Source organism: Acomys russatus, chromosome 7 (assembly GCF_903995435.1).
Source record: "Acomys russatus chromosome 7, mAcoRus1.1, whole genome shotgun sequence".
In the NCBI taxonomy this organism is placed as follows: Eukaryota; Metazoa; Chordata; class Mammalia; order Rodentia; family Muridae; genus Acomys; species Acomys russatus.
In genome coordinates, this window is record NC_067143.1 from 54498516 (window position 1) to 54569874 (window position 71359).

General features: G+C 42.7%; 6 protein-coding genes across 6 annotated transcripts; 4 read left to right on the forward strand and 2 right to left on the reverse strand.

Moving 5' to 3' along the window:
• Nucleotides 1-4428: 4428 nt before the first annotated feature.
• LOC127192149 (olfactory receptor 52B4-like) lies at nt 4429-5373 on the forward strand. Its single transcript, XM_051149470.1, has one exon. The coding sequence runs from the start codon at nt 4429-4431 to the stop codon at nt 5371-5373; it is 945 nt and encodes a 314-aa protein (XP_051005427.1).
• A 3083-nt stretch (nt 5374-8456) lies between these two features.
• Nucleotides 8457-9401, forward strand: LOC127191978 (olfactory receptor 52B4-like). The gene has a single exon (XM_051149331.1). It carries the CDS (start codon nt 8457-8459, stop codon nt 9399-9401), a length of 945 nt encoding a protein of 314 aa, XP_051005288.1.
• Nucleotides 9402-22630: 13229 nt separating this feature from the next.
• Nucleotides 22631-23581, forward strand: LOC127192150 (olfactory receptor 52B4-like). The gene has a single exon (XM_051149471.1). The coding sequence runs from the start codon at nt 22631-22633 to the stop codon at nt 23579-23581; it is 951 nt and encodes a 316-aa protein (XP_051005428.1).
• Nucleotides 23582-37135: 13554 nt separating this feature from the next.
• On the reverse strand, nt 37136-42097 carry Trim21 (tripartite motif containing 21). The gene is made up of 6 exons (XM_051149115.1): nt 41603-42097; nt 41149-41244; nt 40387-40617; nt 38713-38735; nt 37956-38056; nt 37136-37690 (listed from the first exon to the last, which is right to left on the reverse strand). Exons 1-6 carry the CDS (start codon nt 42020-42022, stop codon nt 37146-37148), a joined length of 1416 nt encoding a protein of 471 aa, XP_051005072.1. The 5' UTR covers nt 42023-42097; the 3' UTR covers nt 37136-37145.
• A 13899-nt stretch (nt 42098-55996) lies between these two features.
• On the forward strand, nt 55997-56947 carry LOC127192151 (olfactory receptor 51G2-like). Its single transcript, XM_051149472.1, has one exon. The coding sequence runs from the start codon at nt 55997-55999 to the stop codon at nt 56945-56947; it is 951 nt and encodes a 316-aa protein (XP_051005429.1).
• A 13134-nt stretch (nt 56948-70081) lies between these two features.
• Nucleotides 70082-71029, reverse strand: LOC127192152 (olfactory receptor 52P1-like). The gene has a single exon (XM_051149473.1). The coding sequence runs from the start codon at nt 71027-71029 to the stop codon at nt 70082-70084; it is 948 nt and encodes a 315-aa protein (XP_051005430.1).
• Between the last annotated feature and the right edge of the window lie 330 nt (nt 71030-71359).

Genomic DNA, 71359 nt, shown 5'->3' on the forward strand with positions numbered 1-71359 from the left:
CTTTTCTGCTAGATCTTTTCTTCTAGTACCTTTTATAGGCCTGGAGTTGTGGCTAGATAGTATACACATTTGACTTTGTCCTGGAATATCTTGTTTTATCCATCTATGCTGATATATACTATGGGTGTAGTAGTCTGGGATATGGCATTCATATTTTAAGTTCACTCATTTAATTACTCATGTTTTTAGTAAATAAATAGTTCATGTGCATATGGAATAATAAGCCCAGGGCAAGTGTAGGATGTAAAGAAAGACACCTGTCAGCCAGGTAATCCCAGAACTAGGAGAGGCAGAGGCAGGTGGATCTCTATGAGTCTGAGGCCAGCCTGCTCTATAAAGTGAGGCCAGACATCCAAGGAAACACAGAGGAGAATGTTGTCTGATAAACAAAATGAAAAAAAAAAATCAAAATGTGGAATCTAGATTTGAATAAATCCATAAATTAGTAAGTTGCATTAAGGTAAATTGGGCACTGTGAGGGGGCCTAAAGGAGAAAGATTAAAATTTTCCCTCTTTAGGGGAAGACAACTGTGTTCATAATCTAGATTTAAATATATACATCATAACATGCATGTTGCCCTCAACTAATATTCTGCTAGTGAGAACATGAAAGCAGCAGCCGACCTATTTGGAGGAAGAACAGGCAGTTGGAGAGGGGAGAAGAGGGAGGAAGCAGATAGGAGCAAGACTTATGATCTATGTGTGTGAGAATATGGTGGAACCTGTTCTGTAACAGCAAAGACCATTGTCTCCATGACTGTCAGCTTCTGTGTCATGGTGGCTGTCAGTATCACCTGTCTCCCCCTGTCTCTTGCTCAGTTGTCTATCATAGGCTATGTAAACAGAGGATAAAAGCGGACAAAGCTATGCTTAGCCACATCACTAGATGAAGGGACAATGAAACAGCCAAAGGAGACAAAGCAATGAGAAGAAATGTGTCAAGGGGCCTGGAGAGATGTTTCAGTGCTTAATAGCTCTTTTGCAGAGGATTATGGTTTGATTCCCAGCACCCCCATGGCAGCTCACAAGCATCTGTTAACACCACTTCCAGGGGATCCAACACTGTGCCCTGGGCTTCATGGGAACCAATGGCACGAAAACCAGCTATGAACTTGAAATAAAAAAATGAAATAAAATAAATAATTAAAAACAAAGACAAATACATCCATGTCCTGAACAATCACAGCTTGCATGCCCTATTAATGAGCAATGCACAGGTCACAGAGCTCTATATTACTGTTCACTACTATGAGGGTGAATATCCTTTTAACACAATCCTTTTCAAGAAGAAGGAAACTTTGGGGATTTCAGAGATGGCTCAGTGGGTCAGAGCCCTTGCTGTGCAAGCATGAAGACCAGTGTTTGGATCCCACCACCTGGATATAAAAGATGAGTGTGGTCACGAGTGTCTGTAATGCCAACAATCTCAGGGAAAGAGACAGCAGGGTCACCTGGGCTTGCTTACCACCAGCTTAATTTCAGGGTCAGTGAGAGACCCCATCCCAAAGGAACAAGGCAGAAAGTGATACAGTAGGGCACTTGGCAGCGTCCCTTGGCCTTAGTTCACATATTAGTATGCACATACATATGTGTATACATTACACACACACACACACACACACACACACACACACACACACACACAGAGATAATAAAAACCACAGATCATTGATAAATAGCACCTGCTCTTTGTTTGTGTTAAATGTTGGTTTGGCCAGGTGGTGGTGGTGCACAACGCCTTTAATCCCTGCAGCTGGGAGGCAGAGGCAGGCAGATTGCTGTGAGTTCAGGACAGTCAAGGCTACACAGAAAGACCCTGTCTCAAAAAAGCAAAAAAGGCAAAAAAAAAAAAAAAAAAAAAAGTTGGGTTTGACGTTTATTTAAGTATCTTAGTTGTGAAGGCAGACAGAGGAGGCTTTTGCAGGACACCATCTTGAGGAAAAACTATAAAGAAGAGAAGAGAATGGAGAGATAGGTGCTGTGTTATGAGACTCAGCACTTTGGAGAGAGGACTGGTTGTGCAGCACAGCTCAGCCCCAGGAGATCATGGAGTAAGGCCTCCCTCAAGGGCTCTCATGAAAGAGGATAAAGCACTGACACCCAGTCAGCTGAATCTGCCACAGACCTGTGTGTTCCTGAAGTCTCTGCGTGTGGCTTGGTAATTAGAAATCTGTGTGGACTGGCTGTAGAATTAAGGTAAGAATGAGTCTGCTGTTGGGTCACATGTGGCAGAGGTGACAGGACGTCAAGAAGCAACAAGGTATATATTAATAAATTTAAAGCTGAGAGCTATGGCCTGGATCCCTGATAGCAGGTATGGAAGCAAGGCTCTGGGAAGTAATCTGGGAGCACACGGGCTAGAGGGAACTTTGCGAATGCCAAGAGAAACAATTTGGGGCATGGCAGAGGTTCTAATAAGGAGAATGGGGAGAGAAAACAAGACATTCCGACACAGACTGCAGACTGTCTCTGATTGTGAAAAGACCTCTGCGAGCTTACAGGGCAGAGTTACTTGCCTGGGGCTTGGCTTTGACAGCCAGGACAGCTTGTCAGGTGGAGAAGAAGAGTGAGAACTGGTTTTCCTCTCAAGAAAACAACAACAACAACAACAACAAAAAACCGTGGGCTGAAGAGTAGGAGTAGGAATGGAAAAACAATTTTAATGAGCATATGCTATATAGCAGCTGCTGAGGTAGCAATTTATTGATATCCTTTAGTATTTTCAGATGTTCTGTTCAATTTCTTCATCTTTATGACTGTAGGATGAATTTGGCTTTCTTCTCAGAAGATGTTTTTGAGCCTGTCCCATCCAGGGCTTTCGCAAAGATTATTGGCTTGCTTGTCCACTCTTTCCTCTAACCATAAAGCCTGTTTCTGAATATGGAGCATGATGCCCCACAAGACAAAACAAAACAAAAGAATAATAACCAGTCATTGCTCAAAAGATGCTCACTGAAATATTAAGCTAACAAATAGAGGAAAATAACCTCGGAAATGATACAATCACCTGTTTCAAATAGTAAAAACTTTAATCTACCCTATACCTGAAATACTGACTGTCTTTCTAATATGAGTCTTCAGAGGCTGGGTTCCATAGGGAGGACAGAGAACCTCATCTCAGGCCCATGGGCCAGGTCACACTTTCTTCTAGAGTCTCTTCTTCATGAAAAAAAATATACTACAGGCAACTAAAGGATGCAGAGAGTGGAAGAAATAATCTTCATCAGGGAAGAGCACACCAATTGGTTACCCCAAAACAAATAGTCCTGAAAATGTACATATAAGTAACATTATACAGACTGAGTAGGTTATATTTAGGAATATATATGTATGTAATAGTAATTAATGAAAAAGAATATGATTTTGAAAGAGGGTAAGGGAAGAGGTATGGAAGAATCTGGTGGAAATAAAGGGAGGGCAGAAATTCTGTAATTATAATCTCAAAAATTAAAAGCAAAAAAATCTAAAAAAAGTCTCCGGTCCATCTTTATAAATGAACAAAGCAGTGAAGTGAAAGGTCTTTGAAATCTTATTTGTGTCAGTTACTCATTTGTGATATTTTGTAAGATATTCTCTGGTGACTTTCTTTAAGTACAAAGCAGGGAGATCCCTTGCATGTCAGCCCCCTGGACAAAGAATACAAAAGTGGGCAGCCCTGGAGTCAAGTGATGCATAATAAATGCGATAAATTCCTTTGTTCTTGTGTTGACATTGAGACACATTGTATTCCTGGAATATCACTGCCCTTTTATTGTCTAGTGTCTACAGTCAGTTAATATTCTAGAGAACACACGTGTGTGTGTGTGTGTGTGTGTGTGTGTGTGTGTGTGTGTGTGTGTGAGAGAGAGAGAGAGAGAGAGAGACAGAGAGAGAGAGAGAGAGAGAGAGAGAGAGAGAGAGAGACAGAGAGAGAGAGAGAGACAGAGAGAGAGACAGAGAGAGAGAGAGAGAGAATGAGAGAGAAATTCCTCAAGAATCTTTACCAAAAGGAAAACAAATGCTATAGTTCCTGGTTGCTTTGGACTGGAAATATTTCAGAACCATATTGTGCATTGCTGTGTGTTAACTTACACTGCCTCTCCTCTCTTTTACTATTTATTCACTTTATAATTTACTACCAACATTCAAGGTCAAGTTCCCCAGGCATAAATGACTCACCCTGTGTGTGCTTGATTCTTTGTAACTGAGGCTTATAAAAGAATGTTGGCACTAGTCATTTTTGATTAGTTGGAGATAATTCTATGTGGTTGTTACTTATTGGAGCATAGGTCATCTTTAGTCTTTGTGTGTTCCTTATTTACATATTCAATGAAGATGGAAGGCGTGGAAGACAACAAAAGCTCCCATTGATATCAACAAAACTTAAAGGAAATATTTCCTTCCAGCTCTGTGAATCGGAGGTTTGGTATCTACAGGGTTTTTCTGGGTATGACTACCTTAAACCACACGGTTGTAAGTCACACAGTCTTCCACCTGCTGGGCATCCCTGGCCTAGAAGACCTGCACACGTGGTTTTCCATCCCCTTCTTCATCTCCTATGTCACTGCCCTGCTTGGGAACAGCCTGCTCATCTTCATTATCCTCACAAGGCCTAGTCTCCATGGACCCATGTTCCTCTTCCTCTGCATGCTGGCAGGAGCAGACATTGTCCTCTCCACATCCACAGTTCCCCAGGCCTTGGCCATCTTCTGGTTCCACGCTGGGGAGATCTCCCTGGATCGCTGCATCACTCAGCTCTTCTTCATCCATTCCACCTTCATCTCTGAGTCAGGGATCTTGCTGGTGATGGCATTTGACCGTTACATTGCCATTTGCTACCCCCTGAGGTACACCACTATTCTCACAAACTCCCTGATAGGGAAAATTGGAGTGGCCATCTTCCTGAGAAGCTATGGCACAATTTTTCCTATAATATTTCTTCTGAAAAGGTTGACTTTCTGCAAAAACAATATTATTCCACATACCTATTGTGAACATATAGGCTTGGCTAAATATGCATGTAACAGCATCCGAATAAACATTTGGTATGGGTTTTCAGTCCTAATATCTACAGTGGTCTTAGATGTTATGTTAATTTTTGTTTCCTACGTGCTGATCCTCCGTGCCATCTTCCGCATGTCTTCCCAGGATGCTCGCCACAAAGCTCTCAACACATGTGGCTCCCATGTCTGCATCATTATCCTCTTCTATGGGCCTGGGATCTTCACAACACTTACTCAGAGGTTTGGGCGCCACATTCCACCTCATGTCCACATCCTGCTGGCGAATGTCTGCATTCTGGCCCCACCTATGTTGAACCCCATCATTTATGGAATCAAGACCAAGCAAATCCAGGAGCAGGTGGTTCATGTCCTGTTTACAAGACATAAGTGAATTTGGGTCAAGAACTCAGTTTTGGAATCTACAGTTATCTGTTGAGTGGTCTTTGGAGCTGGTGGATGGGATGGGATAGCGGACACATAGCTCGGTGAGAACTGCACCGGAAAAACTTTACGGGGAATGCTGTGGAACTTACTCTCTGGTTGGTGACAACCCGTGAGGACAGTGCCATGCTTCAGATTTTGCACTGATCAAAGCACCTTCTGTGCGGGTCCTGGGGAAGCCAGGGTTCTTTCTGGACACCATGTACCCCTGGCACTTGCATGAGTTCCGGAACTAGATGAAGTGAATTCTTGGAATTTGTTCCACAGAGTTTCTCAAGCTCTGAGACACTTATGACGTTCCTAGACAATCACATAGACCATTTCATTCCTTCATGTTCTTCAGTCTAGTTAATCCTACATCAATGACTCCTGGCTCTGCACTCATTTCTATTTATATTAAACCTTACTTAGAGTGTGCACATGTGTGTAGCCAGGGACTGTGAACTCTGTGGTTTACATTTTGCAGAACAACATTGTGAAATGGATGCCACGCTCTCTAGTCTTCACAGAGAACATATTTAACACTACACGTGCCTGGAAATAAGTTGTAATGAAATCCAGTGAGTTTTGGTCCTTATCTCTTTTCTATATTCCTTTACCACCAGCAGCAAAACACCGAAAAAATCTACAGAAAAGTTGTGTAGCCTGGGAGGATGAAGGCTGAGAAGCCGAGGAAAGACTGTACTTTAAGAACTGTGCAAAGGGCTGAGCTCAGGTGCTAAGAAGGAGCAAGAGGAGCAAACCCAAGTACCCGAGACTGACTCAGGGTTCACAACAGGAAAGGCTGCCCCTGTGAAGTAGCTGGCTGCACTGTGTGGAGCCAATACCTTTTCACTTTCATGCCCAAACTCCATGTTTCTGGTTTTCAAATATGTAAGCAGGACACTAAGAGAGTAAAATAGCTTAGTTGAAAACAGTTGCTAATGGGGCTGGGGAGATGAGCTGCTCTGTTGCACAGGACCCGAGTTCAGTTCTCAGCACCTATTTCATATACCTCACATCTGCATGTGGTTCTGACTCCAAGTGAACTGTTACCTCTGGCCTCCATAGGGACTTGCACACACCTGTGCCACATGTGCATATTTATACGGGCATGCATATAGCTGAAAAATTAATAAAAATGGAATGTAATATTTATTAACTTATAAAACATGACAGAATGTTAAAGTAGATATCTGAATAGTAGGAAGATAATAAGTGGCATAATAGCCAATATAGATACAAGTGCAAAAATATGTATTATATAATTTTTGTAAGTATTCCAAAGGAACATTTAAGATTCTGAGATTAGTAATCAACTAGCATTGCTTTATACATCCCACCAATAAGAAAAATGTCATAAACACTGAGACAGAAAAATTAGCTGTACAAAATTGAGAGAATCTAAACCATTGAAATATTGGCCAATTGAGAGCTGATATTGCCATATTCATGAAAATAAAAGTAGACTTTTGTTACATATTAATTGTCCCTGAATTGCAATATTTCATCTTAGAGGGAGGCTGTTAAGACTCAGGGATTGGGGGCTGGAGAGATGGCTCAGCAGTTAAGAGCACTAGCTGCTCTTCCAGAGGTCCTGAGTTCAATTCCCAGCAACCACATGGTGGCTCACAACCATCTCTACTGGGAGTCTGATGCCCTCTTCTGGTGTTCATGAAGACAGTATTGATGTACATAAAATATGTTAAAAAAGACTCAGGGATTAAACAAAGTTTATAATCTCAGGAAAGTCACAAGTCTCAGGAGGCACCCCTAACTAGCCAGATTCACAAGGTCCCTGCCAAGGTTATGAAATGATAACAACTCCTGGGTAAGGGAGACTCTCCACTCTGTCAAGCTGCCTGACAGTCAGTCAGGGAGCTCCAAGGATGCAGATAGCTTCCCTTGGGGTCATTAAGCAAATGCACAGGAAACCTCTGTTCCCTGTAGCATTGAGTCTTATGTGAATTTATATCATTCTATGGTATAAGAAGTGCTGTGGAGGCAGGCGAGTTACTTAGTGGTGTGGGGTTATTTTCTTGCAGAACTGGTATGTATCCCAAGAGTAGAGGGTGCTGGATCTAAGGCAGGTGTCCCAGAATATGAGGGTGTTTGTCTGAAATCAATAGGCAGAGAAAAGTGTGTAACCATAACTGCAAGAGACTCTAGTATAGAGGGCTGAGTGATGACTGGAGGAGGAGAAGGAAAGGCTGTGGAAGAGACTCTCTGGATCTTATGTGCCCAAGACTGCTGAGTCCTTCCTAAGACCTGTGTAGGGTGTAGGCCCCAACTACTATAAATATCCCACCCCCTGTTTTCCCTCACTCAGTATTTTTACATGCTAGATTCTGGAAGCACACAATGAAAAACAAAATTCAAAAATCAACTGAGATCAGAGGAAGTGAAAAATACCTTAACTAAGATTTTTCTGTTTCGTTATCCAAAAGCACCAGGCACCTTCTGACTTCTGGAAGCTTTGCCTAGCTCTTCTTCCTACTTACATGCAATGATTTGGCTTCATTCACATCTCCTTCTCCTGCTGTTTTTTTTTTTTTTTTTTTTTTTTTTTGTTCAGGAGGGTGATGCACACAGCTGGGTTTGGCCCCCTCTAGCATTTTTATGTCTCTCTGAAGATTTGCCACTCCATGGAGGTCTGACTTCCCTCAGGGTGCATATGTTTTTAGTGTTTATGTGCTGCTGACTGACTTGTGGTGGCTGTTGTGCACTACAGGACCTGGGTCAATTTAGATACTTTAGTTTAGCAGATCAAAGTACTCCCCCCGCCCCCATTGTGGTCCCATAATTTCTTATTGTGCACTAATAGGTTTAGCTAGCATATTATTTCAGTTAACCATGTAAAACTCTACCTGGATGTAATATTCTTCTCTTCAAAGATGCAGACCATATCTTATTTACTGTTTATCTGATATAGTTTTAGGCACATCAGCAGTGAAAAACAAGTAGGAAGTACTATAAGACTGTGGTATCATCAGAAAGTACCTTGGAACACAATATGAGATTTCAGTTCTCTGTGAAAGGTCATCTGCGTCAGGTATGGATACTGTAAACCACACTAGTATTAGTTACACATTTTTTCATTTGCTGGGCATCCCCGGCCTAGAGGATCAGCATGTGTGGATTTCCATTCCCTTCTTCATCTCCTACATCACTGCCCTGCTTGGGAACAGCCTGCTCATCTTCATTATCCTCACAAGGCCTAGTCTCCATGGACCCATGTTCCTCTTCCTCTGCATGCTGGCAGGAGCAGACATTGTCCTCTCCACATCCACAGTTCCCCAGGCCTTGGCCATCTTCTGGTTCCACGCTGGGGAGATCTCCCTGGATCGCTGCATCACTCAACTCTTCTTCATCCATTCCACCTACATCTCTGAGTCAGGGATCTTGCTGGTGATGGCATTTGACCGTTACATTGCCATTTGCTACCCCCTGAGGTACACCACTATTCTCACAAACTCCCTGATAGGGAAAATTGGAGTTGCCATCTTCCTGAGAAGCTATGGTACAATTTTCCCCATAATATTTCTTCTGAAAAAACTGACTTTTTGCAGAAGCAACATTCTTCCACATACAGCTTGTGAGCACACTGGCCTGTCCAAGTATGCTTGTAATGACCTTCAGGTAAATATCTGGTATGGATTTTTTGTTTTAATATCAACAGTAACTTTAGATGTTGTGCTAATATTTATTTCTTATATGCTGATTCTCTGTGCTATCTTCCGCCTTACATCCCAAGATGCTCGCCACAAAGCTCTTAATACTTGTGGGTCCCATGTTTGTGTCCTCATGCTCTTTTATGGGCCTGGGATCTTCTCAACCCTCTCCCATCAGTTTGGACATCAGATCTCAAGCGATGTCCATGTCCTACTTGCCAATGTCTGCATCCTGGCACCACCAATGCTGAATCCCATCATTTATGGTGTCAAGACCAAACAAATTCGAGACCTAGTGACTCATGCCTTGTTTCTGAAGGTAATATGACTTTCAGGCAGAGACCAAACTCGCATATCCTCAACATTCTAATCATGTGTTAGGTGAGCTCTAAAAGCCCTGGTAGGTGAGGGATGTTGAGCCAAGCTATTTATCTGGATGATTGTCTTTCTGGATAAACTTCATTAATGGAGTTTTGATATGCTTTTCAAGATCCCATACAGTAATGACATTGGCATACTTGGAGATCAGTGATTTTTCTTCATATTCAGAGTCTGAGAACTACATTCATCTTTTAGATCCAAGTTCTAGTTTATAACCCATAGATATGTATTCAGGCAGAGAACTGTAGATGAGTGTTCGATTGCTCATGTACCAAACTAATTCCCATTTTTTGATCTATTTTGAACATTCCTCTATGTGCTTTTTTCTTTGTCCTCCTCTAATACACAGTTTTATTTCTCACAGGCTCATTTTATATTCAAATATACTGTTATTCAAAAAAAAAGGAATGGAGAGAAGATAAAAATCTTTGGTACCCCAATCCTATATAGCACAGTCTCTCCGTCTCTCTCTCTCATCTCTGTATCATTCTAAATCTACTGACTTTCTCTCTCTCTGCCTTGCCATCCCTCTTGTTATTGCCCACTACAGTAAAATATCTTGAAAATGTTGTATCTTAATTATTTGTTTATTGTCTTCTCTCTCTTTGTGTCACACTGCTGTCACATTTTCCCCCTGTATTGATGACAATGTACGCCACTGAGACAATCACATGATGTATTCAATGGTCAATTGTTGGAACAGGGTCAAAAGAATGACCCATGGTGAGCAGTGTCTTGGGGAACTGTGACAGAGGGTCCAGGAAGAAAGGCAGAGGGCCTTTTTACCTCAGGTGCATTTTGTTCCCTGGATTGTTCTTGGATGTGATTTCATGCCTCCTGTGACAAACATTTCCGTTCAGTTTATAAGATTTGTTTATTCTTGTTGGATGCCAGGCAGTTGTGTTTAAAGTAGTCTGTCTTGAGAAAGTTCTGGGGGGAGGGTGCTCTGTTAATATTTAGTATGTGCTTATTAGCATTTATCTACATGTTTTTCTGAACTCAAACAACCTTCCTTGGTTGTTTTCTTTGTTACACATAGTTTTTCTTTGTTACATTCGTGTATAATAAAGTGCACTGAAACTGAGGTAAGGTTGTCTACTGCACCAGACAGCAGTCCACCCCGTTCTCCAGGTCCTCAGATCCCAGATCGAGCAGACAAGAACTACACAGGTGGCTAAAAAGTTGACAGTAAATCACATTCCACATCTTAACATGAAGTAGCAACAGCGTTGACAACCCTCTCTCTTCTTGGAAAGTTGTCACTCACCTCGTGTCGGGTGATATAATAGAAAAAAAATCATTATAAATGTCACCTACTTTTTCTTATAGACATTTTCATTAATGCTATTATCTAAATATGTTTTCCAGTATGCATATAAGTAAGTTGTATTTTATTCTACCCACTCTTCTAGACTATACCTATCTCAGTAAAGTTAGATGGAATTACTTTTATGCCTAAAACATCAACTTCTATGATTATTTTTAATGCGCAGAAGATGAAACTCTGTACATTTGGTATTAACTATTTTTTAATTGTTTCATAAAATTTTCTAGTTGAACTCCATGACCTGAAAATGTACTTTCCTGGCACCTGTAAAGTACAAATTGATTTTTTTCATATTTAAAGGAAATTAAAATGATTGGTTTTTTTCTTGCTAAGCTTTGAGTTTATTGTTTTCAATGAATTGATGCTAACATTTAAACTGTTAAATTTATGAGCACAAATTACTCATATTATCATCTTCTAGTTTTTAACAATTTGGTTTTTTTTTTAAATACTCACTTACTATACATTTTAATGGTGCTCAATGTGCCGTTTCAATACATGGATAAAGCATGCACTGGTCAAATCCATCCTGTTTATTCATATTCTCTCACAGCCTCCAGTAATCACCATTTTACCTGCAGGCTGACTTTTAAATTCTCATACAATAACATTAAAATTATGTATTTTTATATTATGTACATTGGTGTTCTGACTGCATGTATGTCTGTGTGAGGGTGTCGGATCCCCTGGAACAGGAGTTACAGACAGTTGTGAGCTGGCGTGTGGGTGCTGGGAACTGAACCTGGGTCCTCTGGAAGAACAACCACTGTTCTTAACCACTGAGCCATCTCTCCAGCCCAATTCCCATGTAATATTCATGTTTTCTTCAATCTACAATTTTCTTATCATTCACTTAGATATTCTTGATTTTTATGCTTAGTTTTTATATCTAATTTTTCAAATATAGGCATTAATAAATAAACGTCAAGGAAAAAAAAAACCCTGATGCGTAATTGGTAAGCTGAGTACACCTTCATTTTATTTAGTCCTTTATACATTTGCATCTGTCTGGGCATGGGATACAAGGCTTCTCCCTGCAATATCATATAGTATGACGCTTGCCGCATATAAAGAATAGCGTCATTGCCTCCCGTCTCATGGCGTGAGTACAGGAGCAGGCAGAGGAAACCTATTAAAAACTTACAATCTTTTTGGTCACGGTTGAGAGAAGGGTAAAGTTATAGTTGTCTGTAATAACTTCTTCAAAACAGCTTCTTTTTTTTTTGTAGTTAGAAACCAGTTACTTTTTTTTTTTTTAGGAGTTTAAGGTATATAGATTTGTTGTCATATATTCTTTGCACAGAGTCTTTGCACAGAGTCTTTCCACAAACACTTTCATGCAAGTACGTCATGTACTTTCCCGGTATTCACCCCAGCCTCTTGCATTCTTTTCTGTTGCCCTTGCCACTACTCCCACATTCACCTGCTCTTACTTTGACTTTCATATCACACACACACACACACACACACACACACACACAGTTACATATGTCATATACATGTGATTTTATGCATTAAAAAATCTAGGATTCACAAGTGAGAGAAAAGGAGGTGTTTGTCTTTCTGAATCTGACTCATTTTTCTAATAAATGGTCTCCAACTGTATTCACTTCTTTGTAAATTACATTTCATCGTTTTATGTATGAATGAAAAGATGTGCATATCTACTTATCTATAGCTATCTCTATATATCTCAATATATCATATCTGTTGATGGACACCTGGGGTGATTCCATTAACTTGGCTGTTTTCTTTAGATCTCTGCCTTCTGCCTTTAACCTCCAAGACTTTTAACCTCTCTTTATTTTTGTGTTTTTAAAAAAAGTCACATTGGGATATATTTTTCTAACCTATGTTCAATTTTTACTAATGATCTTTACTTCTGTCTAATAAACTGGTTAACCAAAACATTGAATCTACTTTTATTCAATGGTTGAATTTAAAAAATGATAATTTTTAATTTATCTTCACAGAAAAATGTCCAGAAAGTAGGAAATTTGCGTGTAGTTCTCTTCCCTCTTTATTTGGTTTTGCCTATTATTAATATCCTACATAGGGGTGATACATTTATTCAGACTTATAATTAATATATAGTATTACTAATAAAACCCATCATTTCACTGGCAGCCTTTGTTGATAGCTAGGTTGACAGTAATTTTATTTATAGCATTATGAGCTCCATAAATTTGGTAGCTAACTAGGCTCATATAATGTGAGACAATGTTAGACAATGTGAGAGAAAACTTAATGGATTTCATGATGGATAAAAGGATAATGATTAATGTCTTGTGAGTCTAAATTGAAGACTATAAATGACAACATGTTGGTGAATCACAGTAGCTATGGTTACCTACACAAGGCCTGTACAAGATCAAGCCAGCCAACGTTGCAGCATGGATGGGGAGGAGTTCTTAAGGCTCCTCCTCTTGCTGAGGAGCTAGTGACAGTTGGTGGCTGCTGAATGAGGGGAGCCATTTTTCTTTGGGGGTGTGGACACTGGTATGTTGTTTATGCTCCCCAACAGTAACTGAATTAGAAGGTTATGTACCAAAGAAGAAGACATGTTTGGGGTGGTCTAGGGGTACTAAGAGTGAAAAATTGATGTGTCTATGATAAAGAAACATTGCATATATATAATATCAAAGGATAAATAGAAAAATTCTTAAAAATTATGAATCTTTAAAAATCATAAAAATCACACAGAGTGGGCTGGTAGCTTAGGAAGAAAATAGTGATATTAGTGGACTTCGATCTTGGTGAGGTTAGTATAATGTGCAGCTGTCATGCATGTGGGCAACCAAATTGTGATCAGACAGTAGAACATCTGGAATTGGTGAGTCTGGAAGTAGACAGGTAATAGATTGTGGAACTGAATAGCTAGAATAGAGTGGCGAGAAGCAGAGCTGAGAGGAAACAGAATTGAGACTGTGGGCGGCGAGGAATGGATGAAAGAAACGTGTTGTACGCATATACAGGGGCCATATTTATTCAGCCGTAAGAACAAGGGAACCCTGCCCTTTCCAGCAGCATGCACACACATGGAGGCGTCATGCTGAATGAAATAAGTCAGGTGCAGGAAGAAGACATAAGCGTATCAGACACCCATGGACTCGGAAGCAGCCTGTTTCACAGAAGCAGGGAGCAGAGCAGTGGACGTACAAGTAGAGGGAGGGGAAGCTGGGGACATGTTCAAGAGGCTCAACATTTCAGTTACGGGACATGTATATGTTTTGAAAATCTAATGTTCAAGGATGTGTCAATAGTACGCTTGAAATTTGCTAAGATGTAGACCTCACCATGAAACCAAACCCAGAGGGTTTATGTGAGGTAATGCATTTTTTTGTTTCTTTGTTTTGGTTTTTTTGAGACAGGGTTTCTCTGTGTTAGCCTTGGCTGTCCTAGACTCACTTTGTAGACCAGGCTGGCCTCGAACTCACAGCAATCTGCCTGCCTCTGCCTCCCAAGTGCTGGGATTAAAGGTGTGTGCCATCACCGCCTGGCCTGGTAATTTGTATTTTGATTAGCTTTATCATGGTGGTTATTTCAGTGTACATAGCTATTGAAACACCCATTTGTATAACGCAAATACACACATGTTTTTACTTTGTCAATTCTATTTCAGTCAGTTTTGGGGGAAAAGAACAGAGAGAGGAATTCGTTGTCTATATAGGCACTGAGCTGTTTATCCAAGGATGCCAGCATCTTGCATGTGTTTGTGAAGGAATATGGCGGTCATTCCATCTCTACTGAGGAGAAGTTAGATGACACCAGTCCCAAAGGAGCAGCTGTTTCTGCAAGCAAGTCAGGAAGCACCGATCTGGAAACAAGCCCAGAAATACTGTGCAGTAAAAATGCACGTTAAGTGATTTCATTCCGTAAAAGTGTGAGTAAGTCCCATCAGTTTAAAGAAATTGCACCAAAATATCCATAGATGAAGACGTCAGTAGATTTTTTTTTTTCAGATTTTCTTTATTGACTGCAATTTTCATTGTGACATAAATTCCATGAGGCCATTTGTCTTCATGCCTGTGTTTGGAAGTGCCTGGCACGAAGTAGATTTCCAGTGAGATTTCTTTTTATTTACTTGAAAAATATTTCTAACAGGTATTAAAATGTGAACTTATCTATCAGTAATAAGATAAAGTACATAGAGGTGAAAGTATTTCTGTTACAGTTTCCTTTTTCGGAGCACCACACATTTAACTCAAATAATTCAGAGTACATATAGGGATTAATCTTCTGGGCTGGTGACAGTCAGTAAATACAGAGAATTGATCCCACAGTGGAAGGAGAGAATCAGATTATGACGGTTGTCCTCTGACCTGCTCACCTGCTCCATGGCACCCATGCCCACCATTGTACACACACCCATTATATAATGTGCGCGTGCACACACACACACACACACACACACACACACACACACACACACACACACACACACACTAAACCCCAAAGGAATTGTGTGTCACACACAAATAAAAAATTAAAAAATTTCCATGTAAAATATATTCATCAGAGCAAACCAGAAGCTACGCAAATGTCCAGCAATAGGAGAATAGAAATCAAATTACAAAAAAAAAAAAAAAAAAAAAAAAAAAAAAAAAAAGAAATCAAATTACAGCACATGAGAAGGTTTGGTGGAATAAAGGGAATGGAGAAATGATGTAATTATATTCTCATCTCAAAAATAAAAAGCTTAGAATAAACATCATAGTATGTCAACAGTGCAGAATACTCAGTCACTCATTTTTTTTTTTCAAGAAATATTTGTAGTATACTAACTCTGTGGTATTGTGTTAAACTGGAGACAGATGCAGCTGTGATCGAACCATGTGGCGGAATTGTGCTGTACTTTGGATTCTTGATATACCAGTAGGGTTTGCCTACTCCTGACACAAAACCACCAAAGTGAGACGATGGCTATTCACTTATTCCTTATAGTGACCGTTTGATTTTGTCTGTATCCCACAGTATTATGCTCGGCACTGTAAAAATATACAACAAAATCTAATGGAAAAACAAAGCAGTTCCTAAGTCAGGAAGAAGAAAGAAGCTATGTGGTCATACCTTTATTACCACAGACAGTCAAAAATTCCTGGATAGATATTATATGATGTGAGTGTCCAAAAGTAGCAGTGGGAAGGTTTTATTGATAATCACTAGACGGTGGCACTAGATCACTGCTATTTAATCACACTCATTTATGCTGGGGCTGAGCCACACCACCACCAGAAACAGTTTTATTTTATTTTATTTTTTAAATAACTTATTGAGACTACATCTGATTGTTATCCCTTCATTTGTATCTTCCCATTCCCCGCTCCCCTAAACCTCTGACAGAAGGGGACTTCCTGCCCCTCCATATGACCACAGCCTATCAGATTTCTTCTGGAGAACCTGCTTCCCCTTCTTCTGAGTGCCACCAGACCTCCCCACCCAGAGGAAGTGATCAAAATTAGGGGTAGAAACAGTTTTTTTTCAATACACAATCTCAGGGTTCACAGCATAATCAAATATCCTACAATAACGTTGTGTTTGTATAACTAGTGATCTAATGCTGGCATCTAGTGATTATCAATAAAACCTTTCCCCTGAAACCCTCCCAGCTTCTTTCTCTTAGTCATCAGGGAAATGCAAATCAAGATGACTCTGAGAGTCCATCTTATACCCCTCAGAATGTAGATCAAAAACTCAAATGACATCACATGCTGGCGAGGATGTGGAGCAAGGGGAACACCCTTCCATTGCTGGTGGGAGTGCAAACTTGTACAACCACTGTGGAAATCAATCTGGAGATGCTCAGAAAACTGGGAATAGCTCTACCTCAAGAGCCAGCTAAACCACTCCTGGAGATATACCCAAAATATGCTCCACCATATCACAAGGACACTTGTTAAATTATGTTCATAGTAGCTTTATTAATAATAGCCAGAAACTGTAAACAACCTAGATATCATTCGATCAAAGAATAGATAGGAAAAACAATGGAATATGACTCAGCCATTAAAAACAAAGACATCATGCAATTTGTAGGTAAGTGAATAAAACTAGAAAAGACCATCCTGAGTGAGATAACCTAGATCCAGAACAACACACATAGTATGTACTTAGTTACAAGTCAACATTAGCCATAATGTACAGGTTAACCATGCTACAATCAGCAGATCTAAAGAAGCCAAAGAGGACCCAAGGGGGAGGATCCTGAATCCTACTCAAGAGAGGAAGTGAAAGACATCTGTGTGGAAAAGGGGAGGATGGGGGAGGGGGTTTGTGAGGGCATGACTGGGTGGGGATGGGGGAAGGGGGCTGGTATTAGGCTGTAAAGTTATTACATTAAAAAATTCCAAAAATTAAAAAAAAAAACAACTTTCTGTTTTTTTGTAAACACGTAGTTGCAGTGTGTGGCTCAAACCTAGCACCCAACTTTAGTCAAAGAGCTTTCTGTAAGCAGGATTATATAAAATCAACCATAGGTCAAGAAACAGAGCGAGCAACCAGTCAACAAGAGGTGAACGCAGGAAAAACCCCATAGAGAGGGAGAGAAAGTCTGGAGGACAAATAGAGAGACTCACAGGAAGTAAAAAGGACATTCAATTTGAAAGGTGTTTTAAGACAGGGTGGGGAAGGAGAAGGGGCTTTTTCCTTCTGGGACATCAGCTGAGGAGGAAGGTCAGCTGGGTGCTTTCTCTGCCTCTGAGTTAGTAGGCTTTCACCTCAGCATCCGATTTCTGAGTCTTTATTGGTATAATTGAACATTTGGGATTTTGTTTAAAAACAACACAGCAATGAAAATATGCATGGACTTGACTTTTTGATACTTTGTTATGACACTATAAACATAGCACTAAGTCAACGTTGGTTGAGTGGGTAAAACAAACAACAAACAAACAAATGTTTGAAGAGACTGACAAGATTTCAATGTGTTTCTTTGCCTTTTATAAGTCAGGGTCTAAGAGGGTCATGTGGAATGAAGTTTGGGACCCTTCACAAGGCTTCCAGCCAAATTCCTGTCCTCTGACCTTTGCCTTCCCCACCAAATTATCTCATGCAATTATGGTAGCCCTCATGCATGCTTTTCCCTATGGGCTTCCAGCTTCCATGTCATGAAAGAGTTAATGGCTTTATAGTTACATCCCTGCTGTACAGGAGATCCTAGGGGAGAAGAAAGTCACTTGGATTAGCTCATGGTCCGTCCCCAGGGATCTTCACAGAAAGAATAATTTGTTCTGAAGTTCTTCCTACACAGTGGTACACTGGCCATGGTAGAGTCTTCTGCCATGTGGCCACTCTGGGATAAAGATGGGGCATGAATCCAGGTGAAGGCTGACAGTTGTCACGGACACTGTGTGATGAGGAGAGAGATGCATGTTGGTATTAATCATCAAAGCCTGGTGCTTCCGTGGGGCCCTTGCCCATGGGCGTGAACTGTGAAAGTGTGAGTGGGTGTGATGATTAAGGAGGTGGGGAAGTGAAGTGATCAGGCCTGCCTCCATCACTTGGTCACCCAGTAGATCTGTGCGGTAGCAGTCAGAGGACAGCCCTGCTGCTCCTGCGGACGTTTTGGGGGCTTAGCGGGAAGACGATTGGAGCGAGAAATGAGGCAAGCACTTTTTGACTCATTTCTTTTGTGACTCTGGAGAACTCCAATCCCCTCTGAAGTCTGAATGAATAATAACTTGCATAACTTGTACAGGCTTATCCTAGAGCAGTGGGTTTGGAGATTTGTCTTGTGAGGGCCTGGAACTATAGTTCTGGTTTCCAATATGAATTAATAAATTCTACCCTACAAAAAGCTGCCACAAACAAGCAAGATGAACTACATTTTAAAGACAATTAAAATGACTGCGTGGTACTTTCACACATTTAAATAATGAATGTTAGCCATTTCCACCCCAATTCTTTGCTCCCATCCCCTTTCTCCCCTGAAGCTCTTCTTTGTAAGCCCCTTTCTACTTTCATGCCTTCATTTTGTGTGTGACCCACTGAGTTTAATTAGCGTTTCTTGCCTGGGTACAGATGGAGAGTTATTTATCACATTCTTATGCAGTGCGGGGGTTGGGGAGGGGGGAAGAGAGTGCCTTTGGTTTTATGAGTTTGATGTAGCTTGTGACTACACATTACATTTCTCACTCATGGTCCTTTTAGTAAACAAACAGGGCGATTTAATGAAAATGAGGTAGATGGTATGTAAGTGAATCAAAGGGCAATGTTCAGAATAACTTTACTTTTTAAGGACAGAAGGTGGGCAGGACTTGGCCCAAGCCTCCAGTTTGGTGTCCCCTGGAATAACTTTCCAGTCAGCATTTATAGTTTTGACTTTTGTTATTTGTTTTTAGATAAGCCCTGGCTCTGTCACCCAAGCTGGCCTTGAACTCTCAACCTTCTCAGCACTTACATTTTGAATCTCTGATTCAAGCTCCTGAAGTTCAAAAAAATGGAACTGAAGACGAAGGCGTTTTGCCCAATGAGTTGCCTGTTTTGAGAGGCCTCTTTTCTGGTAAATGCAAGAGGACAGTGAGGCTGGAGGCAGGAGTAAGGGAGTTCTCTCTCTGACCCTCAGCTCCCAGAGGAAACTCACTAACCAGAGGAAAGCCAGAATGTGGGGTGAGGATGCTCATACGACTCATGTAAGTCATCACACAGGTAACTTACGATGTGTGTGAGTGTGAGCTTGACATGATCAATGACGATCTGGAAAATTCTCACATATAAATCTGTGGAAGTTTAACTGTGCTTGTATAGTGTCATTGTGAAGGGCTATTGGTGTGAACTGTGAAAATGTGTACACATTTTGATCAGGACTTTTGTGGGTGAATAATATGATGGTGACTGTAAAAGGAATATGGAGAGAGAGAGAGAGAGAGAGAGAGAGAGAGAGAGAGAGAGAGAGAGAGAGAGAGAGAGAGAAGCTGGTAGAGAAGGAATTGGACATAGGAAGATCTGAATCTAATGTTTACATTGCTTCCTATACCACCACACTGTCAGACACATCTCTGAAGGTGCAGCATAACTGGAATTGGTGAGGAATGGGATGGAGGCCCCCAAAAGATGGGTTGGGTCATCATCAAAAAGGAATGAGAGTAGGCCATATTTTCATTGCATGGCATTTTTTTATTTGCTGTGAGTGTGTGTGTAGGTATGCACGTGCCATGGCATGCATGTAGAGGTCAAAGGATGACTTGTGGGAGTCAGTTCTGTCTTCCCTCTATGTGGGGTCTAGGGACTGAAGTCATGTCATTACGCTTGGCAGCTGGCAGCTTTTATACACGGAATCAGTCACCTTGCTGGCCCAATAAAGTTCTTTTAAAATTAAAGGAAGCTTGATGCTATCTAAACTTGGATATTAGCCTGACTACTAACAGGTTACTTGAACAAATTGTTGTTGTTTTTTTTAACCTGTCAGTTTCTTGTACAAATTTGTGCTAGTTTCAATTTCACAGATTTGGCATGAGGATTAGAAACAACAACAACAACAAAAACCACATTTATTATTTGGGCATTTAATGACCACTATTATAAAATTAGGAAGTGTAAGTGATTGGAGATTACAGATAAAAATAAATGGAACGGGACATTAGTGTTGGCAGTTGTGAAAAGCAGGAGATGATTCTGGAGAGTGAGACGCAGTGTAGCTTTTGAGCTGCAGGAAGATGGCAATGTGTGGATGTGAGAAGGGAGGTCAGAGGGCAGGTGAAGACTAACTATCCTTGCTTTTGTGAAATGGAAAGGAGATGAGACATTTGACCATATGGACACAGCTGGATCAGTCACCAGAGACGGAGAACTTGACATCACTAGAATGCTGGATTAACGTGGAGAGTTAAAGAGAGGCTTGGGGTCCAGTCCTCAGATGGAAGGTTCAGCCCTGCAGAGGAGTGAGAGGAAAAAAATGGCTGCATATGAGACAGCTTGTAGGTACCAAGGGAGGGGGAGGTGGGGGGGGAGGAGGCTTTAACAGTAGCCTCCTCCTTGAACAAGGAGTCTGCAATTTATCTGATAAATTGAGGCAGGGTAGAGTAGGACAGACAGGAATTGATTCAAGTCTGCTCTGGGGAATCTAGATTTCAGCTTACGATTTGGACAACCTGGTGACCTTTGCTCTGTTTGTTCTCCTGTCAGCAAAATAGAGATGTTACCACCATTACCTTAGGCTTTGGTGACTGAGACACAAAGCCCTGAGCACAGCCAGCCCTAGCTGATCTTTGTCCACTCCTCTCCTCTCTGCGCATCTGACACAGCCCTGCAAGAGAGAGCCACTTAGGATGCACACTTACCCGCGGTTTCCTTACCTGTCCGTCAGTTCAAACTCAGGAAGTGTAGACGATCATAGGGAGGGAAAAGAAGTCAGTGTGCCAAAGAGGGTGATGCTGGGCAGGGTGGGAACTGATGCTCCAGGGGTAGAATTCTTGACTCTCAAAGGAGGCAGGAGGCAGGGAGCTTAGATGGGCAGCAGTGACTGACTACAAAATGATAAAAATCCCTCTGTAGGAGGCATCTGTTGAAATGTTGAGAGGCTGGGCACTTAGCTCAAGGGTAAAGTACCTGCCTAACATGTGATGAGACTTGGTTCCACCACCGCCACAAGCACCAGCACCAGCACCAACACCAGCACCAACACCCATAATTCTCAAGAAACAAGAGCAAATTGGACATTGCCAGGCTGTAGCTCAGTATTAGGGCACGTGCCTAATGTGCACAAGGTCCTGGGTTTGATTTCTAACATCACAGTGAAAAAAAGAAAATCGCGAGGGGCTGTATTTGCAAGAAGAGAGACTAGCTGGTGATGGTGATAATAATGACGATGTATAAATGGGAAACAAGTCTGATTGCTCCTGTGTGCATCGCCATGGGCCATGTAGATGCCTGAAGTCAAACGTGGAGTCTCAAGTAGCAGTGTGTGGTGTGCAGAAGCCGTGCATTCTTGATGCCCTCTCTGGGTTATCGGTTCCATTTTCAAAAGCTCTTTCAGTGTTCCTGTCCTTACAGTTTTCTTTTATTTTCCCAGTAAAGATTCTTCAGCGGCTGCCACGACTTCATTATAAATTCTAAGGCGTTGGAGTAGTGTGCAAGCCCTTCAGTGACTGCCTCCTCCCTCTCTCCTCACAGTTATCTTCTACCTGACCCCTTTGTTGTATCTTCCTCTCGACCTCGAGCCCTTTGGGACGTCTTTAATGTTGCTCGTGTTCTCCCCTTACCACGCTTCTTTACTTGGCAAGCTCACGATTATTCTTTAATTAAGGTCAGGAAGCCCTTCCAGGAAGCGTTTTCTGAACTCTGTCCAAAGCGTTGCATGTTAGGCTTTTTCTTACGCATTGCTTATAGTTTGTACTATTTTGTATTTTGTATATTGTATTGTCCTTTATTTTGTCTGTTCCTCAAGTACCCATCCCTTGAGCAAAGCTGCTGCTCAGTGCGCCAGTTAAACCAATAGGCAACTCAGTTACTACTTTTCTTTTGGAAGTGATACTTTGTGGGAACTGCAGTTTGTTATTTGCAGCTTGTAACTCTTTAGAATGGTCCCCAGCTAAGCCATGCAGGGTGGAATAGTCTGTCTTACAGATGGTCTACCCCATCGTCCCTTCAGAGTCAAATGATTAGAGAAACCCAGGGCAGGGAAGCAACCTACTGTGGTCTATATAGTAAAAACAGAACAGCGGGTTGTCGTCCACATCTCCTCACCAAGAGATCTGTTATGGGGTTGCTACCATCCCTGATCAAAATGCATTTTGCTGTTGTATCCAGTGAAAATGTCCTGTATTCTCCTCCTCCACCCCATTCAGCTTTTTCAGAAGAGGGAAGTGACTGTCAGATCCTATACTCCAATGTATAAATGACCTGGCCTGGGCATGGCATCTTTTAACTACACAGGAACCAGCCATTCTCTGTTTATTCTGCTGGGCATCCCCGGCCTGGAAGACCAACACTTGTGGATCTCTTTCCCCTTCTTCCTTTCCTACCTGGTGGCATTGTTTGGAAACAGCATCCTCATCTTTGTCATCATCACGGAGCGCAGTCTCCATGAGCCCATGTACCTCTTCCTCTGCATGCTGGCTGTGGCTGACCTCATCCTGTCTACCACCACTGTGCCCAAAGCTCTGGCCATATTCTGGTTTCACGCTGGAACCATTTCCCTGGATGGCTGTGTCACGCAAATCTTCTTCATCCATGCCACCTTCATCGCTGAATCAGGAATTCTGCTGGCCATGGCATTTGACCGCTACGTGGCCATCTGTGACCCACTGCACTACAGCACAGTACTCAGTCGTGTGGTGATTCTTAGGATTGGCTTGGCTGTGGTCCTGAGAAGCTTCTGTGTGATACTCCCAGATGTGTTCCTGGTGAAACGCCTGCCTTTCTGCCATAGCAATGTGCTACCGCACACCTACTGCGAGCACATGGCTGTTGCTAAATTTGCTTGTGCTGATATTCGCGTCAATGTTTGGTATGGCTTGTCTGTCCTCCTCTCCACGGTAGTGCTTGATGCTATGCTCATCTTAGTTTCCTACAGTCTCATTCTCTATGCGGTCTTCCGCCTCCCCTCCAGAGGAGCCCGGCAAAAGGCTCTGGGCACATGTGGATCCCACCTCGGTGTCATTTCCATGTTTTACCTGCCTGGCATTTTTACCATAATTACCCAGAGGTTTGGCCACCACGTTCCTCTCCACACCCACATCCTATTGGCCAATGTCTGCATGTTGGCCCCTCCCATGCTGAATCCCATCATCTACGGCATCAAAACCAGGCAGATTCGAGAGCGTGTACTTAGCACTCTGTCTTCCCAGTGGAAACTATGCTGACTTTGATTAGTTAGGTGGCGTCTTCACCACACAGAGCTTTACATGGTTGTGCCTGCTTTGCAAAGACTGAAGAATGAGTCGAGATTTCCATGGACAGTAGTGTACAGTGTAACTTGCCTTGCCTTTCAAAGTCACTTTGCCATGCGATCAGACAGATACAGTGTTTAGGAAGCATGGACCTTTGGGTCAGGGTCTTAATACTTAGACTTTGGTGATGTTGATGCTGATGGTGACGGTTGTGGTGATGATAGTAATGTGTCGGGCCTTGGGCAAATTACTTATTTTCACAGAAACTCTTCTTAGGATATGCTTAGGTCACCTTTAAAAGAGGGGTGCCCACACCGAAGTAACTGAAAGGACAAGAAAGTTTTCTGTACAATGAATTGTCCTATTGCATCACAATGAAAATGTCCACACTGAATCTGAACTGGTATAATTGTGTACATACATTTAGTTTCACTAAAACCATATTTGAGTTAGAAATTTTATATAATATGTAGTTCAAAGCAACAGAAAGCCATCCTGTGTGATCAGAGTGGGATGGGTACACAAATACGCACGTACCTTGGTTGGGAATCTGATTCTATGAATATCTTATATAAAAAAGCAGCAGGATTTATTATTATTCTTTTTTGCAAAGTGATGGGTATATTCCTTTTATTAATTAATTATTGGCTTTGATATTAGAGGTCTTTGTAGATCTACTTACCTGAATTAAACCATTGTGAACATTACAGCTTAATACTTTTTTTTTTTTTGTAAAAACACCAGTTTAGTTTGAATCAAATATAGAGGCTTGCTATAATCTTCATATTTCTTGATTGTGTTCCAATTGTATGGTTATCATTAGGCCATGGCATGACTGACCTATAAACAGAATCTTTATTATATATATATAATTTAGAATAAATTGTTGGTGTATGTTAAAAATTCATCTTTTCTTTAGCGTCTTTGAAATTTTGATAGTTTCTTTTCTAATCTCATTTTAAAATTATTTCTTTGAAAATTTCAATATATTTGATTATATTTATTACCCTCTTCCCTTATACCCCCCAAAATTCATTCCCTTTTTCCTATTCTTTGTGTCATTCCTGTTTAAAGAAAACCCACCAAGTACTGCTTATGCTGAAGGAGCAATAAACCTTGTTTTTAGGATTCCAAGTGTGGGATCGGAACGGTCTCGTGAGAGAACAGGTGATTTTAATTCACTAGAAGAGCAACCACCTCATGCAGGAGCTTAATTGCTACCAGCTGAAAAGATCCCGTGAACAGACTCTGGGAGGAGATATATAAATGAGCCCAGAACTGGAGGCAGGGGCGTTTTTGGAGACTTGGGATAGATTTGGCTGTTCATCACTGCACTTCAAGACGCTCCTAGAGAAAACCGCTTGAGGGAAGGCTTCGGGGCTCCGGCTCCTGCGGAGGTTCTGGGTTCTGGTTACCCCAGGTTCCAGCAGCAGAAATCCTGCAGCTCATGCCCAGAGAATGGTTTCTTGGAACTGATATCCTTAAGGTTTTGTTATTGTGTCAATTAATCCTCATTTCCTATTGTTTTGGTTAGTCGGGTTATAAGTGATGTATGCTCGGTCACTAAGTTGTTAATAAAATATATTGGTTAAGAAAATTGAGCCTACATTATGCTGTAGGAGGTGTGGCTTTCACCAGGGCTCACACCCTTAAAGAAAACTCACTGTCCTTCTCCTTGCAGCTACCAACTGCAGCAAACTCCTCAGATAGGGTGGGACTTTGTGCCATCTCTCTCCATACTGGGACTTTGTAGGGCCTGAGCCAGCACATATAAAATGTTTCTTTAATACTTTTTGTGCCTGCTAATTTGAAAGATGGTGGCAGAATGAAAGAAATTCAAGAAAATCAAGAGGCTTTATTTGACCTTAAGAGACACTATTAATCAGAATTGAAATCAGTACTTGGAGAGCTTTCTCTCACTTCTCAAGATAACTTTTATGTGTCAAACAGAGATGCGCCCAACACTTGTTATTGGCTATTTGGGGTGAAAGTTGAGACACTATGAAACCTTGTAATTTCTTTTGATGGAGAACAAGGGGAGTTATTCCCTGTGTAACTTACACTTCCAGGTAGTGAGACAATCTGGTATGCCATGTGTTTAGACTTGGAGGAACTTAAACTTATATCATTGTAATAGTTCTTACCACCAGCATGAAAATCATAAGATACAAACTAGTATTTGTAGTGTCAACACCAAGATAGAATATAAAGAAGAAAGATCGACTTTATAGTTAACACTTCAGGTTTTTTTTCTTCATGTTTTTCCATACACTCAAGTCTACTCCTCCTTCAGCCTACCAGCCAAGAAGCTAAGTGCCTTTATGAATGAATCTTTGGCTCCATTATTGGGTCCTCACATGCAAAGACTCATTATCTGGGTCTGCTCTGTTCTTTGAATATTTTCTACCTAGAATGTCCTTTCTGTCCACCTCCTAGAATATTCGTTTCGGCGATAGTCTAGTCTACTAAGAGTTACTATTACTCCTCTTTAGAAACACTTCTTCCCAATGAACTCTTGTAACTCACTGACACCTTTGTACAGTATCTGAATATCTCATGAAATGCTTAGCAGGAGTACATACTGAAGACAATTAGATTCTGTTTCAGATCAGGGACAAGAGTTCAGCATGGCTTGTCTTAGATGTGCTCAGTTAGGCAAGCTACCTATCTCAAAGCTCACTTTATAATAAATGTTCGTTATTTCAGAGAAGACTTTGGATACTTAAGGTAAAGATCACAATGGTTGTCTGGGTATGTTTTTGCGCTTTGTCAATTAAAAATAACTGTAAGGGAAACCATTATAATTGGGGGACCATCTGTATACTCCTGGGAATCTTTATGCCAAATGGACATTAGAATGTGTATACATCTACCCAAAGATACAAAAATTCATACTTATTGCATTCAGCACAATGTAAGATCAGGAATGTCAGGCAAAGTTATGTCAGTAGGAAGAACTTTTGTAAGATTTCACAGAAATTCTGGCTGATAATGCTCACCCTGGTCTTTGAAGTAATATAGTAGCTGTCTTTATATTTTTATAAATGTATTTATAAATAAAATATTTACACTTTTAATAGCCCCAAGCTGGAAATTACTTCTGTATCATCAATAATAGAATGAATAAAGAGTTGAATACCCAAACAATGAGCTATGAAATAGCAGTGAAAATGAATGGGCTGCAATGAGAGTAAAAAGGATCAATCCTACCACTATAATATTGAATTGTGAACATTATGAAGCAAAAATAAGCTAGACATAGAACAAGAGGAAATGGTTCTACATAACTTCGTTTATAAAGCAGCCAAAGAATTACAATAAATCTATAATGTTTTGATGTATACATGAGATTTGCAATTATCCTATGAGTTATGACTTGAAGGAAACCCATTTGGATTTGCTGAGATGTTGTCAATTCTGTTTCTGGATGTGGATTCTATCAGAAGGGCAAATTCAGTTTTTTTTCTTTTTATTAATTTATTCTTGTTACATCTCAATGTTTATCCCATCCCTTGTATCCTCCCATTCCTCCCCCCCCCATTTTCCCATTATTCCCCTCCCCTATGACTGTTCCTGAGGGGGATTACCTCCCCCTATATATTCTCATAGGGTGTCAAGTCTCTTCTTGGCTACTTGCTGTCCTTCCTCTGAGTGCCACCAGGTCTCCCCGTCCAGGGGACATGGTCAAATGTGAGGCACCAGAGTACGTGAGAAAGTCGTATTACACTCTCCACTCAACTGTGGAGAATATTCTGACCATTGGCTAGATCTGGGAAGGGGTTTAAAGTTTACCTCCTGTATTGTCCTTGGCTGGTGCCTTAGTTTGAGCGGGACCCCTGGGCCCAAATCTGCCTATCATATTGTTCTACTTGTAGATTTCTAGGACCCTCTGGATCCTTTTATTTTGCTGTTCTCCCATGCGTCTCTCATTTAGAGTTCCAATAGGATGCCTTCCCCTCTGTCCCAGTTTCCTGGTAAGTGAAGGCTTTCGTGGGACATGCCCCTTGGGCTAGTATGCAGATATAAGTGAGTATATACCATTTGATTCTTTCTGCTTCTGGGTTAACTCACTCATTATGATCATTTCTAGCTCAATCCATTTATCCACAAATTTCGGGAATTCCTTGTTTTTAATAGCTGAGTAGTATTCCATAGTGTATATGTACCACAGTTTCTTTATCCACTCTTCTACTGAGGGACACTTAGGCTGTTTCCATGTTCTGGCTATTATGAATAAGGCTGCTATGAACATGGTTGAGCAAATTTTCTTGTTGTGTGCTGGAGCATCTTCTGGGTATATTCCAAGGAGTGGAATAGCTGGGTCTTGAGGAAGCCCTATTCCCATTTTTCTGAGATAGCACCAGATAGATTTCCAAAGTGGCTGTACTAGTTTGCATTCCCACCAGCAATGAAGGAGTGTTCCTCTCTCCCCACATCCTCGCCAGCATGTGGTGTCGCTTGAATTTTTGATCTTAGCCATTCTGATGGGTGTAAGATGGAATCTCAGAGTTGTTTTTATTTGCATTTCCCTGATGACTAAGGAGGTTGAGCATTTCTTTAAGTGTTTCTCAGCCATTTGATACTCCTCTGTTGAGAATTCTCTGTTTAGTTCTAAGCCCCATTTCTCAATTGGGTTATTCGGTTTGGTGGTGTTTAATTTCTTGAGTTCTTTATATATTTTGGATATTAGACCTTTGTCAGATGTAGGGTTGGTGAAGATTTTTTCCCAGTCTGTAGGCTGCCGCTTTGTTCTCTTGACAGTGTCTCCTGCCTTACAGAAGCTTCTCAGCCTCATGAGGTCCCATTTATTAATGGTTGACCTTAAGGCCTGGGCCGTTGGTGTTCTGTTCAGGAAGTTGTCTCCTGTGCCAATATGTTCCAGGCTCTTTCCCACTTTTTCTTCTAAGTGGCTTAGTGTCTCTGGTTTTATGTTGAGGGTCTTTAATCCACTTGGATTTGAGTTTTGTGCAAGGTGACAAATATGGGTCCAGTTTCATTTTTTTACACATAGACCTCCAGTTAGACCAGCACCATTTGTTGAAGATGCTATCCTTTTTCCATTGAATGGATTTGGCTTCTTTGTCAAAAATCAAGTGACCATATGTGTGTGGATTCATATCTGGGTCTTCGATTCGATTCCACTGATCAACCAGCCTGTTGCTGTGCCAGTACCATGCTGTTTTAAGTACTATTGCTTTATAGTACAGTTTGAGATCAGGTATGGAGATTCCTCCGGAGCATCTTTTATTGTACAAGATTGTTTTAGCTATTCTGGGTTTTTTGTTTTTCCATATGAAGTTCAGAATTGAACTTTCAATGTCTTTAAAAAATTGTGTAGTTATTTTGATAGGGATTGCATTGAATCTGTAGATTGCTTTTGGTAGGATGGCCATTTTTACTATGTTAATTCTCCCGATCCATGAGCAAGGAAGATCACGCCATCTTCTCAGGTCATCTTCAATCTCTTTCTTCAGAGTTTTGAAATTTTTTTCATACAAATCCTTCACTTGCTTAGTTAGGGTAACTCCTAGATATTTTATATTGCTTGTGGCTAATGTGAAGGGTGTGGTTTTCCTAATTTCTTCCTCTGTAAGCTTGTCATTTGTGTATAGGAAGGCTACAGACTTTTTTGAGTTAATTTTGTATCCAGCCAATTTGCTGAAGGTGTTTATCAGCTTTAGGAGTTCTCTGGTGGAGTTTTGAGGGTCACTTATGTACACTATCATATCATCTGCAAAGAGGGATAATTTGACTTCCTCCTTTCCCATTTGGATACCCTTGATCTCCTTTTGTTGTCTTATTGCTCTGGCTAGAACTTCGAGTACTATATTGAAGAGATATGGAGAGAGTGGGCAGCCTTGCCTTGTTCCCGATTTTAGAGGAATTTCCTTGAGTATCTCACCATTTACTTTGATTTTGGCTATTGGCTTGCTGTATATAGCCTTTATTATGTTGAGGAAAGTGCCTTGTATCCCCGATCTCTCTAAAACTTTAAACATGAATGGGTGTTGAATTTTATCAAATGCTTTCTCTGCATCCAAGGAGATGATCATGTGGTTTTTTATTTTCAGTTTGTTTATATGATGGATTACATTGATGGATTTCCGTATATTAAACCATCCCTGCATGCCTGGAATGAAGCCTACTTGGTCATGATGAATGATATCTTTGATGTGCTCCTGTATTCGTTTTGCAAGTATTTTATTTAGTATTTTTGCATCTATGTTCATAAGAGAAATTGGTCTGAAATTCTCTTTCTTTGTTGAGTCTTTGTGAGGTTTAGGTATCAATGAGACTATGGCCTCATAGAATGAAGTTGGTAATTTTCCATCCATTTCTATCTTTTGGAGTAGCTTGAAGAGTATCGGTATTAGCTCGCCCTTAAAGGTCTGGTAGAATTCTGCACTGAAACCATCTGGCCCTGGGCTTTTTTTGGTTGGAAGACCATCGATGATTGCTTCTATTTCTGTAGGGGAAATGGGACTATTTAACTTGTTTATCTGTTCTTCACTCAACTTTGGCAAGTGAACTTGATCAAGAAAATCGTCCATTTCCCTTAGATTTTCAAATTTTGTGGCGTATATGCCTTCAAAGTAGGATCTTATGATTCTTTGAATTTCTTCAGTGTCTGTTGTTATGTCTCCCTTTTCATTTCTGATTTTGTTGATTTCAATACTGTCTCTCTGCCTTTTAGTTAGTTTGGCTAATGGTCTGTCTATCTTGTTGATTTTCTCAAAGAACCAGCTTTTGGTTTTGTTGATTCTTTGGACTGTTTTCTTAGTTTCTAATTTGTTAATTTCAGCCCTGAGTTTGATTATTTCCAGGCGTCTACTCCTCTTGGGTGTTTCTGCTTCTTTTTTTCTAGGGCTTCCAGTTGTGTTGTTAAGATGCTTATGTGCGATGTTTCCAATTTCTTTTTAAAGGCACTTAGTGCTATGAATTTTCCTCTTAGCACTGCTTTCAATGTATCCCACAAATTTGGGTATGTTGTTTCTTCATTTTCATTGAATTTCAGAAACTCCTTGATTTCTTTCTTTATTTCTTCCCTGACCCAGGTGTCATTTAGCAGAGAGTTGTTTAGTTTCCACAAACGTGTAGGCTTTTTGTTATTTCTGTTGTTGTTGAATTGCAGCCTAAGAGCATGGTGATCTGATAGGATACAAGGTATTATTTCAATCCTCTTGTATCTGTTGAGGCTTGCTTTGTGACCTACGATGTGATCAATTTTGGAGAAGGTTCCATGGGGTGCAGAGAAGAAGGTGTATTCTTTCTTGTTTGGGTGAAAGGTTCTATAGATATCTGTTAGATCCATTTGACCCATGGCATTGGTTAATGATGTTATTTCTCGGCTTAGTTTTTGTTTCAATGACTTATCCTTCAGTGAGAGTGGGGTGTTGAAGTCTCCCACTATTATTGTGTGGGGATCGATGTGTGGTTTAAGCTTTTTTAGGAGATCTTTTACATATGTGGGTGCCCTTGTATTGGGAGCATAGATGTTCAGAATTGTGATGTCATCTTGGTTGACTTTACCTTTGATGAGTATGAAGTGTCCTTCCTCATCCCTTTTGATTAATTTTGGTTGAAAGTCTATTTTGTTCGATACTAAAATGGCTACACCTGCTTGCTTCTTGTGACCATTTGCTTGGAATATTTTTTTCCAACCTTTTACCCTGAGGTAATGCCTTTCATTATGGGTGAGATGTGTTTCTTGGATGCAGAAGAATGTTGGGTCTTGTTTATGTACCCATTCGGTTAGTCTGTGTCTTTTTATTGGAGAATTGAGGCCATTGATGTTGAGAGATATTAATGACCAGTGACTGTTAAGAGTCTTAATTTTGATGTTGTTTCCAGTCGAGCGTTTGTGTAGTTGTGTTTTTGCCATGGGATAGTTATCTATTTCCTGGGTAGTTTTGGTTGTAGCTTGACCCTTTGGGATGGAGTTTTCCTTCTAGTACCTTCTGTAAAGCTGGGTTTGTGGATAGGTACTGTTTGAATTTGTTTTTGTCATGGAATATTTTGTTTTCTCCATCAATGGTTATTGATAATTTTGCTGGGTAAAGTAGTCTGGCCTGGCATCTGTGTTCTCTTAGGGTTTGCAGGATCTCTGTCCAGGCCCTTCTGGCTTTTATGGTCTCTGCTGAGAAGTCAGGTGTAATTCTGATAGGTTTACCATTAAATGTTATTTGGCCCTTTTCCCTTGCAGCTTTTAATATTTTTTCTTTGTTCTGCATGTTTTGTGTTTTGATTATTATGTGGCGGGCAGTTTTTCTTTTCTGGTCAATTCTATTTGGTGTTCTGTAGGCCTCTTGTATGTTTATAGGCATCTCTTTCTTTAGATTGGGGAAATTTTCTTCTATGATTTTGTTGAGAATAGTTTCTGGGCCCTGGAGTCTGATGTCTTCTCTTTCTTCAATGCCTATTATCCTCAGATTTCTTCTTTTCATGGTGTCCTTAATTTCTTGGATGTTTTGTGTCAGGAGTTTTCCAGATTTGGCATTTTCTTTAATGGTTGATTCAATATCTGTGATTGTATCTTCTAGCCCTGAGATTCGTTCTTCCATCTCTTGGATTCTGTTAGAAAAGCTCACCTCTGTGTTGCTCGCCTTCTTCTCTGAGGTCTCACGTTCTCGTTTTTCTTCTGTCTGTGTGTTTATCATTGAATCCATTTTCATTTTCAGATCTTGAACTGATTTTTTTATTTCTTTCATCTGATTTTTTGTATATTCCTGAGTTTCTTCCATTGCCTCTTTATAGGTCTTCAGAGCTTGAACCGTTTTAGTTATTTCTTTCATCTGGTTGTTTGCATTTTCCTGCAATTTTTCCAGTTCCACTCTATGTGCTTCTTTTATGTCTCTCACCTGTTTGTCTGAGTCTTCCTGCATTTGATTACGAATTTTATTTGTTTCCTCCATTATCATCCTCATTACTAAGGATTTGAGGTCATTTTCTTGTATTTCCGTTGTATTTGAGTTCTCTGGGTGGTTTTCTTTGGGATAGCTGGAAACTGGAGACGCCATGTTGTTTTGGGGTTTTTTGCGTATGCTTTTTCGTTGTCCTTTAGACATCTTGCCGTCTTTGTTTTTGTTGGGTAGCTTCCAGAGTTGAATGGAGGGTGTCTGACGATAGATTCACTTGTTTTCTTACGATTTCCCTAGGCTGCGAGCTCAAAGCTTCACTGGTGTGGATGTTAGGAGGTTAGCCCTGTTGTTCTGGTCTCTCACAGCCAGTGATCCTCAGTCCCCCTCTGCTGTGGATCCTGCAATTGTTCTGGGTCTCTGAATGAGCGTTGGGTCAGGCCAAGGTATCCACAGCCTTCTGTGTTCCCTGCCAAATCCAGCCAGGAGCACTGGGACCGAACCACGGGCAGAACTCAGCTAGATTTTCAGGGCCTGAACCGTCTGCCAAGCTCAGCTAGGGATTTTGGGCCCAAAATGCACACAGGGTCCAGCCAGAATTTTTGGGCTGGGACTACGCACCAAGCTCCACTAGGGCCTTTTGGCCCAAAGTGCGTGCTGTGGTCAGTTATTGACTCAGGGCCCGAACTGACCACCAATCTCAGCCAGGAATTCTGGATTCAAACTGCACACTGTGTCCAACCAGAGTCTTAGAGCTGGTGGAACCGAGAGCTCTGTCCAGCCTGTGCCACAGCAGGAGAACTGCGGCTGCTCTGAGTTAGCGCCAGTGGTGGAACAAGTGCTCCGCCCGGACTGTGTCACCCCAGGGGAGCTGCCGCTGAGCTGAGGTGGTGCCTAGGATGGAACCGAGCACGTCACCAAGCCTGCGCCACAGCAGGAGAACTGCGGCTGCTCTGAGTTAGCGCCAGTGGTGGAACACGTGCTCCGCCCAGACTGTGTCACCGCAGGGGAGCTGCCGCTGAGCTGAGGTGGTGCCTAGTGTGGAGCAGCGTGCTCAACTAAGCCTGCGCCACAGCAGGGGAGCTATGGCCACGCTGAGTTAGTGCCTCAGGCAGAATTGTTTGCTGGGCCGGGCCAATACCCGGGACTCTGGGGCCGAACTGTCCGCCGAGTCCAGTCTGGGTCCAAAGGCTCCACGTGACCCAAATCCTGCCCCGAGTCCCCTCTCCCGCAGCAATTCCCACCAGCCACCACACCAATCGCCTCCACCGGAAGGCTATGAGCTGCAAACCTCAGCCGCCGCTGCTGGTGCCGCTGGTGCTGCTGCCTCTGCCGCTGCCGCTCCGATCAGAGAAAAACCACGCTCCTCCCGTGTGCAGGGGCACGCAGGTCCTCCACACCCTGGTCCCTCCGAACCGTGGAGCACTCCTGCTGCCGTGATGTTTGGACCTCGGTGTTCCTGGCTCAGAAATCTGTGCAATTCCCTGAATTGTTCACTGGAGCCTCCAAACGCGGTCCACACTGCTCGCCGCCATCTTGGATCTCCAGTTTTTTTTCTTTTTTGCAAAAATAATCTTTGATTGCACACAATGTGGGCTTCTCTGCACATGCATTTATGTCAACAGGATTTGACAAATTTTTACAAGTTTGTTTACAAATCCCAAACATAAGCTATGACTCGCTAGAAAACCTTTATGACACTATCTGGGCTCCTCTTGAAGTTTCTTCTCCCTCTTAAGTCCCCAGAGAAGCCTAAGGTCAGAAGTAGGGGTACGGGGAAGGAGCAACACACCCTATAAAGGTGTAAGACATGCTTTTTTCTTTGTGTTGAGAGAGGGTTTCTCTGTGTAGCAGCCATGGCTGTCCTAGAACTCACTTTGTGAACCAGGCTGGCCTCAAGCTCACAGAGATCCTCCTGCCTCTGCCTCCCGAGTGCTGGGATTAAAGGTGTGGGCCACCACTGTCCAGAACACATAACTTTTTGATAAGCCTGTTTTTATTGCTTTCTTCTAGAGACTGTGGAATGTTAAATCTTGTACAGACCAAGTATGAAAGTCATCATCAATCAAGGTGAAAAATTTAGCTACTCTCAGCATTAATTTCAACAATCATTTCCTGAGAACTCATTGTGCCCCACTCTGTGGTAGGCACAGGGGATGCCATGGGCAGGCTGCAGCAGCCACACCCTTTCCTGCACGCCATTACCGCGAGACTTAGTATTCCTTCTCCTGGCTGAACACATGGCTGCTGCTCCTTGTTCGGCTGACCCAGCAGACTGACAGGACTGTAGGGTCTTCAACTCCACCGAAGTAATCCTAAGGCAGAATCAGACGCCCAAGAGAGGATGGGGCTATATTCTGGCTGTCAGCGAAAGTGCCTTACCCCAGGACAGCCCTGAACACCTAAGGTGCTCCCGAAGGAACTCCACTCTGATGAGGGTGTTGTTGGAAGGCCAGCCTGGGTCCACAGGCTTCCGGGACTGTAGAGGGGAGGAGGGAGCAGGGCGGGAAGCGCTCTCTCTCTCTCTCTCTCTCTCTCTCTCTCTCTCTCTCTCTCTCTCTCCCTCCCTCCCCCCCTCCCTCCCTCCCTCTCTCTCTCTCTCTCTCTCTCTCTCTTCCCCCTCCCGCCCCCCCTCATGCTCTCACACACAATAAACACTACAGCAACAAACCAAAGTTAAGGGAGGCCTGTTTTGGGGAAAGACAGGGGACGATAAAAGGAGGGGTGCTGTTGGAGGTGAGTGTGAGTGAACGCAGTAAAGTGTAATAAGGAAACATTATATGCTTACAAAATTTTCTGAGAAGAAAATAAAAAAAGCTGTCACGTCTGAAACACAGAGGCATACTTTAAATACCCTTAAGGCGTTTATTTATCAAAGTGTTCTTTGCCACACTTTTACACCAGCTCGAAGTTCGAGTCACTGTTTACATTGCACCACTGGTGTCATCACCTGTGTGCATTTCACAAAAAACACCCTTTAGACCACACAGTGTGACCAGCACCCACTGGTGAACACCATGGCCAGCCTTTGTCCCTCGGAACAGACAAGAGACTGCTAAAGGCAAAACTTGACCTCAAAGTTATTGAGAAAGGAGGGGAGCCTCTGCAAAGTGTATTTTGAAGACAAAACCATGAGTGACTGACTCTCTAAAGAATGGTTAATAAAAGGGAACATCATGGTGAACCATGATTTGGAATGAAAAGAAAAAAATCCAGTTGTTTTCTTCTGGTCCAGCTGCCGAAACTCACCTTGCTCCATCCATGGGCCTCTTCATTGGGTACCACAACGCCCTCATCTGAGGCCTAGAGAATTCCCACAGTCCTTTGCTCATTCTCCTGGCCAGTCAGTTCAACGATTCCCTCAGCTTTCTGAGGTAGACATCTGTTTCCTTTTAAGTCTTCGGCACGAAGCTTCAGTGCTTCCACCTGCTGCAGCAGCTCGGCACTTTTCTGCCTCGTTGTCCACACAGGATTCTTTCACACTGGCCCTCGGCTAAGCTTTAGCGTCACAGCCACCTGTGTGGAGATGGGTCTCTGTGAGGCGGCATTGCCAGAGCTTAGAGGTTTCTTCGGTTTGAGTTGGAGCAACAAAGGGAGCAGCAGAAGTTTCTCGACTCTGGCAGCTGTTGGGCCACATTTGTTTCCATTCACAGTGTATGTCAAAACTTCTGGAGCTACTGACTGAATTCGAAACCATCCTGAATTTTGTCCATTGCGCACCCATCCATCCTGCCTCTTCACTCTGCTGATGGCATTTCTGATGCTCTCAATATAGTTGGGTACCAGTTCGTGTACCAATTTCACTTCCTTCAAGGCAAGGGAACCATGGAACAGCATCCCTGTAAACTGATAGCAGGGAGCCACTGCCCATAGCTGTCCCATGAGAGACTCAACTGCAGGGAGTCACTGACCAGGCCAGCATGGCACCTAAACGTTGGCTATCACTAGGAACACCGAGTATACTGGCACTGATAAATTCAGCTCTTGCCTGAAGCACTTTCACTAATTTATCTTGGCTTTGCTGGTGCCCTGCAAAGTATTCTTGCTCTGGGTCCTCGGATAAAGAGCATCCCGGGGAGGGAAAACAAACAACAAACCCGTCAGTAACAACAACAATGAAAAACCCAACCCAAAAGATGTACAATGTTAAGGAGACGGATTTTGAGCTTTGCCAACAAGGACTGAGTAGGGTAGACTGAGGTGCAGTTTTTAGGAAGTCCTTCTGCAAGCCACAGAGGATATAGGAATAGGTAGGCATCTGGCCAAAGGGAACAGCCACGGACAGAGAAAAGAAAACAAAGTAAGTTACACAAAGGAGGCAGGAAATGTGGTTTTGGCTGAGCTAGACGAGTTCGGGTCTAATGTGAGGAGCCTGTGTCACTTGACAGAACCATTAAGGACCCTGTGTCAGGTGTATTGATGTTAAAGGTCAGTTAGTGCTGGCGGTTACCTCCAGTCACACCTTCATTCTGGAGCCCTGACTCCTCTAAAGAGATGAGGGTTTGGGGTAGTTCCAACTAGATGGACTAAAAAAGGCAGACTGCATGGCTAAAGAACAGCAGTAGGAAGTGGGTACCAGCATCTAGAAATGGTCTTCAGTAGTCATTGGGCCTTGATCATGACGAGGAGGGACCAGTGTCCGGAAAGTGCTGCCAGCAGTCTGTAGTCCTGGCTCCTGCTCATCACATCTTCAGCGGACAGAGCTTCAGAGGTGCCGCATTCCCACCATCATCATTGAAACCGACACCGAAGAAGGGCCGCAGAGGCCCGGCAAAATCACACTCCGAGAAGGTGTAGATGAGGGAGCCATGGTCAGTTATGTTGTAGAAGGAGACAATGCCAGCCTCATAGTCCACAAAGATCCCAATTTGGCATGGAGGCATCGGCACGTGGAGGGTGGTGTGGGGGCTGCTCCCAGCCTCATAGCTATCTTTTTTCCACAGCCAAATGGTCCAGAAACCATTCTCAGGACTGAGTGAAAACTGCCCCTTCCTCTGTGCAGAATTTCTGCAAACCCCCAGGTCCCAGGCCTCCTTTCTGGTCACATCTACCTCCCAGTACATCTTCCCAGAGCAGAATTTCTGAGCACCTAGCACCATGGGGTAATTATTAAATCTCTCATTATTCTCAGGCACATTCTTAGGCGTGTCTCCAATCTTCACTTGTCTCCGGTCCTTTGAGATGATGAGCCATGGGTTGGCTGTGTTGCAATCCAGAGTAACATGAACTGCACAAAGAAGATCACAGGTGAGTCTGGGAGGGGCCAGCAACTCTTTGCCTGTGGTGAGGGGTGACCCTGAACCTCCACTATGTGAGGAAATGACTCACAGTAACTAACTCTTCCTCTGAGGTGTGAGCAAATCTTACTGATGTGTCTCTGCTCCACCTGGACTCATCTGCCACCTCTTCCACGTGCTGCCCCCCTCCATGCTCCCCACACACTGTTGTTATCCTCTTCTATTCCAGCCCACAATTCCTAGAAGTCACCTCACCCCAACATGTCCTCAGCATCTTCTTCCGCCCTGGCACGTGGCATGCATTTGGCAGGTCCGGGGAGGCAACATCTGACGTGTCCAGGTTCCAGGATTCACTCCTAGAGAGAGAGAGAGAGAGAGAGAGAGAGAGAGAGAGAGAGAGAGAGAGAGAGAGAGAGACTGAGAATCTTACTTGCTACTTCTATCTTTACCCCAGGACTCCCTTCATGGATGGCTGTGATAATTAGTACTTCAATACAAATTGACAATTATGCACGCATTCAAAGTCCATGTGAAAGAAAAAAGTAGTTTTTAGCTAGGAGCTCCAAGTTGTAGGAAATTTAAATAAGTCTCCACCTCCTTCTAAAGCCTGAGGTCACAGATAAGTGGACTCTATTTAAGTTCGTAGGGAAACCTCTAATAGGCCGAGTCATGTCTGTGAAGAACCCGGAGGAGCCCGGCCACGCTGCAGATTCTATTCATGACTTACGGACGTCTTTCCATACAAGGGTCCTAGCAGACTCAGATTCCCTTTTGTTTTTGGTGGGGGACTTTAATGGGTGAAGATGATACACTCTAATGACATCGGGCAATCTGTCAATTGAGACGCCCATTAGCCTTCTGAGGCGAGGGAACACTTTAGAGAGGACCAGGTCTTTGAGAACAGGGATGCACTGGGGAAGCCCCAGGGCACGTGTTTCCAGGTCAATGGCCGTTTCTCTCCCCTCACGCATGCTTCCTGTTCCCTTTCCTAACTGAGCAAACCTCTCCTTACCTTTCCAGGACGAGCCTCACCTCCTGAGGAGAGAAGAAACAGAGAGTCAACTCTGGAGTTTCTGACTGACCATTGAGATGTCACTCCTGGGGATGTGCGTGCAGAGAGGACATGTGACAGTTTATGGAATAGCTAGGAAGCCAGCATGGATGTGGCCTTTAGCTAGGGCACGACCAGGGTTTAAAGACTGATTGAGAAGACAAATTAGAAGGGCTGGGCTCCTGGAGGGGGCGGGGCTGGCCATGGAGATGGTAGAAGAGGAAGATCAATAACACAACCCAACTGAAGCCCAGAGGCGGTTTCAGGCAGACAGTGGCTGACAGGCGATGTCCAGAATGGCTCCTTGCCATTTAGGGGCTTGAGTTGTCTGAGGACGAAGGGTTAATTGGTTAAAAGCGTTGTCCTAGGCTAACCCCCCCAACCTGTGTTTAAGAGTGCGCTCAAGTGAGAATACTCCTTCCCAGGGAGTATTGACGGCCATAATGAGGCTCCTAGGCTCAGTCAAAAAGCACCAGGGAGCCCAGTTCAGTTACCAGCAAGAGAAAGCCTGCCAAGCCAAACCGCTATGACCAGCTTTTCTGTACAAAGCAGGAAGAAATGTCTGGATGCATCTGAGGGACATAGAAACCATAGAAACATAGAAACCATCTAGTGTATAGTTCCAATGTGAGGCTAACATACCATAGGTGGTGGCTTTGGAATATGCACTGACTTTCAAACACAATCATGTGCGTATTTTATCTTACTGTGTGTCTACTACTACTGTGACAAACTGATGTACGTTAGTGTGAGTCTCTCACTAAGTCCATTGATGCCTCTGCTCCTTAGTTTCCTCATCCATGGAATGGGGTCCCAGCAGCACCTACCTGAGCCTGGTACACCATTGGTGTGCTGTTTAGGAATTTGCAGTTATCATCATTATGGGAAAAATTTGGGGAAAAAACCTTGTAGTACCATTACACGATTTCTTGGTTCCTGTGCTTCAGAAGAAAAATTATTTTAAAGCTAAATTTATTTTGGGAAAAGGGTGAGATTACACGCAGAAGCAGGCCAAGTAGGTAGTTCACAGATACAGCATAAAGTGTTAGGATGCAGCAGCTATGACGAGGGTGAGGGGCACCCTCGTGGATCCCACTCCCCCTGTGGCTTCATAAAGGGAGAAACTGAGTATAGAAAAGAAAAACAGTTCTATCACGACCTATCACTTTGGAGAGAGATGGCACAGTTCAGTTTTGTAAACTGCACTAAAAACATTCTAAGGCTACTTGTCTGAGCACTAGAAATGGGTTTTCTCATTTAACTCTTTTAAAAAAAAAAAGCACTCAAGATATGTAATACTATGTATCCTGGTGACACGTGACAAGTGCAGCGCTCCAGCCCCCCCCACGTGGCACCTCCTGCGGTTGGCACCTTCCAGGCATGGCTGTCTATTGGTTGCGACATTGGGTACTTTCTCTTGCATCTGTACTCTGTTGTTCTGGAAGGGAAGCTGCTCGCGGGTGTGTGTGTGTGTGTGTGTGTGTGTGTGTGTGTGTGTGTGTGTGTGTTTCACATTTCAGTTGATTTAAGAATATCCCAAAGATTAAGGTAGCACTTGCATTAAAAGCCGAAGAGCAGTTGCAGGCAGCTCTGGCTTTTTCCAAGTCACGCCTTGCGCCTGCGCAATGGTCGCACCTGCAGAAGCTCCAGCTCGGAGCACCGGCTCCTCCTCTCCAGCTCTGCGATGAGCTCCTGCAGGGCCTGGTTCTTCTCTGCCAGCTCAAGCTCCTTCTTCCCCAGGAGTCTCAGGTGCTCCCTCTCATCCTCCTCCAGCCTCTGCAGCTGCCTCTGTTCCTCCTGAGCCAGCAAGCTGTTCTGATGTACAAACTCTGCGTGAATCCTCGACCTCTGCGTGTCCACGTTCTCCTGTGATGACAAAGGAAAGACAAGAGTTTTACACTTCTAAATTTTTGATAAAAATTTCCTAGGCTTTGGGAGGTGGAGGTATTTCTGTTTCCTAAACACCTATTCCTGTTTATGTTTGGGAATGAGCACACACACACACACGCACACACACACACACACACACTCACGCATGGAGCTTGTACACTGACAGACCCGCATGCAGCAAACACAGACAGACACACACGCATGCACAGAACACACACACACACACCTTCTGGCACCAGATATTTTCTCAACCTTTCTTCCAAAACTTAGGATCTTTGTGCCAGATCGGAGGAAATACCTGATTTCCACCCTTCCTTCCTTCCTTCCTTCCTTCCTTCCTTCCTTCCTTCCTTCCTTCCTTTCAATTTCTATCTAGAGATGTAGAGAGTGGGTGATTCTTGGAGAGTGACCTATATAGTAATTCTACCACCCCTTGGATAGGCACAGTCATGGCTACGGCTTGCTTGAGGTCAAGACCCAGGACGCAGCCTAGCCTAGGGCTCTTGCCTTCCAATCTGTTCTTTGCCTTGCAAGATCCATTTCCAACTTCTCGGCCAACTCTTTCCCTTTTCTCAGTTTTTCTAAAGCCACGTGGAGCTTCTCCTGCAGAAAAAGACAGCAGGTTAGTCCCCAGCTGTGGTGTTGGAAGAGGCGGATGGAAAGACTTTGGAAGAAAGTTAGAATGGCTTACAAAAACAGCTACAGCGATGGGGTAATGGGATTAGGGTCATTACATGTGTAATTCACCAGGAAGGCATGAGAAAGCAAGATTCATGTCGCATCTTCCATGCCATAGCCCCTGCTCCTGAGAAATAAAGATGTATCCAATGCACAAGTTTCTCTCAGTGAAGGGAGAGAGCAACCCTCCATTCCCGACTCTGGGCTACCACTCTGGGGAACTAAGCCCTCTCCATGGGCCATCTTCTTTACACCTACATGTGTCTCTGTGCTTAGGACTCACCTGGTATAGCTTAGCAGCCTCTTCAATAGGGACCGTGGTGTGGTCACGGTGTTTCCCAGACTGGGCACACACCCAGCAAAGGGCCTGCCCATCTTCCTCACAGAACAGATGCAGTGTCTCCCCATGCTTCATGCAGCGGACTTCCTGGCTGCCCTTCTTGGTATTCTGGGCTATTTGTTTTAGGTTTGCTACCATGTTGGTTATATGCCGATTGGGCCTGAAGTTTCGGAGCAGGAACTGTTGGCGGCACTGGGGACATGTACCGCCCCCTTTTTTCCCAACCTCAGAAATGCATTCCTTGCAAAAGCTGTGGCCACATTCGATGCTCATCGGCTCCACCATGGGGTCCAGGCAGATACTGCAGGTCACCTCCTCCCACATCTTTTCCACAGACATTTTTGAAGTTGTAGAGGATGACATCTGCCGTGGAAGCCTGAGGGGGCAGAAGGGGTAAGGGAAGAGATAAAATCAGAGGGTACATGGCAAAAGCAAAAGCAAGGCAAACCCCAAACTCCCTAAAGTAATGGGGGAAAAAAAAAAAAGAGAGAGAGAATGGTACAGGAAGGGAAAAGAAAAGATGGCTGGCCTATTGATCCAGTCAGGCAGAAAGGGGAACTGAGTTTCCAGAAGAGGCAGAGAAAATTGGTGGGGATAAAGCTGTTAATAACTCCGCCTTCATCACATCCGTCCCTGCTTTAATCCTCGGTGTCCAGACTTCTCCCACATACTTTCGCTCATCTCATGCCTCCGTTGTGCAGAAGTCAATCATAGCCGTAATGACCATTTACCGCACTTACACGGACTTCCGGATTCCAAATGGGTGCTACATGCCTGTTGAATCTTTTTTCTTTTTTTTATTCTTTAGCTGTGTAGCCTTGGCTGTCCTGAAATACGCTTTGTGGCCCAGGCTGCCCTTGAACTCACAGAGATCCAACCCGCCTCTGCCTTCTGAGTGCTGGGACTAAAGGTGTGCGCCACCAACGCCCAGCCTGGTCTTCATTAATCTTGACAGTAACTAGAGTTAGGAGTCAAGGTTTCTGCAGTTACTCATTACATGTGACATCTTCGTCAAATATGCTGGGCTGCATATATGGAGATTGAACAATATAGGCTATACCATACAGCTTAGGTGTGTCATTAGGTACCCACTCAGTTCATGTAAGTGTACCTCAAGATGTGCGTCCATTCTGACGTCATCTGAGAGTACACTTCCCAGTTATTAGGGTTGCATATGTATGCATTTTTATTTATCATATGTTCTTATATGCAAATTACACTCAAGCGCAAATGCATCCATATAGGAGTGCCCATACGTCGACCTGTATAAATGTCTATGTACATATATGTATATGTGTCCTCATTCATCCACATTTGTGGGGAGCACTCCCCGGGCTCGTCTGGAAGCTGCTCGAAACTTGGTACCTGTCTCAACTTCCTTTAGGGCTCTTTGTATCTTAACCCCACATCAATTTTCAATAGAACATTTAAAATGGCTAGCACTTTTCTCCAGCAGGGGTCTTCAAGGGGCAGGGGTGTCCCTGCGCTCCCCTCTGGGCTAGGTCACCGGTCCTGCTTCTCCTACCCTCAGCTCAGGCACCAGGCACCAAGGCAGCCCCTTCCAGGGTACCGGGAAAGTCATTTTCAGAGCCCAGCTACCACAGGCCTGGGACTTGAGAACTACAGAAGAGAAGCAGCATGTGGACCGGCAAGTTCGGGGGTGGGGTGCGCTGGTGGGAAGGGGACTCCTGGATCTAGGGCTGGAAAGAGAGCCCTTCTAGGCGGGCTGGGGGTCCCAGCCTCACTCACCTTATCAGGGTCCTCAGCCTTGGCCACTGGCTCCCAGCTTCGCTTTTCCAAGCGGTCTTCCAGTATTTCACTTTCAGTTTCCTCTCAGAGGCCAAGCTAGAAGGGAGTGGGAGGAGCCAGGGGAGGAGCGGAGAGTTGAGTGGCAAGGGGAGGCAGAGAGGGCGGAGACTGGGAGGAGAGGTCAGAGGTGCCGGAAAGCTCAGACTCCCGCCTGCAGGCAAGGAAAAGTCAGCACCTTTCTTCCTGGGTGCTTTCTCTCTGAGGATTTCTTGTCTCATTTAACAGCATGTAATCTACAGGATATCCGCCTTCTGTCTTTGACCTGGTCTTCACCTCGCGTCTGGGAGCATCTAGGAGAAGAGGTCTGAAATGCAGAGGAGTCACCATCTGTTTCCTACAGTGATGGAGTCCTTCCAGCAAGACTGACAGTTCTTTAAAATCTGAGATGAAAGATCCCACCACCGTTTTTATTAGCATACATTAATTGTGCAGTGTATTTTAAGTATGATCATTTCCCACCATTCTATCTTCTGATTTTGCCTCCCTCTTCTCAGATAGAGTGAGAAATGTATTCTTTATGATGTCAAGGTATGTGTTATACCAATGAAGGGAGTTGAGATTTGTGGGCATCGACTGTATTATAACTTGCTCTAAAAACATCAGTTGGATTTTCCTTGATATTTATCATATTTAGGAAACATAAAAGCATTCTATGTTTTGAAATTTCCAGTCCCATTTAAGAGAAAATTTTCGTAGTGAAAGGCCACGAGGAGACATCTACTGTCTAGATTGTGCTGCCGTCCCAGAAAGCAGAACAAAATACAGAGTCAAGCATTTCAAGGGACGAAGAAATATGTAAACATCAGAAAATGACCCAGGTTCATATGCCTGAAGATCTGTTGCTATTTCCTGCAAAGCACGTGGGTTCCAAAATAAGGCAAATAGATTCAATGTCCATTTTGCTATTTACCACTAGATGGCGCTCTATCTGTTTCAGTTTACACACTGGCTAGAGAGATTAATACACACCCTAGAGTTGTATTGGTACATATTGTATAACACTCACACAGACCGACTAATACATGCATAGTTGCTTTGGCTGCCTTAGCTCCTACATTTGGTAATTATCTAAAGACCCAAACTACCACTTATTCCAAATTCCTTTCACTCATAGATAGTACTTTGATATTTCAGTCTTTTTCCCCACCATAATGAGATGATCCAAGTCTTTATTAGGAAGAATTAATGCCATTGATATTACTGTCCAGCATATTGGTGAAATGAGATGCTTAGTCCTAGTCTCCACTGACGTTAGTGTGTGTCGGTAGCCCAGGTTGTCCCTGGTGGGAGAGATAAGTCCACTCTGGGCAGGACAAGAAGGGCATCCTCTGCTTATTTCTAATTTAGTGACATAAGAAGTCCCAAAGAAGCTGCACGAATACATGGCTTGGGCTGAGCTTAGATAATTTCTTTCTCTCTAACAACTACCTCTAGGCCAAGGCCTGGAATCTTCTAGGCTCTGTATAACCTAAGCTTCCAAGATGATTTACTCAATCTTACTTCTCTTGGCTTTTGACTGAATTGCTCTGCTTGGCCTCATACTTTGGCAATCTGCTCTAATCTTCTGGCTCCTTCTTATTCTCTGGCTCATTCTGTCTTCATCTGTGTCTACCTTGTTCTCTCTGCAGCCTGTCCTTGCGCAACTGTCCTCACACAACTGTCATACACACAACTACTCCTCTTCCTCCCCCCTCTCTCTTCTCTTAAGTAGAGTCTCTTTCCTGTGCTGTTTCTTCATGAGTTGGGTGTGTCCTATCTCTGACTCATTCTGTCAAACCTTTCTCTGACTCTTCACTTTGTCTGCCCTTCCATTAGGTGTCACTTTCAAACATGGCTGTTTCCTTATACAAGCTAACCTTATCATCATTGTTAGGGATTAGAGGTGTTGCACTAAGGGCATGTCTGTATTCCAGCCAGACCATACTGTAATCCAGGAAATGCCTGCCTGCCTTCCAGCTGCATCATACATACCTAGAAGGTCTTTACATGTGATCTTTTGCCAGAGCAGCCATGTTCCGGAAATTAAAACTCCTCTACAGGAACAGAAAGGGATCAGTCAATGGGTGTGGGAGAGGGACAAGAAAGAGTGATAGAGGGTCAACTAGTTGCTGGTTTTGGCTATGTAACAGAATTATGGGATGCCCTTTACTCTTACAGGTAAAGCCTTTGTTGATTTCTGTTCCTATAATAAAATATCACACATTGAGTAGTTAATAAAAACCAATAACTTTCTTTTTTAATACTTTCAGGGAAATTTCCTATATGCACATAATGTATTTTGATCAACTATGCACCCACCCCCTTTCCTCCAGTCCTCCTCATCCCCTCACCATTTCCCCTGCCAAACTCATGTGCTTAAAAAAACCATCAAGTCCTTTAAAACTTAAGTAAATTAGAACATAAGAGGCTCTTAGGAAAGGACTTATAAACTTTACATACATTCCTTTGACCTCCCTGTAAGAAGTTAAGTGCTGTTTTCCAGTGGCCTGACAAGCCTCCTCTATAACCAACATATCACATTAACCTCCCCATGTTCCATGGTTGGAGAAGACTTTTAATACTCTTTATTTTGGTCTATATCAAATTAATTCAGAAAGACACACACACACACACACACATACAGAGAGAGAGAGAGAGAGAGGCAGACAGACAGACAGACAGACAGAGAGACACACACAGAAAGAGAGAGGGAGAGAGAGAGAGAGAGAGAGAGAGAGAGAGAGAGAGAGAGAGAGAGAGAAAGAAGAAGAAGAAGAAGAAGAAGAAGAAGAAGAAGAAGAAGAAGAAGAAGAAGAAGAAGGGGGGGGGGCTTTGACAACTTTCCAGGTATACCTCAAGCCAGCCAAGATGGCAGCCAAAATTAATCTCAGACTCCTTGGACTTTTGCTTACATCATTTGATCCATTTTGAGGTCTTAAGATTTGAGATCACTTTGCTTCCTGTGGGAAGTGACAGGAGGAAGTTGGGGTTCCTGGAGGAAGTGGAAGTACTGCCATAGGTAATTATATATAATACCACTTCTTAGTCTATTTCTTTTTACTATTTCTAGGAAAAATCTGAGCAGTTTTCTAGTGATATTATTTATGTTAAATAAATGGAAAATTTCTAACAAAATACGTAATATTTGAGCATATCTGTTTTCCCTCCTACATGGTGTCTGCCAAGCACCACCATTTTAAAACTTGATGATGATTAAGCTATTACAAATGTATTACCTGTAGCCAGTAACTGCTTTATATCAAGGAGTCCTAATAATGGGCCTTCCCTCTGAAAACCATCATCTTGAATGTGCTTCATGAGTTAGAATAGGTGATGGGTAGAACTGCGGTATGACCTGCTGAGAGGACAGGGATGGCATCAACTTGGAAGTCCCATGACTGTGGTCTGAATTAATTTCTGTGTTGTGAGATTCACATATTGAGACAGGGATGATGATGATGATGATGATGATGATGATGATGATGATGATATCAAGAAATGAAGCAATGGCTTAGGATCCTTATAAAAAAGGATTCAAAGAGAAGGCCTTGTCTGAAATTAATTTCGCTTGCCAACTTGGCTGGCTTGAGGTATACCTGGAGAGTAGCTGAAGCACCTCTATCTCTCCCTCTCTCCCCCCCTCTCTCTGTCTCTCTGTCTCTCTGAATTGGTTTGATATAGTCCAAAGTAAAAAGTTTATTAAAAGTCCTCTCCAAGCACAGAATGTGGAGAGGTTAATGTGGTAATATTGGCTATAGAGAAGGCTTGACAGGTCATCATCAAAAATAGCTCTTAACTTCTTACAGGGAGGTCAAAGAAATGTGTGTGTAAAGTTTACAAGTCCTTTCCTAAGAGCCTCGTATGTTCTAATTCACTTAAGTTTTGAAGTACTTGGTGGTGGTTTTCTTTTTTATTTTAAGCACATGAGTTTGGCAGGGAAAATGGTGAGGGGATGAGGAGGACCGGAGGAAAGGGGGTGGGTTCATAGTTGATCAACACACAGCATATGTGTGTAGGAAATGCTCAAACAATAAGAAAGAAAAGGAATCACATAAAAGCTTTGTATTTTAAAAGAAAATGTGTGGGAAAGTGAGGGGAAAGAGAAAAGGACCTGGAATTGACAGGAAATTCACAAGAAGACCAACAGAGCAAACTATCCAGGGCCCAGAGGGTCCTACTGAGACTGAAGGGCCGGCCAAGGACTGTGCATGGGCTTGACGTAGGCCCACTACAAAGATGTAGCCGATGGGCAGCTCGGCTTCACATGGGTCCTCTAGTAAGGGGAGTGGGGGCTCTCTATGATATGGACTCTCTTGCCAGCTTTTCAATCACTTCCCCTGGTGGGACTACCTTGCCAGGCCACAGGGAAAGAGGACACACTCAGTCCTGATATAACTTGATAAGCTAGGGTGGGTGGGAAGGGGGGCTTCCCTTTCCTGAGGAATAGGGGATGGGGGAAGAGAAAGGATGATGGGCCTGGGAAGTGTGGAGGGAGGGGGCTGTGACCAGGATGTAAAGAGAATAAATAAATAAATTAATTAAAAAAGGAAAATGTGAAGTCACTTTATAAAACAAAGACATCTGAAACGAACAAGATTAATGAGTGTTGAAAAAACAAGATTTAGTGTGTGTGCGTGTGTGTGTGTGTGTGTGTGTGTGTGTGTGTGTGTGCTCATGCTCAAGTGCCCATGGAGGCCAGAAGAGGATATTGGGTATCTTGGAGCTGGAGTCATTGGGCAGTCGTGGTACCTGATGTGAGTGCTGAGAACCAAACTCTGGTCCTCTGGAAGAACACACTTTCCCAGCTCCATATATCTTAATTTCATCATAGTAATTAATGATTCTGTGGAGCAACCACCACCTACTACCTTATACAAATAAAGACTATGGGTCAAGGAAGTCATTTGCTCATAATCAAGTATTGGTGACAGATCTAGAAATAAATATCCCTGAAGTTTTCCACTACCTCATGCTTGGCAGATGATGTCCCAGGGCATCTCTGGGAGAGAGAGAGAAAGCTTGCTTCATGAGCGTAGTTTCACTTTCAAACACTGTCATTTCCTAGGCATCACTTGGAGTTAAGTAAGTACCCTTTCTTCTCCTTTCTAAAGCACTGATGCATGTTTCTGGCTACCCTATTTTCTTTTTGGAAAGAAGCTGTGCTGATGCCTTCTAGATGCAGGCATTCTTCAAGATCTCTTCCCTAGAAGGACAGAGGGTGTCTACTTGCTCACCACTTGCCTCCACCTGTCTCTGTAGTTCACTGAGTTGGGTCTTCTGGAAAAGTAGGCATTCCATATGAGGTATCTGAGCATCCTCCTGCTGCCTCTGAGAAAATCATCAGGTACTGAATCACTTGCCCGCTGCTTCCACATCAAGTCTCAGAGCTGCCTGGCCGAGAGCTCAGGGACCTCAGCAAGGTTAGCTGCATAAATCTCTTGGATTTGCATCTGGTTCCCAGCAGACCTGTTGTGTCTCTACTTCTAACAGGAAGATTATAAAGTACTGGCCTTTATGGGCAGAACAAGAGATGCTTCTTACTAACAGAGGAACAGATGAGAAGAGTCACAGGCTTTGGAGCTGTGGTGAGTGAACAGATGAGGTGCCAGTCTGGGCTGAGGGCACTGGGCACCATGGACTTGCACACATGCCTGCACCATCATTTCTGCTATGAGCAGAAAGATAGCCATGTAGGGTAGCCACCTTCCCTCTGGGTCATTCTGTGACCTGAAACATGATAGCGACTGGATGAAGGCCTTTCCTGTTTTTTTTTTTTTTTTTTTTTTTTTCCTTTTATAACACAAGGGACTTGGGTCTGTGAGGCCCTCTTTACATCTGACTTGCCTAAGTGGTTTGGACTGAGACCAATCATGAGAAGAAGAGCAATGCAGGATGAAGGGAAACACTGCTCTTCAATTTTCAACTACCTGGTCAAATCTGGGAAAAGCTGTAACGTGTGGATGATTCCTCAGGACTTCCTGCAGAGGCTGCTCCAGACACAGGCAGAATCTAACAGCTGTTTTGCAGCCTGTTGTGGGGCAAAGACAATGACAGCATAGGATCTGCCTCGGTCCAGCTGTTTGATGAAACCTCCATCCAAAGGGCAGTTTCTGATTAGTTTGAGCAGCGCAGCTGGCAGTCCCCCTTCCGCTAAGCTAACTCAGTCTGAGGGGGCTACTAGCCATCCAACAACTGATCTCTTTAACACTTAGTAGGGCCTCATGGTTTACTGATGATCTCAAGACTCACACTGCCATTCAAGGGCAGAAGTGCTCTTATTATTTCTTACTTACAAATTAGGCAACTTAAGAGACAGAGGTGTTAAAACATGCCCAATGCTCACAGATGGCAAGCAGCAGTGCCAAGATTCAAACCTAGACTTGGTGGATATATGGACTTAAAATATTTTTAGGTTAATTTAACTACTTTTTGTGTTTGAGTGTTTTGCCTGCATGTATGTGTACACACACACACACACACACACACACACACACATATATTGTACACTGCATGTATGTATGTATACTGCACATACTCCCAAAGGGTTGTGATCTATCACATGGGTTGGGGAAGTGAACCTGGGTCCTTTGAAAGAGCAGCATATGTTCTTAATCACTGAGCCATTTCTTTAGTGCCTAGAGCATGCACTTTTAATCCTATGGTCCCTGCCTAGAATATAATATGCATTATATGCCAACCTGTCCCAACCTCTGAAATGCCAATGTGAAATGTATGCTTGTAGCAGAATGCATGTATTATCCATGCTTAAAGCCACTCAAGGAAGTTAAAGAGAGATCACATTTACAGAGAGCTCAGATGACCTTAGCTTTATCTGTGTTAACACAGAAAGGAAGAGCCCAATGGCCCGACTATGAAATGGTTATAGCCGCTTGTGATTTACATAAAAGGCTTTTGTGTCAGTTCCTGTCTTCTTCCCTCCCTCCCTCCCTCCTTTCTTTTTTCTCTATCATTTAATACAGATAATCTTAATACTAGATACTTAATATCATCTTAATACTAGATACTTAATATCTTAATACTAGGTACACTCTGGACCTACTCTAGGCTTTAACCTTGCCAGTTAAATATAAGATTTTAGTTGTTTTAGCAAAAACAAGATATGGTGAAAAATTGAAGATCAACTGTTTAAAACATTTAAAGAGATTTAATACAAGTCAGAATTAAAAAAATGTAAGGATCCGATTTATTTAAAAATGAGATTTTTTTTCTTATATAGATTATGAATTTATAAACAAACAAAAGTTTTGCAAGACTTTCCAGTTCCCATCCTTTCACATGACCTCATGCAGCTGTACTGACAGCATCAGATCTAAGTTCATTGATTCTCAGCCACAGCTCTGAGGATCTCTTCTTGAAAGCAGTGGTAGGGAAGGAGATGTAGAGAGCAGGTCACCCCCATCCCCTGCTGCACCCAGCTTCAGCCAGCCCAGAAGCAGAGGAGGTGGAAGAGTCTGGTTGTCCACACACCCTAGAAGCAGTCTGTGACTCTTTTGCACAGGTGCCTGGCAGAGGCAGTTTATACCAAGCTTATTTCTGAGCAGTGTAATTTTAGCCTTAATGTTAGCTAAGGTATATCAATATCATGGCTTGGGCTCCTGGCTCATGTTGGTCTCTGCTAAGCTTAGGATTCAGTGCTATGGCATATTTTCCTGTGTCTTCCCTTTTGGCCCTAGGACCCAGCTGGCAAAGCCAGAGGCTTACCTCACATTCCCTTGAGTGTTGGTGAAGGATGCTTGGTTGCCATAGAAACCTTCTTGGGGTCTCCAACTTTTTCTAAGCCAGGCCATTTCCTTTCAAGATTTATAGTTAAGCTATTGGGGATATACTTCTTTGATTAGCAAAACAAAATAGACTATTTACACTATTCATGATCTTCTGGGGTCCATAGAAGTAAAATGGTAGAAGGGCAGAGAACATAATTTAATTTTTTTCCATTCCCAGAATTGACTGCTATTGATTTTCCATCTATTTGTCCAACCTTCTGCCCATACATCATTTATCCATTTTATCTATTAGCCACCTCTTTCCACCTCCCCTCCCCATGCCACATCTAGCGCGATCAAGTGTCTTAGTTGCTCTCTCAGGAGATTGCTGCTTTGAGGAGAGCATTCTTGCCCTCAAGCCATAACTCTAGAACTAAACTCACTCAGTTTGCAGCACAGGATGTCATGAAGCACATGAGGTTTTGGCTAGGGTGCTGAAACATGAGTGTACTCAGGACTGGCACATGTAAGCGGTCACTGGGGAGGCAGGGGAGATAGATAAAGAGGACTCTTAAATATGTAACTTTATGTCACCTCTTTGGGGACAGATATTTCAGCATTAGTCCTGTTAATAGGCACAATAGGTAAAGAAGAAGCATCATAACACAGTGCTTAAGCAGCCGCTGGGATCAGACTGTCTTGTTTTCTATTCTGCCCACTCACTTCTCAACTCCATGGTTTTAGGCAAAGTTAGCAAATTACTTGGTTTGCCCATGTGCAAAATAGGAATGATAATTTTTATCTGTTTCAAAAACAGAGAGTCCTCAATAACTAAGTAATTTATATTATCAATCATTATCATCATTTTAGAGACCGGGACTCACTGTTGTAGCCTAGGCTGGTCTCAGATTCACAATCTTCCTATCCCAACCGTATGTACTGGGATAGCAGGTGTGCATCCCTACCGCAGTATGCATGAAGTTCGTGTGGTAGCCACTTTAGTGCTCATGCACCAAGCCCTATTTTAAGTCACATATGTATAAACCTATGTATGTATGTGTGTATGCATGCATATGTGTATGTGTGTATGGATACATTATAACAATAGACAATTATTTTTAAAAGATTTTAGGAGTGAGGATGACGAATGACAGACACATGAGTGTTGGTGTCATATTGTTTTGTTTCTTCTGCTTACTTCTAATGAGGTATGGACAGGGTTTCTCATCTTGTAGACTTTCTTTCATCTTCAGGAAGGAGATAATGTCATTCACAGGCTTTAGAAAGTGGGAGACTTCATGAGCTGCTGACTAGTAAATCCTAGTCTAGGGCATGGTTAGCATTATTACACTGTCTTCAATGCCTCCAAGATGCAAAACAACGGGCAGCCATTCCCACTTTCATACAACTCTGTGATGTCAGTAATGGTTCTTTATTATAGGAAAAGGCACAATGACAGCCCACGCTGAGAAACACAACTTCTGGAGGCTACAGTCCATAGGCCGAAGTGTAGATATCAGCCCCTGCAGGTGTGCATGTGTCCCTGCCTGGATGGCTGTTCATGTTTACGTATAACACATACTGTTACCATGTGTGGTTTCACTTGTGTGACAGACTTAGGCAAAGCATATGGATATGCAGTCAGTGTAAGGAGACTGTAGGATTCAGACAGGCAAAATGCTGCCTGCTATGAACTCATCTTTAGCAACCTTTATTCTTGCAGTTTTCCAAAGAGGTGTATTAAAAAAAAAAAGGGAGAAAGAGGGAATGATGGATTTTGAAACTGTCTAAAGTCTTATATTTCTGGGTTTTCATTACTCAAGGGTGTTTCCAGACTTTGTTTTTTTAAAAATAATTTATTTATTTTTGTTTTATGTACCCTGGTGTTTAGCCTGCATGCATATCTGTGTGAGGGTGTCAGCTCTTGGAGCTACAGACAGTTGTGAGCTGCCATGTGGGTGTTGGGAATTGAACCCAGGTCCTCTGGAAGAGCAGACAGTGCTCTTAATCACCGAGCCCTATCTCCAGCCCCTAAAAATACATCTTTATTGAAATTTTACTGTAACCATACATATATGTCTACAAAATAATTTATTGAATTTTATTATACCATAGGGTTTTTATAATAAAATATAATAAGATAAAACAAAATCATCACATTGAAGTTGGACAAGGCAAACCAACAGAAGGAAAAAAGCCCCGAGAGAAGGCACAAGAGTTGGAGACTCACTCACTCACACTTTCAGAAGTCTCATAAAAGTACTAAACGGAAAGCTCTAACACATATGTAGTAGACCTTGCACAGACCCACGCAGGCCCTGTACTTTCTGCTTCAGTTTCAATGAGTGCATATGTGTTCTGCTCAGTTGATTTAGAGGGCTTTGTTCTCCTGGTGTCCTTCATCCCTCCTGGCTCTTGTGTTTCTTCTGCATCCTCTTCCATGGGGTTTCTTGAGCTCTGGGGTCCCCAGATGTTCACTGAATCAGAAAATGAGCTGACAAGATGAAGTAAACACTGTGTGTCAGATCCACATCATTGTGTATGCCCACAGAGGAAAATCATCCAGCAAAGAAAGCCAATAAAATGCAAGTTCATGGAGCAGTGTGTCTATGTGTCACAGACATAAAGTTGAACAAGTTGCATCCACAAGTGAATACTGTATGATTCTAGTTATATAAGGTTCCAAGATTTATAGCATTAATCTTTGGTGTCATAAATCAGGATAGTGAGAGGATGGAATCATTGGGGGGGGGGGGGTGGTCCTAGGACTTGAAGATTCTGAAAACATTTGGTTTCTTATTTAAAAATGTGGTGTGTGTGTGTGTGTGTGTGTGTGTGTGTGTGTGTGTGTGTGTGTGTGCATGCACGCACGTATGCCATGGCACACGTGTGGAGATCAGATGATAACTTTGTGAAACTCTTTCTTTTCTTCCACTTTTACATGGCCTTTGCAGAGTGGACTCACACCAGGGTTCCCCAGAAACTACCTTTCTCCTCTGAGCCATCTTCTTCTGGCTTTCAATATTTGGTTACAGAAATATACTCACTTTGTGAAAATTCATCAAGTTTTGCATTTTTGATATGCATGCCGATTTGTGCATATGCTATACCATAGTCAAGATATTTTTTAATGGTCAAACATAGCAAATTTGATGAGCAGAAGTATATCTTAAGGGGAAAGGTGATTGAAAAGACTGGAGATGTAAGATCAAGGTCTTTTCTCTTTTGGACTCACTATGGAAGATTTTGCTTAGGTTTGAACCTCCATGAACCAGGGAACCACCAATGTTCATTAAACAAAGACAAAGTTGCTAAAACAAATTAGAACCCTATTTTATTTATTTATTTATTTATTTGATTTATTCATTCTGCGTGTCTATGTAATAATTTAAGTATTCATACTGAAATTTTAATAAATATTCTGAGTATAACTCAAGTGGAAATTTGAAAACAAGCTGAAATACACAAAGACTGAAGAAAATAGGACATTGGAACTATTTCACTACTCAGAGAAATGACGGTGGTTTGGCATGATTAACTAATTGTTGGGATCTGAAGAGAGGAAATAGTTCAAAGATTAGTTGATTAGGAGAATAAGCTCTAGAGTGAAATGACAGGTATTTTGAGTGTTTCACGGATAAAACAAAGGAAAGGAAACAGGAGCCCACAGGAAATGGACTGCAGTATTGGGGAGAGACAGAGAGATTAGTGATTTGTTCATTCAGTCTAGGACGCAACCAGTGTGCTTGCTTAGTGGACCAGGGAGGCAGTGGTATTCTGAGGAGGGAAGCTGAGAGAAAGCGATGTGTCAGTTTGTAAGAACAGGAGTGCTCACACACCTCAGTCTGGGCTCTTTGGCAGAGCTTTATTAAGCCAGGGATACTAGAAGCTTCTATAGCCTTGCCGGGCATCACGTGATGCCCTTGGGTTCTGCCAGCCTCAGTCCTCTGTTCCCAAGTAAGGAGAACTTCAAAGTAGTTGACTCCATAGAACAGCTTGTGTAGTAAGAGGGCAGAAAGGGGCTGTTTAAAAAAAAACTGCTCTTTAGTTGACTGTGTAGCTCGAGACCTGCCATGATGGTAGGGTCAGAATCACACACAAAGGCTTTAAGTAGAGGATAAGGAGGACACAGAACTGGGGAAAACACTAATAAAATTGCAGTTGGCACAATCCCACCTTGCTGCTCAGACTTTAAGGAAACATTGGCCACTTGTTTTAAGCCAACTCATCTTCATAGGAAATTTGTCACCGGTGGGTACACTTGAAGAGGCTATTTTGACCACTACACATTGCATGAATGTATTGAGATATCACGTGGTTCCCCAAAGATATGTACAATTATTACATATTAGCCAAAAATTTAAAAATGTTTAAAGGGTGAAATGTAGTCTGAGAAGGCTCTCTGGAAGGTTAGGCTTTCAGGTTTCACTTAGGTGACAAAATGGAAATTGCTCAGGCCCAGGTGAAGGTAGCTGCTGATTGGCTAAAGAAAAGTCAGTTAGCAATAATCAGAGATTGACTCAGAAACACTTTATTCAGAGAAGCAAGAGGAGTGGTTTTTTAATTCTATTTTTTTGATACAGGGTTTCTCTGTTTAGCCTTGGCTGTCCTGGACTCGCTTTGTAGACCAGGCTGGCCTCGAACTCACAGTGATCCACTAGCCTCTGCCTCCAAGTGCTGGGATTAAAGGCATGCGCCACCACCACCCGCGCAGGAGTATTGGTTTAGTGGCTATGAGTCAGCTCTTCCTTTCTACCTCAGCGACCACATGAATGAATGAATGAATGTCTCCTCATAGGGTGGACGATTTCCTCCTGGAGTCATGATGTTCTGCAATACCAGCACTCCTGGTCACTCTACCTTCCTCCTCACTGGCTTTCCAGGCTTGGAAGCCTCCCATCATTGGGTTTCTATTCCCATCAACCTCATCTGTGTGGTTTCCATCCTGGGCAACAGCATCATCCTCTTCCTGATCCGCACAGATCCAGCTTTACACGAACCCATGTACATCTTCCTGTCCATGCTAGCAGCCTCTGATCTGGGCCTCTGTGCCTCCACCTTCCCCACCATGGTACGACTCTTCTGGCTGGGTACTCGGGAGCTGCCCTTCGATTTCTGTGCGGCCCAGATGTTTTTCATCCATGCTTTCACCTATGTGGAATCTGGTGTGCTGCTGGCCATGGCCTTTGATCGCTTCATTGCTATCCGTGATCCTCTGCACTATGCCACAATCCTCCCCCACTCAGCAGTGGTAAAAGTCGGGGCTGCCATTCTGGTACGGGCCGTCTTGCTTAACCTCCCCGGACCCATCCTTTTGCGGCGTCTGCTCTTTCCTCAGATCAGTACCCTCTCCCACTGCTACTGCCTGCACTGTGACCTTGTGGGACTGGCCTGCTCAGACACCCGGATCAACAGTTTGGTTGGCCTGGTATCCATCCTACTCTCACTGGGCCTTGACTCTTCCCTCATCATGCTGTCCTACGCTCTGATCCTACGGACTGTGCTGGGCATTGCAACACCTGGGGAACGGCTCAAGGCACTCAACACGTGTGTCTCACACCTCTGCATCGTCCTCATCTTTTATTTGCCCAAGTTGGGGCTGTCTGTGCTGCACCGAGTGGAGAAACACAGCTACCCAGCTCTGGCTGTGCTCATGGCCAACCTGCACTTCCTGGTGCCACCTTTCATGAACCCTGTTGTCTACAGTATCAAGTCAAAGCAGATCCGTCAGGGTTTCTTAAGGCGTTTCCAGCAGAAGAGGGTTGAAGTTTCCTAGGGCAGAAGGGCCCAGTGGTACATGACCTCAGTGGACCACCGTGAATCTGGGGGTGGGTGAGGTGTTAGGGAACTTTTGAGGTCAACTTTTAAGGCCTTTGAATACCTTAGTTGTTGAACCCTTTGTGGGGACCTCCTGGCCTCTATAATTACAGACTTCTGACACAGCATATCGGAGTACCACACTGATAATCCTTTCTATGTTTTATTAAGGCAGAGCTGAACTGCCCTAGATTCACACACGCTGTGACACTCTTACCCAGGCTGCTAATCTCACTGGCAGAATTGTAGCATCAACCTGTTCTAGTTTCACTTCTGCTATTGTAATAAGATACGCAGACAAAAAGCAGCATGGGGGAGGAAAGGCTTTATTTTGTTTACAGGTAGCCTGTTGTTGGATGGAAGCCAGCACAGGAACCTGAAGTATCATATCTGTAGTTAAGAGCAGAAAAAGAATAAACACATGGCTTCTAGTCTGCTTGTACTCAGCCGGTCCTTTCCACTCTTATACAGCCCAGGATGCCTTGCCCAGGGCATGGTGCCACCCAGTGTGGGCTGGGCCATTGAACAAACAAGACAGCCCTCCACAGACATGCCCACAGACCAATCTGATCAAGGAAGCCCCTCAGTGGAGACTTCCTTCTCAGACGATTCTAGGCTGTGTCAAATTGACGGTTAAAACTAATTGGCACACTGTCTACACAGGCATCTCTCCTGAATGCTAGATTTCTCTTTGCATTTCTTGCAGAGATCTGTGGAAGAACTGAGGTAAGCTGTGTTTATTTGCCTTCCCCAAAGTTTTGTATTAAGTGGCTCTTATGAAAAACAAACAAACAAACAAACAAACAAACAAAACCACAAAGGAAGGTGGGGGATGGGAAACACCGATGACAGCATTACACTTACTTGCAGCTTAGGGAAAGGTAGCTACATCTTAGAAAATTGTTTGAGAATTTTCTACATTGTATTTTGATCATATTCATCCCATCTTCAGTTCCTCCAAGATCCACTCCCTTCCTTGCCTGTTCAACTTTGTATCTTCATTAAAAAACCGAACCAAACTAAACCATCAAGTCCAATTTGTGCTGTTCATATATTTGTGGTTACACAACCATTCATTAGGATGTACATGACCTACCAGTGGCCACATCCTTAAAGAAAATAGACTATCTTTCTCCCAACAGCTATCAATCGCCAATAGCTCCTCAGTTAGAGGTAGGACTCTGTGCCCCATCCCTTCTCCATGGTAAGATTTTTGTCTGGTCTAAGCCTACAGAGATCTCGTGCACACTGTCTCTGTTGCTGTCAGTCCACATGCAACTACCCTGCTGTACCTGGAAAACATTGTTTCTGTATAGTCACCACTGCCTATGGCTCTTACAATATTTGCCTCATCTCTTTGCAGTGATTCCTGAGCCGTGGGAGCAGAGGTCATAATATACATGTCCCATTTAAGGCTGAACATTCAGAGTTTCTTATTCTTCGCTCCTTGATGCCAGGGTCCAGCCCTGGGTGAGGATAGGGCCTGAAAAGGGGTGCATGCAAGAGTGGAGAGGGAGGAATGAGTCAGGTATGGGGATCGGAAGGAGTTTTGCAGCCTGGCAGTCAGAGTGCTTCTTTGTTTATAGAGAACTCAATGGGCAGGGATAGATGCATGTTGTTCCAAACCATAGATCATATCATTTTTGTACTGGACACGTGCTTCAACTTCCTCTTGGTCATAAGTTTAGTTGTCATCGATTAACCATGATAGAACAGGATTGTCTGTTACAATCAATATCCCTCATCAACCCCACCACCCAACTTTTAACAATATTGAAGTTTCAAGGGCATATTTTGCCAAAGCACAACAGCATGTTTTCAGACTGGTAGTTCTTGTGGTTTCAAGGGCACTAGACAGGAAGAAAATCTCTAAGCCAGCCCGGGCAGATTGTTGTGTTCCAAGCAGTGCATTATCAACTTTTAATAGTCAGAGCACAAATTGTCATTAGGTCCAAGAGAAATCTTCAGGCCAACGCTGCTGCTGTTCTTATTCAATTTCTGGCATAATACAACATTTATATTTTATATATTTGTAGGATTTGCTTATATGTCTAATCTTGGTATTCTTTTGTTTTTTTGGTCATATGACACCACAGTGGCCCTGTATGAATTAACTTTTTCTAGGAAAAGGGAGGTCTTTATACTTTATTCTTTTATCATTTATTCATACCATTCTTTGGTCATTAGTAGTAGGAAGAGGCTTTTAATTTGATCTGTTACCAACTTCTTTAGCCCACTGAATCTTGGTTACTCTTTATGTTTTCTTTGTTATGATTATCTTGTTCATGAGTAAGTGCAGGGGCAGATGTTCTAAGAATATCTTTGAGTCAGAGCCTCATAAGAAGGTTTCTGGCACCTTTATTTGAGTCACAACCTCTAGAGCATAAGAAAGACCTTCAAGTAGGGCCAGATAAGGACATCTCCCTAAAAGCGGGAGGGGTATTATGGTCAGGACATTCTTGGGGAAGCTTAAAAGCAGTAGTCCTGGGAGAAGGTGTAAATGACTCATAAGAAAATTTCTATCAATCTGATATTCCCAAGTTATAGAAATAATAAAAGACTCCAAGCATGTAACACGTGGAGATTAAAGCCCAGAAAGTAGGAGACTGTAGGATAGCAATTGCATCACTCAGCTCAGCTTTGCTGGATCTTTGTCAAACAGCTGTGTTGGCTTTATGACTTTTGCTGTTCCCATTAAATATGGCTGTGCCACTTTGACAAATTGTGGGTGTCTGAATTAATCACTGTGTACTTCAGAAAGAAGCTTCTCTGATGAGGCTTGGGTGATGCACTAATCTATGGGTGTTAATGACAAGTCACTAGCAGTTGCTTTAGCACTATGTCCACTTAGCAGAATACTACTAATTGATTCTCCCTTAGAGACCATGACCTGTCGTCTAGCCACAGGTTCTTGGTCCTGAAACAGTGCCAGGTATGTGTTTCATCTTGAGAGGTGGGCTTATTTTTTTCCTGCGTACCTTTGCTTTTAGTTGAAAAGTTTGATATTGTCAAACTTAAGGTAGGTGTTTCTGGGGAGTGCTTGTATCTTAGGCACCACAAGTAACGCTAGACTTTCATTCACACGCACAGCAGTTGACCTGTAGTGCGCAGGCTCCACGAGACAAAGGATCATCTGCTTCGTTCCATTGATACATCATCAGCACTTTCTGTATAGGGACTCCAATGAGCCCATGAGTAGGGGAGAGCAGGGGTAAGAGAGGAGAGGGAATTGGGAGATCTGAATTCTAAGGCCCGTGAGGGAAGCAGGCAGCTAATATGCCAACTGGTATGCGAAGATGTTAACGTGGATGCCAGGTGCCTTGGGGATAAAGCTCCATTCTCTTATACCACAAGAGGGTGGCTTCTTCCAAGACAGCAGCTTGTGAAGGAGCCAAAGACACAGTGGAAACTGCTTCCAAACTTCTGGGAGACTGAAGCCTCTCACCCCATTCTTGTCATTTCTCTTGACTTAAATTGTTCACGTACTTCTTGAGTAAATATGGGTATTTTTGGTGGAAACGGACACACACCATGCTGGGTCCGTTTGACAGGACGTTTACATTATGGCTATCTAGACAATCAAAACTAATGGCTATGGTCATTTGCCATTTTTATGAGCTGAGGACACACACACACACACACACACACACACACACAGAGAGAGAGAGAGAGAGAGAGAGAGAGAGAGAGAGAGAGAGAGAGACACATAGAGAGACACACACACACAGAGAGAGACAGAGACAGAGAGAGAGAGAGAGGAATTGGGGAGCCTGGGGAGTTGTGAATCTCTAACAAGGACATGTGATTAGAAAGCTTGTTTGCCCTGCTGTGTCCTTTACACTCTGGTCACTGTTGTGTGAATTCTGAGTAAGTCAGCAGCCTGTGCATGGCAGTAAGCAGAAGGAGGTCTTTGTGAAGCCACATCTGAGGCCACAGACAGTGTCCCTAGAGACCAAGGAACAAGGGTGAAATATCACAAGTTTTGAAGTTTGGGCTGGGAAGGCCGTTGATTGCATGCTCAAAGCTAAAATGGATTTTTTTCCCCGCGGGAGCTCGGAAAATAAGAATACTGAAAGAAATACAGCTGATGGAGGCCTGGCTTCTGGACTTCCATTTTGACATATTTTATCTAGTACTATCTGCCAACAACATCAGTAAATTTGGTTTGTCCTCTCTTTGGCTCCACCTACCCACCCAGTCACAAGAAGGCGCTGGACTGGAAGGAAGTTGTCCCAATTTCATTGAAGGTTTTACCAGCCTCTCTCAGAAACTAGTGGCTGACTTGATGATATTCAGGACTACAATCATGAATAGACAAACAAACAAACAAACAAACAAACAAACAAACAAACAAACACATTAGAGCCCAGAGCCCCGAACATTCCACTCATAAGATCAAAAGAGTGAAGCTTGGCCATCAGACACTCAGCCTAGGACTGTAGGGATCCTGGATTTTGTCGAGCTTATGTGACAGCAACCCTGAGCTTGCCAATGTCTTTCTCTTTTCTCTCCTTTTTTTTAATTTCTAAAGATTTGTTTTATATATATATATATATATATATATATATGTGTGTGTGTGTGTGTGTGTGTGTGTGTGTGTGTGTGTGTTTTGACATATATTTTAATAGAACTGTATCACTTTCTCCCCCTTGTTTTCTCCAGCCTGCTTCTCCCAGGTACCCAGAAATATGCATGAGTGTTCTGTCTGTATATTTGGATGTGCATCATGTGTGGAGGTCAAAAGAGGGTACCAGATTCCTGGAACCAGATTTTTGGATGGTTGTCAGCCACCACGTAGGTGTTGAAGATCAAACTCAGGTCCTCTAATCCGCTGAGCCATCTCTTGAGCCCTGTTGGTGATGTCTCTTAGTGTTTACTCTCTGTCAACGCAGCATGGCTGTTTCGTGGCTGCTGTGACATTACGAGCTGGTAGATCCCAGATCTCTACAGCTTCATTTTCACTGTGCAGACATCTCAACCCGACCCGTGATCCTTTCCTTTCCTTTACAAGCCAACTAACTACAAAATAGCTGAGCCAGACACAGTAAGGAGTCCAGAGATGGCCTCTAAAGTGGTCTGTTATTAGTTTATTCTGGTAGAGATTGTTAGTGATTTTAGTGTCAATAAAAATGTTCCCGCACATACTTTGTGTTCTAATCACCCTGCACGGGTATGTGCAAGACACACGTTTAAAAATCATGTTCTGTCTCATAATACACTTCGACCTTCAGTTAACGACATCACTTTTAGCCTCCATCTCTGTAAGGCACCCACCTTACAGAGACGTGGAGATTTCACTGCACTGAGCACACAGTTCAGCCCTAGAGGACCTTTAGATGTGCATTGGTCATTTCATTACTGTTTTTTCCTTCTTTTTACTCTAAGCACCAGTTTCTTGACTTATCCAGTCCTATTGATTAATATGGCTTAGAGTATCATAAGCATTTTATCCATTTAATAAATAAGTAACAGACTGCATTCCTAGGAAATGCAACTGATTATATAACTTCTACTGAGCCAACGGGAACATCTGTTATAATCATTCACATTACACAATTTATTTACGGTAGTATTGATCCAAGTTGTAAGTGCCCTTACACTGCAAAGAGATAAAGATGAAATGGATGTATGTGCAGAATATCAAGAAACATATAAAAATGTAATAATGGTATAACTTAATTCCATGTATCCCTTGGGACCCATATATCTGAGCAGTGACCTTGCCTAGCTGTCTGACAACAGCCTCTTCCCATCCAGATCATATGTCTAGTTTAATTATACTTCCCCCAAGCTGTGGAAACCCCAAGAGACCTCTTCTAGTTTGAGAGTAGATTTGAGAGTTGTCTAATTCCCTGTTACCTGCACCATAAATAGATTTTTTTCACAATACAGTTAAACTGAAAGTAGATGTTGACCTGCCCGTTAGAAGCATTTATAAAAAGGACATTTAAACCTTGCCTAGTATCGGAGGTTTGTATTGGTATTTCCTTTTTATAGAGGAAGAAATTGTTATGCCTCAGAGTTGGGGGAGAAGCTGGGGGAGAAGCTGGGGGAGGAGGGACTTGCTCTCTCATTGCTGTTTATAGTCTTCTTGAAAGGCTTGTGTGTGTGTGTGTGTGTGTGTGTGTGTGTGTGTGTATGCATGTGCACACACACACACACACACGAATAAATGAATGTGTGGACCGGAGGACAACCTTTGCTGTCATTCCTCTTAAGCACTTTATTGACTGATCTATCTCCCTGGCCCCAGGCTCCTATTTCTAGATGTTTATAGAGGGTTTTTCATGTAAGCCCTGTTCATAGCAAACCTTCTATATTTTGTCTCATCTTTTGTAGGCATTTATAAGGCATTTATTATAATTTACTGCTGCCCTTCTTCAGAGATAGAATTTTCCATTGGGCAAAATCTTGTCTTCCTCAACTTATTGTACATTTTGTTGGTATATAAAGACTCAACGTGTGTAGAGGAATTTTAATCCAGCAACATGACTGGTCTGGACAGGGCTCACATACAAAGACCCAGGTCTGTATGATATGGCTAGAATGCGGACACACACTTAGTACACACCTTTAATCCCAAATAATGATGTCTAATTGAGGTGTAGGCAAAGTAACAAATCAGAGAAAGATTTGACAGAATGAGTCTGAGATAGGATTCACCAAACTCTCAGGAGAACAAACAGGAAAGAGGAGCTACTTAAGGGCAGTGCAGAAAAAGAGCAGGAGAGTTGGACGAGACGATGCAGTAGAGTTTGGGAGTACAGTATAGTTTGGTGCAGTTCAGTTGAGTTCATGCAGTTAAATTCATGGAGTTCAGAGGCAATTTTTCCAATCAGAGCAATTCAGTGAGAAGTAGAGAAAATCCAGTTTGAATCAGTCAGTTTGGAGAAGAGTTTTGAGCATGAACAGTTGAGTTGAACCAGCGAGCCAGAGGTCAGAAAGAACTAGAAAGGGTGAGCTTATTCAGTAGTAAGTCTTGAAGGCTGGAAACATTCTAAGCATAGGTTGGCAGACAAATCTTTGAAGCTGAAGACTTCAAGGTCTGGGCTTGCAGCTTAGATTGCATGGAGACTAGAAGTTTCCATGCTTAATCCTAGGGGTAGATACATAGACATGCTCTGGGTTCAGGCAAAGCCACGTATTTATAAAACTTGGGTATGGCTCTCACCTCACCCTCTCATCTCGGGAAATAAAAGCATTTAAAAATGTGCTATTGAATGGATAAACATTTTCCCAAGAGTTAAAGTTTTTCTTGTGATCAGGCATTTGAAATTAATAGACACAGAGATTAGAGCTATATTCTAAACCTATATGAGGAAAAAGTCCACATTTAATGGTATATTCCAAGATTTTTGCCTTTTAAGAAAGCATTGTGCCTAGGTAGACTAAATTTATGCATCTCCAAAACTGCCGAGGCTGGCAAGTGCCACTTGTAAAGATGTGAAGTGTAGTGTTTGTTTCCTACACCTCTTCCTTCATTTCCTCTTCTAACTCCTTTCTTCTCTTCTTCCTCTACCACCTCCCACTCTCAGCATCTTCCTTCTTCTTTATTTATTGTGACAGTGTCACATCATGTAGCCCATGCTGGCCCCAAATTAATGATATTTCTGCCTTTTAGTTTTTTTTTTTTTTTTTTTTTTGAGACAGGGTTCCTCTGTGTAGCACAGACCTTGCTGTCCTGGTCTCATTTTGTAGATCAGGTTGGCCTTGAACTCACAGAGATCTGGCTGCCTCTGCCTCTCTGGGTGTTGGGATTACAGGTGTGCACCACTAAGCCTGGCTCTGCCTCAAAATCTTAAATGCTGTAATTACAGATGTATGCCACCATGCCTGGCCTTAAGGATCTGTGTTGAGCTCTGCACTTTGTACTCAAAGTGGGGAACCACTTCCAGACAGTGCATTTCTTTGGAGATGTCCTGGGGACGCAGGTTCTATGCTATGAGAAGTTTGAAGAAGGCTGCAAAGCTGCATGTAATGGGCCTTATGCTGGAAAGTGGAATAAAATGGTGGTGGGATTTGGGCCTGAGGACGATCATTTTGTTGCAGAATTGGCATACAATTATGCAATTGGAGACTACAAGCTTGGCAGTGACTTCATGGGAATCACACTTGCTTCCAGCCAGGCTGCCAGCAACGCCATAAAGCTGGAGAGGCCACTCAGCAAACTTGCAGACACGGTTTTGAGACTGATGCCCCAGGAGGATGTAAGTTCTACTTAAAGGATGGAAGTCCACCTCAATGAGAGGGTGTGTGTGTGTGTGTGTGTGTGTGTGTGTGTGTGTGTGTGTGTGTGTGTGTGTAGATGGGAAGGCTTAGAGGGAGGAGAGGAAAGGGGAAGTGATTTAATTATATTAATCTCAAAAACAAAACCATTAAGAAAGTTTTCCATTCGTTGTTTGATGTCAGCACTTAACAGTGAATCTCTTCCTTCTGTAAAGCTTTCTTTAGTTTCCCCCAAGACAGTAGACACTCTCTCATTTTACCCCATCACCTCACTGTTGTCTTTAACTCTCAGATTCTTTGACTGCTTCTTCATTTTCCAGGTTGAATGGTGCTAACCTGGACCCACCCATGTGCCTTCATGGCTAGCAGGGCAGCCAGGGGCTCCCAGAGGATGCTCTTACTGTTCTCGGAGTTCAGAGTGAAGCTGCTCTTGCTGCTGTACGCATGTTGGATTTTGGCTACAGGGCCTTCTACAGTGACTTCAGCCAGGCTCTTGTACTATTCCTTATCTATCATGCCTTTGTGTACATTGTTGTACACCTGCCCTTTTCACCCTGCACAGTAAACAAAACAAAACAAACAAACAAACAAACCATAGTGTCTTAGTAGAGATTATTCTTGCTATAAGGAAACACTTTGACCAAAAGCAAATCGAGGAGGAAGAGGGTTTGTTTGGCTTATTCTTCCAATTCACTGTTCATCATTGGAGGAAATCAGGACAGGAACTCAAGCAGGGCAGGAATCTGGAGACAGGAGCTGATGCAAAGGCCATGAAGGAGTGCCTCATACTGGCTTGCTCATCATGGCTTCCTTAGTCTGCTTTCTTATAGAATCCAGGACCACCAGCCCCAAAAATGGCCCCACCCACAGTGGACTGGGCCCTTCCCTATCAATCACCAATTAAGAAAAATGCCCTACAGCCTGATCTTACGGAGGCATTTTCTCAATTGAAGCTCCCTCCTTTCAGGTGACTATGCCTTGCATGAAGTTGACATAAAACCACCAGACACTACTTGGATACAGATTTAAGTCAATAGCAAGTCTTTATTAGCCATCTGGTGATGGCACTGAGTATTTGGAATCCCAATGTAACCCTTGGCCTTTCTCAGGGAGAACTTTTAAGCACAAAACACACACTGGGTTGACATATGTCAGTTAACAAGAATGTTTACTCAAAAATGGAACTACAGAAACCAAAAAGCAAGGTTAGTACATTTAGAGAGTTTCTCAGAACTATGAACGTTGATGGATCGAGTCTTTGTTTTCATTTTGGCAGGTGGTGCTGAGTTTTATGGCCTGAATGTACTTCTATCATAGGGTCAGTTGTGTTAAGGTCTGGGGATCTACAAAGGTCTGTGGCTCTGTTATGCTAGTCAGCACAACTGACCCTTTGCTGACACATAAGCCATATCACTGTTAAGCTGAAACTGTTCTTTTCTTGTTCATCCCCAAGATCACATATTAATATAAACATTTTGTAAACTTACAACGTCCCACCATCTTTATGAATTCAAACACTTTAAAATTCAGTAGATTTAAAAATCCAAAGTCTCTTTTAAAACCTACACTCTCCTTAATATTTCAGTCTCCCAACTGTGGGCTCCTATAAAATAAAAAAGAATTGCTTTCTTAATTCAGAAAAAAGACACAGTCAACAATCAGGTCAAAGCAAAATCAAACTCTAACAGTGGCCAATATCTGGAATTCATTCGTTCATGGCTCTTCCAAGGGGCTTAGGCCACTTCTCTGGCTCTACCCTTTGCAGGACACACAGCTTGTCTTCTAAGCTCTGGTGGGCTCCTTTCCATGGCTGCTGCTGACATTTGTAAACTTGAAGTACAAGGGAATGGATTCATGACAGACATGGACCTTAGCCAACAGAAAATGAGGCTAACTCATGTTTCATCCCCCTCTGTGACATTTATGGCACAAGGCCAGAGCTCCTCAGAGCCCATAAGAGGATACTTGACATGTGGAGCAATCACATGTGGAGCTGAGTCTTCTTTTTTTTCACTCCTATTTTCCTTCACTCCTAGTAAAATATCACACCATCGAATACAGTGTTTGCAGTGCAGTTTTTGCTTCGGGTTTTGTTTTCTAGAGAAAATGAAAGAGCCAGTAGATACTATGAGGAAACTGTCACTTGATGCACTCTGAGAGTAAGAGGGTCCACGTTGCTGCTGGCAAGGAGAGTAGCGATGACATCTGTCACAATGCTGTCTTGTTACTAAAGATGTCTGTTTTCTGTTTTGTTCAGGGTAAAGCAAAGGTGGAAGGCAAGGAAAGTGGAAATGCTTGGATGTTCTGAGGATATGACAGTTTTAGGGATCATGATGTAGGCTGGCTGATTTTGATGGCGCTTTGATCCTCATAGATAAATGTCTTTGTAAGGGGAAGTGATGGGCTCATGACAGTGTAACTTAAAACACAACATAAAAGCTAGAAGTTCAATGGAAGCTTTGAGGTGGACTTTACTTTCCTATAGTTGGAGGACAGACTGCTGAGAAGGAGTCTGGAACCTTTATGTTAGGGATGCCAGAGAAATAAAGACAATGGGATGTGCTGATTGAATAGGTCTCCTGTGTCAAATTTTCTGCATATGAAATTATCGTGCTTCCAAAGGTGAAGATGAGATATTTGGATTCATGAGCCTAAGACTGTTGGGTCTCCTTCTATCTCTGAACTTTTCAGTCTTGTAAGCATCACCATCTCTTTATGACAAAAAAAGAATAGTTTCTCATTGTCTGGGACATGAAATTACATGCCAAACCAGGTGCCCTGCAAGAGGCATTTACTGTTCTCTTCAAGATTCAGTTTCTTCCACCTCCTTGAGTCTAGACTGCACACCTGTCTTTACCTTAATAAGGCAGACATAGAAGAGTGAGTTAAGATGAAGATACGAAGAGAAATAAAAATAAAAGATTTCAGTAAAAGACAAAAAAGAATAAAAATCAAATATCTATATTTGATTTTAAAAAGTAAAAATATGGGTATATCTCCTCTCCCCAAAACATGATAGAAAAATGAGGTACATGCACTCTATATCATAAGTAAAAGACTTAACAAGTCATACACACATAAGGACCACAGAGTTCTGTGAACAATTTTATACCTATATTGACATATTACTTTAGAGAAAATATGGAGTCAACTGAAATATATTGAAAATAGAAAATCTGACTAAAACTAGGTTTATTAAATCCCAAATGTATAGAAATAGCAGAGTATCAATTATGGAATAAGAAGGAGACTGGAGGGAAAGGGCATGGAAAATGCATGGCTACTGGGGGCAAGTATGATCAGATCGCATCATGTACTTTATAGAAGTTTCTCAATATAAAAATGACTGAATGTTCAGATGCACTATGGCATTTAATAGCTTATTATATTGTACAAATAGTACACACTAATTAAAAACCCCAAATACTGTACCAACATAGAAGACAGATTTTGACACCATATATTTAAGTAGACTATTAATAGGAAAAATGAAAGAACTTACACAGGAACTACTTTTTGAAACATTTTGCTAACCTTGAATACTTTACAGATAAAAAATTTAAGAAGCGGGGTAGATCAGATGGCTCAGCTCATTCACCATCAAAGTTGATGACCCGAGCTTGATCTGCAGAACCCACCACATGTTAGAAGGAGCGAACTGACTCCTGCAGTGTGCCCTCTGACCTCTCCACCTGAGCTATGACTAATGTGACAAAGTTCAGTGTAGCTCAGTTTGACAGAGGAAGGATTTCTAACAAAAATTGCTGGAGCCGCTGGATATCCATATGTAAAAACAAACCTTGAGTTCTACTTTTTGCCATAATAGTTGTTATTTGTTTTGGGCCATACAGCATAAATTAAAAAATAAGTCTATGAAGTGAATAACAAGCCATAGACAAAATGATTTGTAGTTCACCATAACTTGCATTTTAAGTAAACGGTAGCATTAAGAAAACAAAATGAATTGCAAAACCTGACAAACGTTTTCAGGATGTATACTTGGCAGATAACTTGGATCTAGAGCAAATAGACATTCCAGACAATACTAAACAAGAAAATGTAAATATGGGCAAAAGACTGAAAAACTTCATAAATAGAACATTTATGAATTGTAAACATGATAGAGATTACTTAACATAATTAGTTATAAAGATACAAAGCAACTTTGCAATGGATTTCTTTTAGCTTACACTCACTGGAGTGATTAAAATGGAAAAACGAGAATGACACTATCAAAGATGAGCAGGAGGGAACAACTGGGAACTGTTTGACATCACTGATAAGATTGTAACATAGTACAACCGTGTTGAACAAAGCAATTAGTCAGATTCTATTAAACATATATCTACCCTTGGTCTTAGTAATTATTACTTGTAGGTTAAGAAATAATAGCAGCTTTATTTCCTAATAGCCCAAAGTGGAAAATAACCCACGTCCAAGACCAGATAGTTAAATTGTGGTGCATTTGCAAAATGCAATATTTGTCAGCAATAAGAAGGAACTCGCTGGTGCTCATAGCAGCCTGTGGGTGAGAACTGTTTTCTTTATCACATCAGTAACCACATTTCTTTCATTTAATCAACATCCTTTGGAAGATAGGAGAAATGTTAGACAGTGGTATTTCCAGGGAAGCCACAATTTGGAAGCTGTATCTCCTTTTAGGTAAATGTTCCTGAACACCGTGACCCCTATCACAAGTAGCAAACATCGAATGATGCTTCCTTTAAAACTTGATAGACCGTCATATGAAAGTAATGATACCGTTGAGTGAGGGTTTTCTGCCTTCCATCCGTGTTGGTATCTATGTGAACATTGCTCAAGGGCTGGAGAAAAATCAGAATACGGGCTGGTGGCTGAGCTTATAGCGTTATGATTGGGCAGGACCCCTCTTGAGTAGTCGGAGTGCTCCGTCTCGGATCTGCTTGGTTTTCATCCCATAGATGATGGGGTTGAGCATGGGTGGTACAACCAGGTAGAGGTCAGCCAGGAGGATGTGCACATGCCTGGGTACATGTTGGCCAAAACGCTGTGTGTAGAACGAGAAGAGCCCTGGGGTGTAGAAGAGAAGGATGACACCTAGGTGGGAGCCACAAGTGCCAAAGGTCTTAGCTCTGGCCTCCTTGGAGGAGAGGCCCAACACAGCCCGGAGGATGAGTGCATAGGATATGGCGATACAAATGGAGTCGGTTCCTACTACTAGTGTGGCTGCTGTGATGCCATATATATTGTTTGGTTGTGTGCCCCCACAAGCCAGCTTCACCACAGCCATGTGCTCACAGTAGGAGTGTGCCACCACTCGGCCGCAGTAGCTCAGCCTCGCCAGTAGGCAAGTAAGTGGGGTCATGAGCCCCAAGCCACGAAGCAGAGCAGCAGCCCCTAACTTGCTCACTGACTCTAGGGACAGCAATGACCCATAGTGCAGTGGCCGGCAGATGGCCAAGTAGCGGTCAAAGGCCATCGATAGCAGGATACCAGATTCTACAGCCGAGAACCCATGAATGAAGAACATCTGGGCAGCACAGGCCCCAAAGGCAATCTCAGCTGCATTTGCCCAAAAGAGTGCGAGGAGCTTGGGCACAGTGGAGGTGCAGAGCACCAGGTCAATAGTGGACAGCATGCACAGGAACAGGTACATGGGTTGGTGCAGTGAAGGCTCAGAGCGCACCACCAACAGAACTGCCATGTTGCCAAGAACTGCCAAGGCATACATGGAGCAAAAAGGAAATGCAATCCAAAAGTGGGATGCCTCCAGGCCGGGGATTCCCATGAGCAGGAAGGAGCTTGGGTTCTGATGGCTGTGGTTTATGTGTTGCATGGTCAGGCCAAAGAAGAGTGTTTATGGAGGATCTCACTGCTTTGCTCTAAACTCTATGAAGCTTTAAGGGATGGGGCAGCTGGGACCATCTTTATGCTGTATCTGAATGGCAGCGGAAACAGTTGAGTTAAATCCCCCAGAAGAACAACTGTAGGGCCCTGAGGAATATACAAAGCAGGAGATGGGTTAGTATTACCAAGGTTCAAAGAACCACTTTTCACTTTTGTGCAATTTAATAATGTCTTTGTTGTGGGATGGGGTGAGGGTCATGGCTATAGAACCATTTCCATGGTAAAAGTAAGAACTAGAGATGTTTACATAGTTCTCTCT

Coding starts and splice junctions, on each gene's coding strand:
- LOC127192151 (XM_051149472.1), top strand. CDS start 55,997: ATGTTCTGCAATACCAGCACTCCTGGTCACTCTACCTTCCTCCTCACT.
- LOC127192152 (XM_051149473.1), bottom strand. CDS start 71,029: ATGCAACACATAAACCACAGCCATCAGAACCCAAGCTCCTTCCTGCTC.
- LOC127191978 (XM_051149331.1), top strand. CDS start 8,457: ATGGATACTGTAAACCACACTAGTATTAGTTACACATTTTTTCATTTG.
- Trim21 (XM_051149115.1), bottom strand. CDS start 42,022: ATGTCATCCTCTACAACTTCAAAAATGTCTGTGGAAAAGATGTGGGAG. Junction 41,245..41,602: donor AGGCTGCTAAGCTATACCAG/GTGAGTCCTAAG, acceptor CTTTTTCTGCAG/GAGAAGCTCCACGTGGCTTT. Junction 38,057..38,712: donor GTGAGGCTCGTCCTGGAAAG/GTAAGGAGAGGT, acceptor CTCTCTCTCTAG/GAGTGAATCCTGGAACCTGG.
- LOC127192150 (XM_051149471.1), top strand. CDS start 22,631: ATGGCATCTTTTAACTACACAGGAACCAGCCATTCTCTGTTTATTCTG.
- LOC127192149 (XM_051149470.1), top strand. CDS start 4,429: ATGACTACCTTAAACCACACGGTTGTAAGTCACACAGTCTTCCACCTG.